The sequence below is a fragment of the Akebia trifoliata genome, chromosome 3, assembly GCF_017979445.1.
Source record: "Akebia trifoliata isolate Shusen 1 chromosome 3, ASM1797944v1, whole genome shotgun sequence".
NCBI classification, from domain to species: Eukaryota; Viridiplantae; Streptophyta; class Magnoliopsida; order Ranunculales; family Lardizabalaceae; genus Akebia; species Akebia trifoliata.
In genome coordinates, this window is record NC_141377.1 from 52,738,008 (window position 1) to 52,804,288 (window position 66,281).

Here is a 66,281-nt window from a genome sequence, read left to right on the forward strand (position 1 = left end):
TTGATAGAGTCAAAGAGATGGAGTCTTGCAGAGAGATGTGCGATGAAAACCTAATGTAAAATGAATTTATAAATGTGATTTTTTATTTTTTTAAAGGAATTTTGTTAAGGTGTTTTTTTTTTTTTTTTTTATTTTAAAACTTTTAAAATATTTAAAGAAACTAATTCAGTAAAAAAAAAAAAATTGGAAATCTATTTGCAAGTAACGACATGATGGAACTAATTCAATAAAAAAGTTGGAAATCTCCCTAAATTCCAACATGTACACAATATTGAGGGATTCAAATTTGTGTGTGTGTGTGTGATCGGACGGGGGAGTAACTTCTATCGTGTACACTTTATTGAGTGGTTCCCAAAAATTATTTTTTTATTAGCATGGCAAGTGCATGGAATCATAGATCTTTTTCTTCGGGAAACACAAAGGAAAGATCTAGAATTCTATGCCCTTGTCACATCAACTGCGTAAAGACCGCGTATGTTTTTTTTGAGTCATGTTATCATCATTAGTCTTACTAAAAATATATTTTTCTTTGATTATATTTATTTATGGTTAATTGACCAAAATATGCATCGAAAATAGTTTAATTCTCACTATGGTGCACTATTGGAATTATTTTCAAAAATGGTGATTTACCGTTTTCAGAAATAATTTATTTTTGCCAAATTAGTCAAAAATAAAATAAACAGTGTTTTGATAATTCTTTTTACCAAAAATACTATTTTCTCTTCTTCTACTTATACTAATTTAATGTAAAAATACAATGTCGACAAGGTCTTGTTGACACTGTATAAAATAATATTCTAATCTAAATCGACAAGACTTTGTTGACACTGTATAAAATTATATTGTGATACAATGTCGACACTAGTTAAAATAATATTCTGATATAACGTCGACAAAACCTTGTCGACACTGTAAAAAGATCATATTCTGATACTATGTCGACAAAGTCTTGTCAACATGTTTAAATTATATTCTAATATAATGTCGATAATTCTTGTCGGCACAGTATAAAATTATATTATGATATAATGTCAAAAGAGTCTTGTCGACACTGTATAAAATAATATTCTGACCAAATGTCGAAAATACCTTATTGAAATTGTATAAAATAATATTCTAACCTAATGTTGACACTTTATAAAATAATATCCTGACCTAAAAAGGGTATTTTCGATATGAAAATTTACTAAAATACTATTCATTAATTTTTTTTTTACTAATTTGGTCAAACAATTTAGTTCTAAAATGATAATATATCGTTTTCGGAATTAATTTCAATAGTGCACTATTGAAAATGAGGGGTATTCCTATCAATTTTTCAATTGATGATTTTGTGAAAAAAAAAAAAAATTACAATGAAGTTGGAAAAGTAAGGCTTGGAGAGAGTTTCCTAAACTTTATACAAGGAAGAACATGTAAATTGTACTTGAGTTTTGGTTACTTAGTAAATTATCATTATTATTTTTCTCTCTATATTTGATGAAGACATCAGTTTAGTGGGGGGTGAGATAATCAGAAGCACAAAGAGAATATAAAAAAAGAAGCATCACGACTTTCCCTACAATTGAGAAAGTGTTGGGTATGGGTTTAAAGAAGCTTAAACTCCACCACTCATACATATATAAACATGTAGTGGAGAGCATTACATGTCTCTATTTAGGCTCTAAAAATCAAATACCATTCCGTGGGGTCAATCTTTCTTTCCCATTTTATTAGAGAAGCTAAGAAGTTTTCTTTAATACGGGACATTACTAAATTCGCCAAACATGGGGATGTTTTTAATTGCAAATTTGCAATGATTCCTCAAAAGGAAATCTTTAATGGTTAGATCTGTGGTGATGACACCATAGATCTGGTTCAATCCCGCCATCATCGAGTAGCTGATCTCACTAAATATACGTTTACCAATCACGAAGAAAAGATATTAAATTTAATTTTAATTAATAAATTAAATTCAAAATAAATATAAGATGACCGTGAGGTTAGTTATGATTCATGGAACTAAGTGTTACATGACGAAAAGCACCATGTTAATAGATTGAACATGATACAATGATAATTTTGGACCAATAAACAGTTAATGCTTGTAGGTCGTGAGTTCGATATCTAGTATGAGCATTAATTCCTCAAGGACCACCTGTAAGGGCATGTCGTCACTTACCTGGGACTAGTCCTTGGACAAGACCATAGTCTATGAACTAGGCAAAAGTCTAGATACGGATTTGATCCGCTGTCTATAGGGATATCTAGTTATTAAATAAATAAATAAAAAGGACTAAAAAAAGTAAATTGTGGATTAATGACCAAACTTGTTAATAGGAAATAAACTGAGAATGGCTTAAACGTATTGGGTATGTTTTGATCCAATAACTTTGGATCCAGATTAATAAATTGGATCCTGATAGGTACCAAATCAAATATGGGTTTAAATCTACCATGCCCCAATCCGATAGTACCAAAGAAAATGTGAGAAAAATATGGAAACTATATTTAGATCCATTTGCAATTGGATCAGCATTGGATCCAAGTATTAGGACGACTAAGAGCCCAATACATCAAAGGACCAGATCAAATCAGTATTGGATTGGTTATGGGTCTAATGAGGTTCCCAACAGATGGGTACCAAATCAAATCCCGGTCCATTGATAGCTATGTTAGTAGGGATGTCGATGGGCTGGGCCTGGGCTTAGCTTTGGCTAGTTCTTTGAAAAAGGCTGGCTCAGCTAAATTTTGCAAACTGATATTTACAGCCTTCAACTTGAAACCAAATCCCTCAAGTGCGTAGGTCATGAAATGGGTGGCTAAGTGATGAAATCAAACATGATTTTTATTTCTATTTGTAGAGTTGCAATGGTTGGCACACCAACTTTTTTATGTAAAACACCAAAAAATAATATTAGGTATCGTAGTTGAAGTGTGGAAATTTTTTAATAAAGGCACCCGTTTATGTTTCTTCTTCTTTTCCAAAGAAACTCCTCAATTTGGATTTCTATTACGATGAGAATAACTAGTTGAGCTCTAAACGTACCAATTACGAGAGTGATAGTAAGTGACAGAAGAGTTGAAGGTTGAATATTGTATGATTATCACCACAATTGTCCCTTTCTTCCTCATCTCTATTACGATCACTGGTGTTCCCTTCTCCTTCCTCATTTTTTTTTTCACGTCTCAAACTTCTATAGGCACCCCAACTTTTACTTATTACACCCCAATTTCTTAAATTATTTATCACACCCCAATTAAAGATAAAAACACAATCTTCAAACATTATAAAGATTCGGCTCAAATTATAATCTCAACATTACTAAACATTATAATACTCATTTGAATATAATTTCAGTAGTTGTTTACAATTATGATTAGGCTCATATAAAATCTTAAACCCCAAAAATAGAAATATAGCAACAACAAAAAAATAAAAAATGAGAGAGCTACTACTAGCTCCCCAACTTTTACTTATTCTCAAGTATTCACTTATTTTTAATTGGGGTGTAATAAGTAAAAGTTGGGATGTCAATTGCAGCTCTCAAAAGAAATGTGTGATGAAATAAATTAGGAGCTTCCAATAGGCTTGTTGATGGGCTTACCCGACTTGGGCTGCCTGAAAATATACGGCTCAGAGGCTTGGTATTGAGCCCTCAAAGGTAGTGTCGGGCACCAAAGTTTCTAGTCCATTAAATTTGGGTTGGACTTGGGCCTTACAAAGTAAACAATGGCCAGTCCAACTTGGCCAAGCCTCCTATTACATTTATGTTGTTTTGTTTAGGGCACACGTTAAAGTGCAATAAATTCACAGGAAATTGGAATCTGAGGGTATTTTGATAAAAAATAATTTTGTAAGGGTATTTTTGGCACAATATCCATTTTCCAAAGGGCACATGTTACCAACAAGACCCTATACTATTTATAAAATAAGAAAGTGGCTATTGACACCCAATTTTTACTTAATACATCTTAATTTCTTAAATTATTTATCACACACCAATAAAAGATTAAAACACACGATTAAAAATTACAAAGGTTTGACTCAAATTATTATCTCAACAATGTAAAATATTATAACACTAATTCAAACAATTTCAATAGTTATTTATAATTATGATTAGGTCGCATAAAATCTTAAACTCATAAAATAGAAATCTAGAAGAAAAAAAGAGATCTTTATTTTTTATTTTTTTTTAAATATTAAAATTTTATTTGATTTTCTAAGAAGATTTGCTAGATGTACAAACTTCAAAGTGATTCAACAGAACAAGTTCCCAACCAAGGGGACAAAACAATGGGCTTCAGGTTATTGTTTTGAGGGGAGGGCCTAAAGTTGGTGGACTCACCGAAAGACAGGTGGCTGATTGGGACATTTATTATTCCAGAAAAAAAATAATAAAGTTTTGTGATTTTCTAGAAAATATAAGTATAAATATGACTTTTGAAATTAAATAACGTAAGGAAGATTCGAACAAACGCCATCCATCTACTTGTCGTGGATTTGTAAGCAAATCCAGACTAAAATCAAAGCATTCAAGTCCGGCTACAATGTTTCTTTTACAGGTATCTTTCTTTTTTCCTTCTCGATTTAGCAACAAAAAATTAACGATTTATGCTTTGGGATCTGTGAATTTGGCTTTAAAATGAGTTTAATTGATGTTTGATTCACTTTGGTTTCATATATAGTGAAGCAAGATATAGGATTCTGGTATAATTCTTGCAACTTTTTTATTTTTATGATTTGTGATGAATGTGTGGATTGCTTGAGCTACTTTATGGACACTTCTGGGTTAGATTATGTGATAATTTTGGAAATTTCGGATGTGGGGTTTCTGTTTTTTTGTTTGTTTTTATGGTGAATTTGGATTTGGGGTTTTTTATATTTGTTGATTATTATTTATGTTGATGATTCAAAGTGTGAATTTAGAAATTCTAATTCAATAATCTTTCCAATATATCAATCACTCATGAATCTAAGAGTTGTATAATTCCAATAGAATAACCAAAATCTAATAGAAATTGAAGCAACCTTCTAAAATGTCTTCCTGCTTGTAGTTAACCTGATAGAATGACAGATTTTCCAAAAACATTTCTAAACTCAATAGCAAATTAATACTAGAAGGAGAGAAATAGAAAGAATCATTTTTCATTGTGCATGAAATATCAATAAATTTTTTACCCATCAAGAAAAAAAAAATCCAAGCAAAATAGGATTCTGAATAGTCTCTGCTGATATTAGTGTTTTTGTTTCCTTGGATTAAAAACAACAAACCAACAAAAAACCCCTTCTATAGAGCTCCAACCAGTTAGGATTGCTTGGAGAGCACTTGTGGGAAAGGTGGCTTCCCCAATCCCACAAATTTCTCTAGATGTGATAGACATTAAAGACTGATTTTTACATCTCTTTAAAGAGGACGTTTTCAATCTCATTTCGTTCAAACTAATTTATAACAATCTCCCATACGAATGAAATTTAAATAGGAAATCAAAATTTGGAGTATTGTGGAGAAATTTTGCATGTCAGTGGTGTCTTTTGAACTTAAATACTTCGTTAGTGAAATTTCATATGGCGTATTAATTGTCTAGTGAACTTTTGTCTTGAACTGTCTAACTTTATAATGTAGACCAAACAATGGATGGCATAAATGACTCTTCCAACACATCTTTGAGTTCTATCGATTGTGCTTGTTTCAGCCATGAGTTATCCTAGGTTTTCGTGGAGCACTTAAGAGAATTTGCCAAAATTCCCCCACTTCCATACTCACATAGGGTGATTTTATCAAAATATTCCTGCAATCCACATCCTATTACAATGGCCAACTATAAAAAGCATTCAGAGCCGATGACTCAACCCCTACATAATAATACAAGTGATGCTACTGCACCACAAGGATTATCATGGCATGAAACTCTATGTAGTGCCCTCAACAATCTTCTAAAAACTTGTCTTTCCCATTAAACCTTGATCTTGGGATTTTCAATCATATAGGTTGTTTGACTTGTTTCCCATTGTTGGTTAATAATTTTATATTGGTTTTAAGCTCATCCCCCTTGATGTATACTGAATGTTACGTTTTAGTTTGACTCCACTTAAGTCAATTGTAACAATTGTGTTACACAATTACATCATCGAAAAATATGCTAATATCTCACATTTATAGCAAGCTTATTATAATCTTCGAGCATTGTCCTAGTTTTACAAGTGCTATAGAGAATTAATTTGAGTTCTCACGTGAAATAATCTAATTCTGCACATATATAGGTGCATCTATCTAGAATGTCATGTATCACAACACCTCATTGGACATTCCAACTATAGAAAACATTGAGAATAGACTCATCCTCTCATCATATATATCTATTGTTATGTTATAGAGATGGGTAGAGTAGTACCCCGACAAAACATTCTAACAATCAGTGATTTATTATCTATAGACTTAAGTCCATATTCCCCTCAATGGATTATAGGCAAGCTCTCTTGCAAGTCATTTGGTTAGAGGATATACAAAATTCTCTTTTGACCTCACAAAATCAATAGCAATGATCTTATCTTTCAACAATTGTTCACAGTGTTGTATCTAGGGCGAATATGTTTAGACCCCTATTATGAGAATTATTTTGAGCTTTCAATATAGGAACTTTTCTATCACAGTGTATAAAAACAATGAGTACTGGCTTTGGCTACGATAGTATATCCATTAAAAATGAAGTGTCCTATTAGGAAAAACTACCTAAAGTATTGTGTAAAGTATCACAATATTATTAACAAGTGTATCAAATAGTTTAAATTAGGTGCTTACATAAATTGTTTTACTTTTTATCTTTTCATCAAGTAGGTTTTTCAATCAACTCTCTATGACTTGTAGTTTTGTTTCATTAATACATTCTTCACGTCTAACTTATCAAACAATTTGCATATCTTGTTCTTTTATTCTTCTTTCACCATGGTTCTTTATTTTTATGGGAGCAATACATGTTTAGAAGTTTTCCAAACACTAGTAAACACCTTGACACTTGGCACGCCTGCCACGTGCCTAGGTAACGTTGCTACTAAGTAAGTGTGCTACAGAAATGATGTCAGCAATTCATGATAAACATGAGATTGCATATCACTTTAGAGTACTTTAATTGAGATAAACCAGCATCTACATTGTTTTTAAAATTACTACTGGGATCAAAAGTTTTTCTGACTGGATCACAATCATATTGATTAGATTTCTTAAGTACTTTCTCAATGAAATTTCATTGAGGCACTGGTATCCTCTCTGAATTTTTACTCTATTTTTTTTATAAATTCTTAGGATTACATCTTGTGTTACCCAAATCTTTCATGGCAAAGAGTTTTATTAAAAACGTTTAGTGCTTTTTATCATATCAGAACTGGTGTAGTTGATCAACATACAAGTAGATAATGACTCATGGTTTTTTTGTTTTTTTTTTTGTTTTTGGATGGGTGAACTAGACTTGAACTCACCACCCCATGAGTTATTATTGAAACATATTTACACCTTGTAATATTGTAAGCATCCCTAGACTTCAATATGAAACTTCTTCGATTTAACCTCTAAAAATTGTAGGCATTTCTATTTTGAGCAGTCCATAAAAAACATAATCTTTGGTTTAAAACTTGATGGGTAGAGGAGGATGTCATCCATAAAATTATTGTAATGGTTAAAGTGAAGATGTAATTTTGGAGCGCTACATGGCCGCATCCCAATCAAATTAAAGAGAAATGACAACAATCGACAGTAAGACCAAAGGTGCTTATTGGAGTTGCATGTTGGACAATCAAGAAAAGCATGTTTGTAGATGGAGTGTAATGAAGATAGGCTTTCTTATCTTTCAATAACAAAGATTGATAAATTATTAATGAGTTCTTTAGAATCGTTTTTCATTCTAAGCAGAGAAACGTAGGAAGCAATCAAAGAGAAGATCGAAGAAAATGTGAAACTTTAGAGTAGGAACATGGAATGTTAATTATAAAACTTCAATGGAGAAGTATAACTTGATGTGTACATGACACAATATAATCCATGACTTAGATAGCATAGCATGAGTTTATTATCGTAACTCAAAATCCAACCAGACTACCTTCAAAAATTTGAAATCCATGTTGATCTAGTAAAGCCAGTGAATTGAGATTATAGGCGAGGATAGTTAGATTATCTCAAACTAGGTTGTAAAGGTCATGCAGGATTTAGTATTGGGGGCAAAATTATCCTGTCGATAAGGATCTTGGAGATGTTAATAACGTTGCCATGGATGGTGTTGCCACTGTCCTCTTTTTGTTCATTAAATCAAATTCCATTTTGTGCTTGAGGCTCTTGGTAGGATGTTGGCTGGAGCAGTGGCTATTGGCAAGTTATTTGGCTTCGTAGTAGGCAAGGATGATTCAATTGTATCCTATCTCTAGTTTACCAATGAAACGCAACAGTCATTCTCTTTGGGGTTAAGGCAGTAAAAGAGGAAGACGATAAAATTGTAGGAGTGTTATTGGAAAAGGGTAGAAGGGTAAAGACAATAAAATTGAAGGGGTATTATTGGAAAAGAGGGAGAAGAGGAAAGAGAATAAAGTTGGAGGGGTGTTTATCGGAAATGGTAGAAGAGAAAAGGCAATAATAAAGCTGAAGGAGTATTCTTGGAAAGGGAGGAGAGAAAAGTGAATAAAGTTGAAATTGTTTCTCAAGATGCGTGCGGATTTAATTTGAACCACTCTTTATGGGGATGAACATTGGGGGGAAGACAACCGTTGTGTTTTATTATATATAACATAATCAACGGGACTATTTTTTTATTTGTTTGATAAGTAAAAGCAATATGTATTGAAGATGGTCAAGGTGAACAACAAACAGTACAAGAAGAATAAGGCCGAGGCCAACAAAACAGGAAACTCTACCCAATCCTGCCGCCCTATAAAGTCTTCGAAAAATGTTCCTTCGAACTTTTCAAAGGCTTTACACCGAAAAAACAGAAAACCTTGTATAGAAATTACAATATAATCAATCGACTCTTCTTTTCCTTCAAAAACACGATTGTCCCTCTCCTTCCAAATGGCCCAATAAACGGCAAAAGGGAGGAGAGACCACAATATTCGCTTTGTCAAAAAGAAGGAAGAGCCTAACCCTAACCACCACCACGCATCAAAGAGTCCTCTAAACATTCCAGGAAAGCTCCCAACGATCTCAAAAAGCTCCAAAAAATGTTGCCCAGATTTCCTATGCCACTTGACAGAATCTTGTGCTTTTTGACTCATGTTATTCGAATGATAAAAATTCCCAGACTTTTTGAAATGAAACAGATACGGGTACAGTCTCTCATTTTATTAGATGAACTTCATAAAAATGGATGGTCTTTTTTGATAAAATTGACAAGAAACATCTAAAATTTGTCCATGTAGAGACTTAAGACTTTAATTTCACTAACATCTAAAATGTATCATCTTTGAAGCTGTTGTAGACCTGATGAATAGGGTAAATTTATTCAGTGAAAAAAACATGCAAGATTTGTCAGTGTAGAGAGACGTATGTTACTCATCATCATCATCTATACTGACATCAAGCATATATCACCATTCAACATTTTCTGTATGTATATCTTCTATTGAGGTATGTATCTTCATATCTTTTTCAAAACTTCAGCCAATTTCTTTTTCAATCTACTTGCCTTTTTAGAGCCTTCACCTGGAAACAAAGCGTTCCTCACTCATGCCATCTGTGGTCTTCATTCTCCGAACTATTTCAAATGACTTTCTTTTATCTCATCTCCTATTGGGGCTATTCCTTGATTTTATCAAATTCAATATCTGTGAATATGTTTCTTTACCGTTGACCTTTCAGCTCCATAAGGCATGTTGGTCTTATTGTTGTCTTGTAAAATTTTAAATTTTGTTCAATTGACTCTGAGTTAATTATATATGGACTATCAATTTTGAAGCTGTTATAAATCAATTAAGATCACTTGGAGCTTCAAGTGGTACTTCGAGCTGGGTGACTTACAAAAGTTGTTTATTTCTGATCAAAATGTCGAAAGTAATGGAAATTTCTACAGTTGTATAATTTTCCGCCAGCATCGTACTAATTCAACAACACCCGTCACTCTTAAAGATTTTCTAGTCTAGATTTTGTTCATGTTGTAAGGATGATGCAATATGGATCCATTTTTCTATTAGCCTAATCATTAAGATATACTGAGTTATATGTTTTATAACAAACCCTCTATTGAATGTCTACCTCCTAACAGACTCCTCTTTCTTTGCAGTAAAATGTGTCAGAGACTGAGATAGTGATGGCAGCAACAGAGGCAAGGGCTGCTTGGCAGCGTGCAGCTAACCGTTGCTTCGTCCAAGAAGACGCTAAGAGAGCTCCAAGGTTAGCTTCCTGCCCATCATCATCTTCTTCGAAACCGCAGTCCAACAAGGGACCCAATGACGCGGAAAGTGGACCAGGATACCCCTCTGCTGGTTTTACACCCCTTAACTGCAATTCCTCAAAATCTAATCTACCACCAGACACAAAATGGTGGCTCCAGCTGCAATCCAACTTCGGGCATCCGAACGATTTCACTTATGAGCAACTAAATGCATTGGAGGTGGAGCTGGAGTCCCTAAGAGCTGAGGAGGTTAACCAGACCTCCAAACTTCCCGAGGATCCACCAATCGTTGACGAGGAGTTGATGGACTTGGACCCCGTTGATGAGTTAATTTCAAATTCTGAGAAGCTTTTTGATATGGAATCCCCTTGGATGGGAAGTGAGAAGAGTGAGCCATGGTGGCGCACCGCTGATAAAGATGAGTTGGCTAACTTGGTCGCACAAAAATCGTTAGAGCATATCGAGAATTGTGATCTTCCACCACCCCAGACAATGCATGTTAGGAGGGCCCCATTTGGTTGTCTTGAGAGTTTTGATCACCAGGGTGGAATTTTCTCGTCTTTAGATCAGAAGGCACCCACTTGTGGTAGTGTGAATAGAACACAATGGGACTCTGGTGAAAGGGGGCACTCACTCTATGGCTCAAATAAACCATTCAGGTATTTCCTTGGACTGTTTCTTTGCACAGTTCCACTATTTTCTTTATGAATTAGTGTCATTTAGTTTCTTGAGGTCACCTGATTTCGTCATTCGTATAACATATCAAATGAAATACCATTAGAATCTAGAGGGTTTTTTTTTTTTTTTTTACGTTATCCCTTTAATATCGCTTGTTTGACAAAAATTTAGAAGGTGGAGGTTACAAGACTTGGCAACATCAAACCAAAACCTATCGAACATGCAATTATACTAAGCATAAGTAGTGTAGCACATAGGGCATAAAATGGGTAGAATTTTATCCGAAATCCGAATTTAGCAGGTTTGGACCCTTGAAGTATATCTGAATAAAAATGGGTCGAATATGGTTTGATGTGCCTTGGTCTGAGTTAGATACATATCCATCCTTATATACACCTAGATCCAAATGATATATTACTTTGAAAATTATATTTTTAGGTTTTTCAAAATATCATTTTCTGCTACTTTAATACAACATAAATTCTTATAAATAAAAGGATTGTAATAGTAAAATAGAATATTATAGCAACTAGCAAAGTAAGTACAGTAGAAAAAATGATGAACAGGTCAAATCCGGATACATGTAAAAAAAAATTCCCAATCTGAATATCGATGTACTTAGATCCAGTAGGATCCAAATATCTATATACTCAGATCCAGTACGGATCCGACCCATTTTAAGCCCTAGTAGCACATCGATAGGTGTATGGAGAAGCATGTAGAAACATCTCATCCTGTTCTTTTCATGTTATTCATGAGATGCTTAATCTTAATGCCGATGGTCAGCTCCAGCAGTACCAACAGTCCCAGTGCAACCAATAAAGATCCGAAGGAAACCCAACACATGACAGAGAGCGAACCAAGCAAGGCTCAGTTGTTGGAAGCCATCCACCATTCACAAACACGGGCGAGGGAGGCCGAGAAGGCAGCCCAGCAAGCCCACAGTGAGAAGGAACACATAATCAAGCTCTTCTTCAAGCAAGCCTCACACCTCTTTGCATACAAGCAATGGCTACAACTGCTGCAGCTCGAGACTTTACGTCTCCATCTCAAGAACAAAGACCAGCCAATTTGCACTCTCTTCCCGATGGTTCTACCATGGATGCCATACAAAGATAGACAATCGAAGAAGGATAAGCACAAGAAGGCTATGAAGGGGAAGTGTGGCCCACCGAGATGCGATATTTGTAAGTGTGCCGTTGCTTTTGCTGTGGGTTTGGGTCTTGCTAGTGCAGGGCTACTTCTGGGATGGACCATGGGTTGGTTGATACCCCCCATGTTCTAGACTGACACACAGGCGTCTAGCTTGGTAAAACGGGGGTTAAGGATCTGAGCTAGACCTCCATGTCTCGTGGGTGCGACCATTGGTTTAGTAGGTAATGTGGGTTATGTTTGTTCGTCTTATACATAGATTCCGTTTGTTTATAAAGCCGCTATTTATGTATCTTGTATACGTGTGTACATGTGTATATATTTGAGTTATAACGTAGTCCGACAGGAAAGATATTTAATTGTTTGAGCTATTCGAAAATGGCCTCTCCTCCTATCAACTATATTTATTGATGATCAAAGAAATTAGGGGCTTGAGATAGTGAGAGTGGACATGCATTTGGTGCTTGCAGTGTCATCAAAATTTGATATTGATATCCCCTAAAACTGTCACGTGTTACTCTTTCGAGAATGCTAGGACTGGGTTCTGGTCATAATTCTTATACCAACTTTGGAGCAAACAATAATCTAATATCAGATCTTGCAAACCTAAGTCTTCATTCTGAATACAACAGTGGACATAAGCTAACGCTAATCTCTTGCACATAGGCAAATCTCATGATCAGGTCAGACACAATTTGAAAGATTATGGTGGTGGCCTTTTGAAACACCCTCTTATGATCGAAGTCTGCCACAATTTAATAGATTATCAAGTTTCAGCGTAAAATGTTGCATATCTTTACTTTCGTTTTGTAATCTTTTATGTCTCTTTTATCTTTCCGTTATTCATGCATTGATGTGCCCTTGAATCATGAAGTCAATAGGACATGTGGTGCCTCAAATGCCCTTTTGTGTATTACACCCTTTGTAACTGGTTCCACATTGTCGATCATGGTTTAATGGGCGCATATTACTGCTTTCATAACCATTTGTGACGTGGGCGGCGTCATTTTTCTTTTCATGGGTCAGTTCTCGTCTCCTCAAAAGTCATAATTCAACTCCCAGAAAAATTGTCTTTATGCGCGTAGGATCGGGTGCAACAAGAACAAAGCTATCGTCAATTTGGCATCATTTTGCCTCATTAATCGAGCCATACAGAGGATGAATATGTTTGAAGTTGTAGGTGAAGGGGCCCACTAAGTTAAGTTGTTCAAATCTCATTGAACCCACTTTAACGTTGACTACTAACCACTTTGCTTGGCTAGAAAATAAAAAATATCCGAAACTGTAGATATATTTAAGAATTTATTTTTTTCAGATCGGATCTTCTTATCCCAAATGTTTCTAGATAATAATATTTTCTTTGATTTGAATTTCATCCTAATTGTTTCTGTTTAAGGGTGAAATTTTTTTATTTATCGTGCTCAAATAAAGGAGGTGTTTATTTCTGTTAATTTTCTCTTGCAATGTACTTTTGTAGTTTAATTATGGTCACCAACCTTACACTTAACTTTGTTTGGTGAATTGTCTCGTTATTCTCTTCCTCTCAGTATGAAAAATACAACTTTTTGCTCAACTGAAATCTTGTCAGATTGTGGAAAATAATTTATAAATTGAGAAATATCCCGATATTTAACCTAAAAAGGAAAAATATTAACAGAAACGACACCAAGCCATTCAACTGGTAGCTAAGATAGTTGGTACATGGTGTACATTTGGTACCTGCCCCTACTCTATAAATTCCAAAACTATCTTACTCTTTAAGAAATCAACTTTCTTGAAGAATCAAAATTGGGGTCTTGTTAAGTTCTGCACACGTTAAAGTGCAATAAATACACTTTCGAAATTGGAATCCAAAGTTATTTTGATAAAAAAAATAATTTTTAAAGGGGATTTTCGATACAAAATCTAATTTTCAAAATGTATTTATTGCACTTTAACGCGTACATGTTAACAAAAGAGTTGTGATTTTCTAACTCTTCCCTCTAACAAACTCTCCCTTCCCTCCATGTCCATGGATAGCACCATAACTTTTCCTTGAGATACACAGCTGCACATCTCTATAAATATGTGTATTTGTGTATTACGTGAAAAAAAAATCTATGATTCTATGCACAGCCATGTGTGAAGGGGAGTCAATTTATCATTATTTTTAACAAAATCCTAAAAATTAAAAAGAGTCGTGCTGAGGTGACACAAAGAGAGACATAGGGATGACATAATGACGTGGTGTCGTGCACATTATCATAGATGCTTTTCCACGAGATACAAGCAAAAAGCATCCATGGTTATGTGCATGCCACCACATCATTTGTGTCTCCGTTTGTGCCATTCCAGCATTTTCCAATTGAAAAACTCACAAATTTTTAAAAATTAATCTTAAGAACAATGTTAGAGTGATTGCAAAAGCATTGCGAGGTGTGCGCCGAATTATTGATGTTTTTCACTCGTTCTTGAGGAAAAGCATCAATGGTTCGTAACACACTTCCACGTTAGCACGGTGCCGTAAGGAGTCACTTTGGCATTTTTCTGATCTTAAATGTTCCAGAAATCAATTAGTTTCATCTTTGATGAAATCACTTGAAAGAACCATGGGGTTTTCTTTTACTGGAATTGGAGGTTGAACCATCAAACCAAGTGCACTGTGGATTTATTTTCTTATAATACATTGATTATCACACTACATCCAACTTTTATTATTGTATACTGGTAGGTAGCATGTGCAAATGCACATGTATTATAAAAGTTAGGATACATACACAATTAATTTTTTTTATAATTACTTTAAAATATTAATAAAGATAATTTTAACTATAATATAAGAAAAGGTTATTTTTGTAATTTTCTATAAGTAACTAATATGTGATTATAAGAATTCTGATATTATAATTTTATTCCATTTGATAAAAAATGACCTTAAAAATAACATACAACAAATGTCTACTTTTCCTTCTATTCCTCTCTCAAAGGATTGATCCATCTTTGTTTTTTTTTTTTTTTTCAAGTAATGAAAAATTACTTAAATGACTCTAATAAAGGGATTTATTTTTAAATAGTCTCTAAGTTTTAAACGATAGCTTAATAAGATATTTAGTAAACTTTTTATTTCTTAATGGTCCCTCATTATTGATGAACTCACTGTTTTTTTATTGACCGTCGATTTCAACTCAAAAAAATCATTCTTGATCGATTTTCATAAATAAATAAAAGTAAGAAAAACTCCTAACTTTTTACATACATCTTCAAAATGTATGAAAAAACTCTTGAAAATAACTTCTGCTTCCTTCTTTAATCCTTTCCGTTGAAATGGAATCTCCAAAACTTGATTAAGATGTCAAAAATCTAATTTTTCTGGATGAAAACAATGAATTTGAATGGTTAGAACATTCAATCACGAGAAATGTAAGAGATGCTTAACTGTTAAGAAAAGAAAACTTTACTTAAGAGACCACCTAAAACTTAGGGATTATTTTAAAAAAAATCCCTCCATCAAGGTCTTTTTAAATAATTTTCCCAAAAAATAAACATGAGTTTTAACTTGTAAAAGCATTTCCAAAGATGTCACTAGGGCATTTTTGTCAAATGTTAGTCCATTTTTAATAAGTAAAGTAACGTAACATGTCCAACGTATACGCTAGTGCACACAAGTTAGCTACCTTTTTGTAACTGTTGATTTTTATTTTTTAATTTTAAACTAATAAAATAGTCGTTGTTAACTATTATTTTCAAATCTAACACGTTAGTATATAGCACCCTTAACAAGTCACTAACTTGTTCGTTGGTGCAAATTTGCCACTTAAATTTTAGCTTTTGACCCTAACTTGTCCATTGCAAATGCTCTAAGGCCATAGAGGTCATGGCGGCGAGGACCAGTGACAATGACATTTCTTTTTTTCTTTCTTTCTCCCTCTCTTGCACGGCTTCTCTCCTCTCCTGAACCCATTACCTCAAAAAAAAATTACTGGCACTCCAATTTTTACTTATTACATCCCTAATTTCTTGAATTATTTATGATACCATAATTAAAGATTAAAACACACCATTCAAACATTAAAAAAAGCTTGATTCAAGTTATTACCTCAACATTACAAAGCAATTATAAGACTTTCAAACAACATTGGCTGCTCCTATAAAATCCTAAATCTAATAAACAAAAGTCTAAATTTTATATTGACACCTCAACTTTTACTTATTATCAATAATTGGTTTATTTTTTTTATTTTTTAATAAATTGGGTGTAATAAATAAAAGTTGGGAGGCCAATAGCAGCCTCTTAAATAAATTAGTCCAACCACATTGAACCATGGAGCAACTAATTTTACAAGTTTTCGATCGAAAAATGATTCGATTCTTAAATCATTGCACATGAAACACGTCTTAAAAGTTAAAATCGCAAAGGAACAAAGATTGATCAGAGATTATCGTTAAATGTAATATAATAAGTTACTATGCGTTACACTGTAACAATAAAGAACCAAATTACAAACCAACAAACCTACACTATATATAAGCCCATATACGACGCTTTCTTCCTTTCTTAGCTTTTATTTTTCTTTTCCTTTTTTTTTTTTTTTTTTAACAAAAATTCAACGAAGAGGAAAGGAGAACACCACGTGGCAAATGAAATTGACTTGATGAACGGTTGACAAGAAGTCACTTATGGGACCCACTTTTTTTGGTTTTTCTACTCCATGGGACCACCTGCTTAATCGTTCCATAAATGGAAGCCTGTATTTCACATAAATAATACATATTAAAAATTAATTTAATTATATATAAAGAGATCTACTAACGACCAACTTTTACTTAAAACACACCAATTTATAATAGAATTTAATATCTAAATGATTGGTGTGTCGTTAGTAAAAATTGGTCTAAGTGTGTGTTTAGTAAAATTTCTGGAGTCTGAACGGAGATTGTCTACCTATAAAATTCAGAGTTCAGAAGTTTTATTTATGCTTGTTTCGTTTTAGATTTCAAACTTCAAAATCAAAATTCAAAAGTTTTAAATCAACAATGGAGAGACGTTGAATGAAACTTTTGTAATCTAATTTTTGATTTCCAAACTTTAGATGTTTCCAGAGTTCTAAAGTGTTACCAAACAAATCTAAGGCAAGAAAACAAAATCCAACAATATTCTTATAATCTATCCCTTTAGAGCTTTTATGAGAAATTCAATTCAACTTTAAAGATACCATTATTAAAAATTAGAATAACTGTTCATAAGTCCAACATCATAATTAATTTCTTTATTAAAAGAAAAAGTTGGTGGGGGGCAATATAAAGTCTCTAATTTAAAGTATAAATATTAGTAGAAAAGAAAAGATTGCTTAAAGTAGAAAATACCTAAATAAGAAAGTTCAATAGAAGGATAACTATGACTTTCTCATCATCAAAGCCCCACCCAAATATCTACAGTCCACTAAAAATATCATCTTCTTTCATTTAGTTGTTTTCTTAAACTAGCTTTTAATACAACTATAATCTTTAAATATACTCTCACATAAATTAATAAAAATACTAAAAATGACATCTCAAACATTATAAATAATCAAAATTTAAGTAGGTGGGTACATAGAAAAATGATCAATAGGTTAGGTTTTTTACCTTTTAGAGAACAAAATAAAACAGTTAATCAAAAATATCCAAAAATAATAATAAAAAGAAACTTAAATATCTATAATATAATTATAAATAATTAAAATTCAGGTGGTGGGTGTATACTCAATTGGTCAAATGGGTTAATTCTCTAGATAACAAATTAAGGAAACTAATTATAAAAAAATTTCCTAATAATATTAAAATGGATTTTACTAAATTAACTTTTTTCCCTTCTAAATGAAAGAAAATAATAATGACAAATAAGAAAATCATAATAAAAATGGATTTTTCTTCCCAAAACTACTTTTTCTTCTATATAAAAGAAAGAAAATAATTATACAAAATATCCACACACAAAAAAAACTACTTTTTTCTAACTAAATGAATTAAGATCCTAAGAGGGTGTATCATCTTTAATAATAATAATAATAATAATAAATTAAGATTAAAATTTTGAAATTTTGAAAAATGGATAACAAAGTAGTGTGTAAGGTGACATGTAGACTTACCCAAAAGTGAGACCTTGTGTTAGAGAGACTCAAGTTCTCACTCCTAAACCTTGTAGTCTTCACCTTTACCTTTCCCACACCACCACATTCTTCTCCTTCACCACTACCAAACCTAGAAGAAGAACCAGATGAAATGACAAAACTACCCTCACCAACATCTTTATTGTCCTTCAAACCCATCCATCTCCAAGAACCATCATTGTATCCTCTCTTGCTATGAACCATTGCACCAATCTGTCCTCCTCCATCAAGAATATTAACAGACCTCTGACGGTCTCTTCTTAATAAGGTAGCAGAGTAAGATGCAGATCGACCCACAAAAGGTCCGTCCAAGACAGTTGTTGGGGAGGCCATATTGGTAATTTTAACATCTGTTAATAGTCTTGGAGGTAGTTCTAGGCACTTAGCACTGCTAGGCTTGGGAAGGATAGTGGTGTAGGTTCGGGGCTTGCCTGGTTCTTCTTCCCACCGGAATGGAACCGAAGCTTGGGAACGAAGAGGTGGTGTTAACGTACCTCTAGGCTCGGATAACTGGCTAGGGAGTGAGAAAAGGGAGAGTTTAGGAGTGGAGTTTGGTTCGGGGTCTGGTTCGGATCCCATAGCTGTCTCTGAAGTCTGAAGAGGAGTCGGAGGTTCTGGTTTGAGTTTGTTAAAAAGGAGAGAGGACTGAGGAGTTTGCTCTTGAGAAAAGCCGGCCATCTTCATTTATGCTATTTTCTTTTGGGTTATTTAGAAATACCCCTCCAGTTTTTAGTGAATATTTGGGATAACTCCTGAATTTTCAAAGTCATGATATATGCTTTGACCGTGGTCGTCTTTGAGAAACTAATAGAAAATGATTGAAATACCCTCTTCTTCATTTTATTGTCAAAAATCCCAGGTTTTAGTGAATATTTAGGATAACCCCTGCATTTTTCAAAATGATCAAACCTCACAAAGCAATGAATTCCTTGAGGCCACCCTCTAGGGTCCAATTGATCTTCAACTCAACCAATTGCATGTAGGACTTTTTGAGGGGACGGTGCGTGTGATCGTGGGATTACTCACGATAAACAACAAAAAATAGTTATATATCTTTTGAGAAACTAATAGAAAATGATTGAAATAATATCTTTTTCTTCATTCTCTTGTCTAAAATCTTTGATTTTTTTTCTCTCAAAAACCACAATTTTAACCTTGGACTTTTTTGTATATATAATATTATCATTTTTATTTGAACAAATTGATTAATTACTCAATTTTTTTGACAATCTGAACTTTTAGATTAGGGTATTCTAGTAAAATCCCCTATGAAATAGATGATATTAAGCTCCCTACACTCCTTACTGAAATGCAAGATGAGCTCTACCACCTTAGACTTTCGTAGACTCAGACAAGTCATTAGTGATAAAAAGAACCCTCATATAGTTGTAATTACAAAAAGGCCCATCAATTAAAACAATCCAATTTCGATTAATCCCAACCTAATGTTGTCCTTCTTAGCTTTATAATCGTGAGTTCTAAACCATAAAAAAATTTAACTAAATAAACATCGTTAACGGCTTGATTGGGTCAACAAAAGTCTAGAGGATTAGATCTCATCTTGCATTTCGCAAGGGGGTTACCCTAATATAACCCATTTCACATGAGATTTTACTAAAATATCCTTTGAATTATTGAGAAGGGAAAAAATACAATTTTTATTCTTGGTGACTTTGCCAAATAATTGGTTATTGAAGATAGACATCTGTTGGAGAAAAATAATCAAAAGTTTTTTGGGGGAAACAAATTAAAAGTTGCCAAATATATTGAAGTTTTACTTAAAAGATTGAAGCAGTGATTCTTGAAGGTGTTGATCGAGCATGAGTGCATGTACAAGAAAATAAGGAATCTTTGTGATCATAGAATTGATCTAGGGGACGAATCAAAATTTTGAAGGAATCCCTCCATTGGATTACATGTGGCATTTCCAAGGAGATCTTCCAAATTTTGCAGAAACGTAAGGGTATGAAATAAATTTAAAATGCCACATGTCTTGTAACGAAGAGGGTTCCTTCAAAATTTTGAAACGATCTACACGCTTCAAAGTGGGATTCTAAAATAACATGGGTTGATATAGTAAAAAATTAAATTTCAAGAAGAGAACACTGTGTTCCAGACAAAATTGAATGTATGAGTAAGATTCATCTAATCGAACCCAAATCTTTCAAACAAAGCTTTTCGATGAAATAATGTTTGATGATATGATTAGTCAATTCAGGCTAGCTGTTACTTTGCCTAAATATTTAATGCAAATCAAAACCACAAAAACAACGTTGAAGTTGAAAGTACATGAAATGAGTCTCAACTTTTGAAGATATTAGTAGATTGAAAATCAAGTGATACTGAATAATTAGGACCCTCTTCTCTTCGAGGGACCATGCAAATGATGAAGACAAGCTACCTGTCTAACACGATATACCTTCACCCCAAACCATCACAATGGGATTATCTATTTTCCTTAAAGCACTTTTCCCAAAAGCCTCGCACTGCTTTTTAAAATGTCAAACTTTATTTCAGTCAAAATGAGATTATGTTTTCTTTTCAAAAGACTTCCACCAAGGCCATTTGATTAGATTAGATACTAAGAGATTTTTTTTTTCTAAATCACCTTCTAGAAAGATAATTTAAAAAAATTTACCCTTGAAAATAAAACTTTCAAAACAATTATATTTTAACATGAAAATTAGTTGTGTACTTCATTTAAGAGAGCTTTTATTGCCATACTAACTTTTACTAATAGCACTCCAAGATGTGTGCTAATTCTTTGATAATTTACATATGAAATGGGATGTTCTTAATAATAAAAAAATTTATTTTTAAATCGATAAGCCTGTTTTTAAGGAGTTTAGAAATTCGGTGTTATCAAGATTTGAATTAAGGTCTTTGGTATCATCACCCAAAGATTTTACCAACTAAGCTAATTGGCACCTACACCCCCATGTACTTAGTAAGCACATGCCTTAACCACTCTGTCCAAGCAATGGTTAGTGCTCTTAGCAAAAGTTGGTCTAAGAATAAAATCTCTCATTTAATAGTTGAACAATCATTATGTGAAATCTATGGTTTGCTTGAATTATTCAATTTCATTCTAATTGAATCGAACTCAATTGTTACGTATCCAACTTTTGAAGTCTTTTTTGGGAGCAAGATGCATGTCGTGAAAGTACTTCGGAAGAATTAAAGCGTCCACTGGATGCACTTCTAGTGAGAGCATTTTTGCCTAATTGATATTTGGCAATGGTGTATATGATTATATATATATGGGGGCGGTTCAAGGGACATAGAGAAAAACATATGTAAAAACAATGGTTTTTCAAAATATGGGTTAGAGGTTTTGAATTGAGCTGATTTTTTGTGAGGATGGTCACTATGATGAGAAGATCATCCTCACAAAAAATCAGCTCAATCTGAAACTTCTAAATCCATCAAAAGTGACTTACAAATTATTGATAAAAATTAGAAAAAAATCGACGATCCACATTCTAAATCATTTTTAATGGGGTTAGAAGTTTCAAATTGGACTGATTTTTTTTCCGGATGATCTTCCCATCATAGAGTTCATCCTCACAAAAAATCAGTTCAACCCGAAACTTCTAACCCATTTTTTGAAATTTTATTAATGTTACATTGTTTTTACATATATTTTTTCATATGGCCCTTGATCCTGACCCTATCTATATATATCTATATATATATAGGGAAATGCTCAGCACCCTAAGTTTTACCACACACTTTAACAAACGTTTTTTGTCCTACATGGGTTAGAAGTTTTGGAATGAGCTGATTTTTGGTGAGGATGATCTCTATGATTAGAAGATCATCCTCCCCAAAAATCAGCCCATTCCGAATGTTTAGCCCCATGTTTACACGTTGAAAAATCGTGGACCGTCCATTTTTGTAAATCAATTTTGATGGGGTTAGAAGTTTTGGAATGAGCTGATTTTTGGTGAGGATGATCTCCTCACCATAGAGATCATCCTCACCAAAAATCAGCTCATCCGAAACTTCTAACTCATGTAAGACAAAACACGTTTGTTAAAGTGTGTGGTAAAAACTAAGGGTGGCAAACGGGACCATATATAGATAATATATATATATATGGGAATGTTCAGCACCCTAAGTTTTACCACACACACTTTAACAAACGTTTTTTGTCCTACATGGGTTAGAAGTTTTGGAATGGGCTGATTTTTGGTGAGAATGATCTCTATGATTAGAAGATCATCCTCCCCAAAAATCAGCCCATTCCGAAATGTTTAGCCTTATGTTTACATGTTGAAAAATTGTGGACCGTCCATTTTTTGTAAACCATTTTTGATGGGGTTAGAAGTTTCGGAATGAGCTGATTTTTGGTGAGGATGATCTCTATGGTGTAGAGATCATCCTCACCAAAAATCAGCTCATTCCGAAACTTCTAACCCATGTAAGACAAAACGCGTTTGTTAAAGTGTGTGGTAAAACTTAGGGTGCCGAACGGGACCATATATATATATATATATATATATATGTATTGAAAATGAGTTTTTCAATACTTTCCAAATGTATTAAAAGAAAAATTAGACTTTCAAATTTGATAAATTTGGGAGTCTAATGCAAAATCAATTGACAATAAGTAAAGAATTCCAAAAGCTTATAAGGAGAGAGACAAGACAATGAACGTCTAATTTGGGACTAAACTCAACAAGGTCAATGATTTCATATCTTAAAAATACTTTAACGGTCTTTTGGATAATATGTAAAATAAATAAATGATATTTTTCATTTTTAAAAAGATAGTAGTTTTAAGTTCCATAAATATCCAGTCTTTGAAATCAGACCGCAGTTAAAAGCTTGTCAACTAGCTAGCGTACCATACCAAAGCATGGGAAGTGGACTTCTAACCAAACGATGCCCCTAAAACTGAAAAAAAAAAAAGTGCTCTCCCAACGTGTGCCAAACGCTACTTAAAAACAATATAAAGAGAGAGAGAGAGTGACCTCAAGAACAAGGTTCCAGTCTGAGGTGACTCACAAGGTTCCAGTCTGAGGTGACTCAAGCATTATTCATATATAATATCCATATGTTCATTATGGGATTTGTTACTTTCGGGGTTGTGGTTTGCTTTTTGTCTTTGATTTGATGAAGACAGGGATGCTAACGTGTTAGAGATTCTGTCTTCATCAGCGTTTCTGTCATTTTCTACGTTGCCTTTCCAAATAAGTAATCCTACAAAAGGGATCCCAAGAAGAAATTGACAAATAGGACAAAAGTTGTTACTTTTTTTCTAATTTAAATTTTGAGAAAGAATTTTATGCATGGCCTACCATGATTTTATTAAATTTTCAATCGTCAAGGCTGATTTCAAGGTTCAAAAATAAAAGTCTACAATTGAAATAAAATTGTAATTATGTTATAACAACTACAAGAGATCTCCTACATGGGAGCCAACAAATCATAGGTTGTTCCCCATTTGTAAAGCTAGAACTAGGATTCTCATCAAAATGTTATCCTTATTTCTATCATTGAGATATTGACCAAATGAATATAATTTTCTCCTTTCAATCTTGTGCATATATGTATATAAACTTGTTTGGAAGCAGAGTTGGAGCATAGTAGAATTGATGCCAATTCTTGAAATGAACTCCAATGTTTAGTCAATGAACTCCAATGTTTAGTCGTCTCCAAGACTTAAAAGAGTTCGAATTAGATATATGTAACTGGTTTTTGAAGACACGCCTTTTAAGTCAAACGTCACATCAACCAAAGGGATGCTTGACAAAATAAAATTGCCCTCTAATATAAGGGGATGTCAAGAAAAACTGAGAATAGTGATTTTCATCATTACGGACAGATTTACAATGAGAGCACTTGTCCCCATAAGAATTTTCAAAATCAAGAAGATTATAACTATTATGATATATATTGCCCTCATAAAAAAAAATCCCCTCTTAGTTGCCCTCACATGTGTAACTAAAGCTCATGATAGAATTAACTTTGTACATCTAGGAAATAAATCTTTGTTTATTTCTATTTCGACTTGGTTAGGTACACAGATTTGTTTTGTTTTTTTATCTTTTTCTCTAACTAATTATTTTGGCTACTTTTATGGTGTAAAACTGAGTGATCTAAAAGATAAGATGATCTATACCAACAACAAACGTCAAATATGAAAGTGAAGTCATGTTGCCAATAGGCACATTTATCTATATTCTACTCTATAATATTATAATGAGAAAAGGGTGAGTATATTTTACTCAAATTCACATTAAATAAATATTTTAAATTATAAAATAATCTTTAAATCTATTATGATTATATATAGAATAATATATATATATTTTTTTTTGTCATAAGAATAGAATGTGATTTAATTAATTGGAATGTGATAAACAAAAAAAGTTGGTGTGTCAATATAAATTCTTATAAAGGTCCCTACTCTGATGGAAGAACAGTAGGAAGAGACCACGTTAACTGATGTCACATTGGGTCCTTTAACTCCATTTGTCGTCTTTGGTTTTCAAGCAAATCATTTGGAATCCACATGGATTAATATCTCAAACCCAACCACCCCAATTCAATTAAAAAGTCCGTAGTTGTTAGATCAAATGTTTTAAATCTCGTTTTCAAAGCAATGTTTCGATCATAAAACATAATGATGATATTGAGAAAGCATGGACCGAAATAATTTGGGATAATCCAAAATATTTTCAAAAAAGAGAGTGAATGGACAGTTCAGTGGAAACCAAATATAATTTTACTTAATCAAATCTTTAATGAAAGATTGTGATGGGTAATTACTGTCATCCAACTGGACTGAATTTTCATCCAAATAGTGGACACTTATTAACCATCAAATGGTGGGCCCTGTTTGTTAGTGTAAATCAATCAATCAATCAAATATATATATATATATATATATGGCCATTTAGATGCCTTGATGGAAAGGTTTAAAAAAAATATGGGTTGGGGGAGAAAATCCATTATTTTTTATCTTAAATTCAATTAAATGGGGGGCAAAGTAACACTTTCACTAAGGTAATAAAAGTCTGAGCATCAATGGGTTTAGCCAAGCTAATGAAAGTTTAAACAACAATGAGTTTCGAAATTTGAATTTTTGGAACACAATTTTACCATATGGGAAATTCTCTTGCACAACTGCTTGATGAGTCGCAGCAATGACATCTCTTTGCAAGTTTCACACTTTTCCGATGGGAAGTACTAAGCATCCTCGTTTAAACAATTCGCTCAAGCTCTCTTGCATAACTAAGTGTCTGATTGATGAGTTGCAACGATGGTATCTCCTTGGAAGGTGCTGATTCTTTCACCTTTTGGAAGAACACAAACCCATTCTTTACCTCCCACTCAGGACGCTCCTGCAAGCAAATAATTCAACGTTGTTAATGTGTGCATGAGATTATGTATACAGGCTTATACTTGTGTGTCCATAGTACGCATGGCATTTTGGCCAAATCCGAAGCAAGATCCAAAATGCAAACGTCCACTGGAAATACAAACATGATGCATTTAAATCTCTCCAACAATCTAAAACTGTTTTTACCCAGAATTGGTTCCATCTAGAGAGTAACAATATGGCATTCTATTAAGAAAGCTCTTGGATGAGGGAGGGTGTCAATTTAACTTTTAAAGAATGCTAATTAGGTAACAAGTGCAAAAAGAGAGTAGGACTAGAATATATGCAAATCCAAAATACAGGAGAGACAAAAAAATAAATGACAGCTGGTAACTCGGTTAAATAAGCAGCACCAAAGTAAATCCATTACATTTACAAATTGAAGTGGTCAATTGAACAAAAACAAGAAAGAAAATATCGGAGTAAAAAGATTATTGTGCTGCAAAAGAGCTCACCTCTGTGATATATTCGGATAGCTCTTGGTCTGAAGAGAACATCAACATTTGACGGGCATTACCAGTCGAAAGATAATCATACGCTTTTTCACTACATCCAGCTATTTCATCCCTGCAAGTCAAAAATAAGATTAAAAAATATAAATAGAAAGAAAGTTAATAAAAACCTTCATTTCCCAATCATTACATTTCAATAAGAAAAATTAGATCATACAATAGCATCATAATACAAATGGTGTCCATGAAGATTAAATCCACCCTCCAATTTTTCTACTTAGGAGATCTCCTCAAAACCAAAAAAAATTGACCTGATTGGATAATAGCAACTACCTATTTAATACTTTCTTCTTTTTGGTCCATGTACAATGTTTCCCCGCTTTCTTCAGGATCAAAAAATAAGAGCTGCTATTGGCACCCCAACTTTTTTACTTAGTGCACCCCAATTTCTTAAACTGTTAAAAAAAATAAGAAGTAAATGATTGAAAATAAGTAAATGCTCATTTTTTTGCTAGATTTCTATTTTTAGGGTTTAAGATTTTATATGAACTTAAAATCTTAATTGTAAACAACTACTGAAATTGTTTGAAAGAGTATCTCTACAAATGTTGAGATAATAATTTGAGCCAAACCTTTGTAATGTTTGAATGGTGTGTTTTAATCTTTAATTGGGGAATGATAAATAATTTAAGAAATTGGGGTGTAATAAGTAAAAGTTGTGGGTGGGCGGTGGTTGGTGGGGGGGGGCAGGCAAAAGCAGCTCTCAGAAATAAGATAATTGGATGATCTGATCATATTCCATAAAGATGCCTCAGTTACCGGTACACTGCTGGAGATATTGTTAGATTTTTTAATTTCAAGTAACCGCTACAATAGATCAAAGTCAAACATATTACCTAACTGTCTTGGCCAGGAGATCTATGAAATACACATAAGTCTCATGTGGCACTGTCTGCCTGGCACTCAGTACACGATTGTAAGCACCTTCCATGAAGGATTGTTCCAATTCAACAGCATGCTTGATGCAGGGATTTTCCAGAGCAGCTGCGGAAAGCAGTTCCAGTTCAGTGTGGAATTCTGCTATTCTGTTTTGCACAAGGAGCCTTAGAAGATTAAGGCCTAAGATTGGGTACTCCTGCAGGGATGGCGCGAGACGACTACTGTTCCAGAAAAACAACAATATTAGTTGCAAACAAAGGCTTCAAAAATAGAAGGTAAGCAAGTTTTCCGGACTATAGTTCAGCATAGTAACCTTACTACTTATTATCATCATCACCATTCTATGCCTTAACTAAAGTACTACCAACCTTGCTATTTATTGCCGAAATTGAAATCAAAAGAAAGTTACCCTGTATCTGTATAATAAGGTTTTAATTGGTACAAGTCCCTCTCAAAGGCATCTTGATCTTCTATCTTCACGCTGAGAACAACAGCATGCTCATATATATCCCCTGAAGTCCTCATGATCATAACAAGTGTAAGTGAGTATATATTCCAATGAGTCTTCGCAGGCCACTACACTAGGATACATTACTGAATAAAAAAGTGATGCAGATATATTAAGAACTGAGGAAAAGGGATAATCACATGAATAAAAAACCCAAACATAATGGAAGGAAAAAAAAAAACACATCATCATCAAAAAGATATAACAAGCTCCTCAAAAAGTTATGCCATGGGTAGACGTAAAATAAATTATATATATTTGAGCTTAAGAATGTTACTTGCTATTGTCAATTCATGAACAGCATTAGGTGATTCTTCAAAACATGGTGGAAGGCTTTTGAATTCTGTCAATAAAACCTGCAATGAAAAAAGTAGAGACCACTTAGTTCAGATGATGAGGTCAGGAATTCAAATGTCATTTTAGGCTTTCTTTAGAAAATGACACGTAAGAAAATAACATTTGATTAACACATGCACCAAGGGGGGGAGAAAATATTGAAACATTGTTAGGTGTTCTTTCTAAGCAACATTTGGGTTACATGATCTGAATGTTAAGGGGCTATGCGGCGTTTGGTCATTTTCTGGTGGCTGACTGTGACACCTTGGATTCGACAACTCTTTTAGGGTGAATGACTGATTTGATGTCTGCTCACCATTCCTTTCCACAACATCACATCTTAGTATAGTATCTCCCGAATCCCCACTCTTGGGAATCGAGACTCCCTACTTTCTTGTTTAGAGGATGCAAACTTGACATCTCCTGCCCCCATTCCCTCACGGGGTGTTTTAATGTTAACCCATATCGGTATTAAGGAAACACATATGTTGGGGATGTCACATGATTTTATTGCCTCTTACAATTACCCTCTCTCGAGTCTTTAAGGCATTTTTCTATCTTGGGGTCCCAAGAATAATATAAGCAAAGATTGAATAAATGTTTTTATTCTACAAGTATCTCACAAGTATGTACTCTGTAAACACCCCAGATTGTACAAGCCCAACCAAGAAAAGGCTTCTAAGACTTTGGATAAGACTCATTTTTAAGGTGCAAGGCCAAGGCCAAAAGTTAGGTAACTAAAGTCCATGTTTAAGAGCAACTCCAACCGGTCTCTAAATCTCTGACGACCTCTCTAAATCATTATCCATAGCTCTAATTTAGAGACGCTGGTAAATTTTAGAGCCCATCTCTAAATCACTAATCATTACTTAAATACCCATTTTGTCCTCACTTTTTTACATAAATGACATTTTGACTTTCATCATTTTCACTCAATCCCAAACTGGTTGGAATTCAAATTGATTCGGAAAAGAGCATCTTATCTAAATTCAGAGAAGATGCCAATTTGGAGCCAAATTTTAGAGACGTCATTGGAGTTTCTTTAAATTCAAAGCCAAAGAAAATGTAAAGTCCAAAGGCCCAAATTATACTAACTTTGTTCAATCAAACCTCAAAAATTAAACCATCTTAGCCTATTGGGTCAATTATTCTTTTCCAAAGCGACACAAGACACTCTCTCCTTTATCCTCCCAAAAACAATGCCACTTGGTAAGGTTTTATTGATTTCAACCCTGAAAGAACAATTTAATTGGTGGCTCAAAGCTCAAAGCTCATTAGTAGATCAACCCCTGTGTGAGAAATTCATATTTAAAAATAAACTTATACCCATACTTTTTAAAATATTTACAAAAGAACCAAGACCTACCATTACACATGGTATCATCACATACAAGCTCCCAAAATCATTTTTCACTAACTACATCACCTTAACAAATGACATCCTCTCATTCATACTCCAAAAAAAAAAATTTCACCTCTTCCTATTTGCCCATACTTTTTGAGAAAATTATATGGGAACCAAAGATCACATTTTCACATGATATCCTCCCATTAATTCTCTCAAACTATTTTTCACCTACCACGCAAACACTACCAAGATCATGTCACATGAGCTTGACCAAATGGTTTAATTTTTGAAGTCCAAATCAATTCCACCATTTACCCTCAATAATGTTGGAAATCAAAAGATTCCAAAATAAATCTCATGTCATTTCTCAAAGTCCTTAGAGTTGAATCATTTTGCCCACAGAATTTGTCTCAAAACTCTATAAAAGGGGGAGCCTTCCCTTGAGTTGAAACAACCATTCTCTAGCCCCAAATTTATACCAAAATCTCTCCCTAAGTCTTCTCATTTCACTCTAACTCCCCTTCACACCAACTCTCTAACATTCACTCTTTCTCTCTCTCTCCATTTCTTAATCTCTAACCTTCAAAGAAGAGAAAAAAAAAAAAAAAACTAAGAAGGCAAGCTTCCAAGGTAGGGATAGGATAGTTCTATTTAAGTATTGCCTCCCCCATCCCTCTTCTACCTCCCTCAATCTTTTTTCTCTATTAGAAAACCCTAGGATCTATTGAAACACCATCTCCCACCATCAATAGGTTGGACCTCAACCTTATGCATGGAATGTGCAAGGTGGTTTGACCAAAAGGATGGGAATTGAAGCCCTTTTAAACCTTTCTCATCATATTCATCACTATGTACACCTCTTGCACACATATACACCGTGCATGGAAATGTTGATAAAAGATGTCCCCCTTTCATGGGGTGAATCACCAAGTTTCTAGACATCTATGCATGCATTCTTGAGGCCATGGTATTCCATCAATGGAATATCCCAAAACGCCTACTGATCAAAAAAAAAATATCCCAAAACACCAAGAAAAAATATGAAGCCTTTTAGAGGATGAGAGAAAGTCTTGGAGAGATTTAACATAGGTTTGAGGTGGAAAAAAAATGCTTGTTCCAACTAAAGGGAATACTCCCCTTTTATAGAGTTTTTGGACAATTTTTAAGGGCAAAATAATCTTACCCTAAGGATTTGAGAAATGACGTGAGATTTACCTTGGATTTCATTTGATTTCCAACATTGTTAAAGGCAAACAGTGGAATTTGACATAGACTTTGAGAAGAAAGCCATTTAACCAAGCCCATGAGACATGATTTTGATAGTGTTTGGGTGGTAAGTGAAAAATAGTTTCGAAAAATGAATGTGAAGATATCAAGTGGAAATGCGATTTTTTATTCTCATATAATTTTCTCAAAAAACATAGATAGATAGAAAAAGGTAAAAAAGTGATTTTGGGAACATGAATGGGTGGAAGTCGTGTATAAGGTGATGTGATTGGTGAAAAGTGATTTTGAGAGCATGCATGTAATAATGTCATAAGTAAAAATAAGTCTTGGTTCTTTTGTAAATATCTCAAAAAATATGAGTACAATTATATTTTCAAAATAAGCCTCTTTTAGAGGGATGTGCAAAAAATAATCAAGTACAAAAAATTTAGTGATTGCCTTTTAAGGGTAAAATAGTTTATGCCTATAGTTTCCAACATATTTACATGGATCCCAAGTATTTGTCTTGTTGATTTTATTTTCAATAAGAGCACCATATGAATTTTTCATAAAGAGGTTGACCTACCAATGGGCTTTGAGCATTAACCCACCAATTACATGATTCCTTTAGGATTGGGACCAATAAAACATTACCAAGTGGCATTATTTTTTAGAGGACAAAATAGAAAGTGTCATGTGTCCTTTTGGAAATGAACAATTGACCCAATGGACCAAATTGTAATTTTTGAGCTTTGATTAAGTCAAGTTAATATGATTTGGGGTTTACACTTTCTTTGGATTTGAATTTAAACATGGATTTTAGTTAAAAACTTCCCAATTTTTATTCTCAGACCTTGCACCTTGATAATAGGCCTTATCTAAGGTCTTAGAAACATTTTCTTCATTGGACTCGTACAATTTGGGGTGTCTACAGATTACATACCTATGAAACACTTGTAAAATAAAAACATTTATTCAACATGTGTTTTTATCATTCTTGGGACAAATGTATTGAGGACTAAAGAAAATACAATTGTAAGGCAATAGAATCATGTGACATCCCCAACATATGTGTCTTTAACACCAATATGAGTAAACAATAAAACATCCCATAAACAATCAGTTGCCAAAAAATGATCAAGCGCCATATCCCCTTGACATGGAAATCGTGTAATCCAAACGTTACTAACAAAGAACAATATCATTAAAGCAAATTCCCTTGGCGTGGCCCCAAAAAAGTTGGTAACCTTCACCAAATGATCATCAAACAAGGCAGTATATGATAGTTGAAACCACATTACAAGTTATCAGACACATCAACACTCCAACAAAACAGCTATAAAAGGAAAAACAAAAAATTAAGACAGCAATTTTCTCTCACCCAAGCCAATACTCTCTTCACAACAAAGAGCTTAATTGGGCATAAAGTGATTTACATGCACCTCAACACAACGAAGACAGTGGATCAAATAAGACTTGAAGCACATATCTTGCGCCAAAAATATCTTTTGGAACTACATTCTAAAATTATTCATTGAACTATAGCCTTTCTTTACACGTGAAAGCTTAATGTGGCCAATCTAGACTGTCCATTGATAGAGGACCCTATGGATTGGACAAAGAGTTCCTTCTCCTATGAATTGTTGTCACTAAATTTCAATAAAATTAATAGGGAAAAAAAAAAGCATGACTCCTTGTGATATACGGCAAAGTGTTATTGAGTTGAAACTTGTCAAGTTAGGAGATGTTAAGATGGCAAAACACATTGGTCTATTTGGGCCCCCAGTCTTAGCTTCCATGAGTAAAGAAACCTTAGAAGCATTTTGGCACGCCTGAGTTCCTTTTAAGGACACTTTTGAAATTGTTTATTATGTAGCTTACTTACAAGGGCATCCATAAAACATAATATGAATGCCCAAAGATCAAAAAAGAAAAATTCAATACACAATGTCCCGTGAATGCATGCGAATTCATTTCTCAAGGGATTGAAAATTAGTTTCTAAAGAGAGCAAGAAAATGAAAAATGTAGCACACTAATGCGGGATGCAAATCAAGCCCATTGTAACAAGCTCAGACAGAAATTTTGTAATTACTTAGGTTTCCACTTAGTTGTGTCTGGATTTATTTATTTTATCGTTCGGGATTATTTTAAATAAGTTATTTTTAATTGAATTGCTTTTGGGTTATTTTAGAAGTTTGATTAGAATCTAGATATTATTCGAATAATTTTTCTTTAGGCCTTATTTTGATGAGTTAAAACTTGTCGTATTCAACTACTTTTTTTTGTGTTGTTTGAAAGGTTATTCAATTACCTACCTAATGAGCCCAAGATTTTGCAATTCTGATAAATTTTGAGAGTGTTATGACCAAAATACTAATAGAGTATGAGGTTCACAAGGGATTGGCTTCTCAAGGTAAAAATGTCAATGCTTAAGTGATATTAGAATTAGGGTTTTGAGTCTAATATGAGAGAGCATATGTATGTAGTATTGTAATTAGATTTTAATAATTTAATGGAATAAAATAAAATTTACAGCTCTTTTATTTAAATTTCTCCAGTGATTGGATAATGGTGTGAGACTAAGGTATCATCTATCTTCTTCTATTTTTTCTTTTCTTTCTTGAATCTTATATATTTCCTATCTTTTTTATGTTTTCTTGATTTTCAAATGAATCCTGAATCCTTTAACACATCAAGAAACTCATCAAATCCATAAACACTTACCCCATTAACCTCTTCCCCAAATCTATCTTATACTTTATTACCCAACCCCAAATACCATAAACCTTTCCAAAACCCTAGTTGCAAAATATCATAATTACAGAACTTTGCATTTTACATTTCAATATATAGCAATTCGAGATTTTGGAAACCTTTTCTTTAAAAAAAAACATTTTAATAAGTATTCTTTTTTCTTCATCGCCATCCAATTATCCTTTCCATCACACTTCCCAAGCAGAACAACCTTAGAATTGAACACTTCTAGGTTGTCCTACACCACACACATGTTTTTGTGTGACCTTTGTTGTCCCAAATGGGATGAATTGGGAACTAAATATGTGTAGAGAGAGAATTCGTGTCTAAATTCACCTTGATGAATACAGTGATTTCTACCAAAAGAAAGCTCAATCGCTTATTTTCCAACCTCACTATTATCCTCCAATGATAACGCAGACATTTTAACAATGGATCCGGGTTTGGTTCAATGGGTATTGGAAAGTGGTGATGATGGTGTAATCCTTTTCTCTCTTACTTTCTTTTTTTATTCTCATATTCTGTGCGTTTTCTTTTTCTTTTTCTTTTTTCGTCTCTTTTTATACCAGATAGGGTTATTTGAAAACTCTCTCTTGGGCAAGACTGAAATCAAACCTAGAGCTACTAGTGAGAATGTGACATAACAAGTAGGGAATAAGATGAGTTAAATTTAACCCGAAATCCGAGTAAACCAAAAATCGACTTTAGTGGGTTTGGATCCTTGGAGTACATCTGAATCAAAAAAATGGGCCGAATATTTTTTAATTTCCCTTGACCCAACTCGTATTTGGGTTGGACAGATCCATCTAAAGCTGGTAGGGTGTCCCCCACCCCCTTTGGAAGTGGGACTAATTCCTACGAATACACCCTGCCCACCAAACACATGATACTATTATTAGCATGGAAAGAAGTAAAATAGGAGGAAAAAAATCAAACAATCATTTGACCCAACTGATAATTGAATCCAGATATGGTCTTACTTAGTAGGATCAGAGTTGGAAGTGGATCTGGATCCGAAATAGTATAAAAATCCAGACCTAAATATGGCTATATTTAGATCCAACCCAGGATCCATCCCATTTAATGCTCTAATAATAAGCCCACAATAAGTCACACCTTCAAGCTGGAAACAACGAACCTTGGTTAACATTGAAAAATAGTTACAAAGTGAACCAAAAAAAGGTACACACGTCAATTGCTTCTCAAAACAACTTTCCATTGCATCACAAATATATCTGACACTTACAGACTACTCTAATACCGTATTTTAGTAAGAAGAAAGCTTTTCCTAAAACTTATAAACCTGTAATCACTTCTTAGTTCTTACCTAACTAGAAGCTTCGAGTAAATCTAAATTCCACTTGTTATTTTAAATTTTTAGAAAATAGATTATCCTAAATTTACTTATGCCCCGTTTGATTTAGCTGCCTGAATCTACTTTCAGCTTCTGCTGTCAAAATCTGCTGTCAAAATCTACTGTCAGAAGCTGAAACACTGAAAAGCTTGTTTGATAGAGCTTTGTAAAACTACTGTACTATTTACCAAAATCTGGTAATTATTGTTTGATACAGCTTCTAAAATCTGTTGTATTATGGTAAAATGACCAGAATACCCTTAAGGTTGATAATGCACTCAAAATGCATAAAAAATTATTAGAATACCCTTATAAATATATAATTACATTAAATATACATAAATAAAATAATTTTATATTAAAAATTTATAAAAATAATTATTTTCCTTAATCCAAATCTCTTTCAACCCTTCACCCAATAATCTTGAATAAGGCTAGTCTTGCTTAATAAGATTTTAAATCTTATCAAGGATTGCTGAGCTCATCTTGTGGCATCCAAAACATGATCCGATGTGGGGGAAAAATTCTATGAACTTCCAAAAAAATATCATTTTCACCATTAAATTTATAAGTTCAGTAGCTATCCATTTTCAAAACCATGATCAAACCCTCAAAAATATTATTAATGAATATGAGTTTTTTCATAAAATCTAAAGGGTTGTGTGTTGAATTTGCCAATGTGATAATCCATTTGAGCTCAAAAACCCTTAGTAAGATTCCAAATCTTATTAAGTTTGTAAGGAAAGCATGTTTCATAACTTGTAAATCACCCTCTTGAAGCCACATGTAAAGCTCTGAGCTTCTTAGTGAGCAAAATATTTCTCCTAAATCACCCTTTTGGTGTGTTATAAGAAAAATAATCAATATTTACTAAATCAAATTGCCTGAGAACGCGTAATTTGTAGACTAGAGTTGATCTTAACCATTGATTGTAATGATTCATGGTGGAACAATTATACTATTATACCTTGATCGTGTAACACAAAATCCAACAGTCAATATTTTTAGTTATCTCCTCCATAACACTAATTATTTCGTATTTCTCTATGTTGAAGTCAAGATTTTTATTTTTAATTTTTTATGATTAAAACAAGTAAAAATCCCCATTAATCTTCCAACTAGCAAACAAACAAGAACAATCAACCATTCAAAAGAGAGAGAGAGAGAGAAAGAGAGAGATTGCAAACAAATGGGTCTGATCGACAAGTTCGTGGACGCCATTCTCTTCCTCTACTTCCTTTTCATGGCCGTAGTAGCTATTCTCTTCGATTACGACGATTATTTGGTTGCAGAGAAGCCCGATTTCTTTGTTGGCCTCATATGGGTTGAGCTCTTCATCCAATGGCCTCTCTCCATCGCCAATTTGTACGGAATTCTCTCCATCGCCAATTTGTACGGAATTCTCTCCAAGAAATCGTGGTTCAAAACCACCTGTTTGATCCATGGTGTCTCTACTTTCACAAGCATGGTATGTAGATCTACTTGCCTAACAAAACCCCCTTTTTTATTTTATCCAATATACTTTCTTTTATGGGGTTGCTGCTACTCTGTGCCGAGGGTTCATTGGTACTCCAATGGTTGTGCGGGATAGGTCTATTGATGGAGAGATGAGGTGTGAGAGATTTCTATCGAACGAGTGTGAGAGATTAGCTTTTGTCGAGCAAGAGAATAGAGACGAGGGACAAGGGAAAAATCGTCAATTCACATGAACCGTTTATTTGGTGATAAATTTCCCCGCAAACGCGAAAAAAAAAAAAAGCGCGTCATATGCGCTTCTCAAATTTGCGTTTCAAAACGCAGTTCCAAGACGCAATTTCATAACACAGTTTTTTACCAAACGGTAATTTCCGACTGAAACGCAGATTTTCAGCGCAAACGCACTGAAATCCACATTTTGAAGCGGAAACAAACACCATCTTACTAACCCCCTAAGCAATTAAACAAAATGGAAACTAACTCAAATAGCTTGGATATCCCTCCATAGACTTCATTTTTCGTTCTCATTTTTTGGTTGCTTACTTCTTTAACAAGAGGACCGATATATTCATGTGGTATCAAAATTAACTTCCCATTGGCGCTAACACATTGATTGACCAATTTTTATTTAGTTATTGAGGCTCCAATGTTCTTTGAAAAGTTTTAAATCCCAGTTTCAGCTATAGTATCGGTCTGGACACAAATAAAAATGACATCTTGAGATTTTAAAATCTGGCTCCAATGACACTGCAAAATTTCATGTAGGATATGGTCAAATTCTATATTAGGGTACATTTCAAAGTAAATTTGTAATATTTACTCAAAACCGAAAGAAATCTCAAAATTTTGACATTTTCTCAAATGTTAAAATTTGAAGTTTAGCCGAAATTGTAAAACCAATTTTCCAATTTTCCTTATTTTTAACGGATAAAAAAAAAATGTTTTTTTCTTCTTCATTTAAATTAATATTAGAAGATTTTGACAAATTGAAGTCGAAACACTCAACAATAAGAAACCAATCACGTTCTTCCTACCAAATTTGAGATGAGAGAGAGTGATAGAAAATACGATCTAAATTTTAGGGTTTCTTATAAATACAATGCAGTCTATTGTAGACAATATTCTACATAAATATAATTAATTTTGTGAAGATCTTCGAAATCAAAGGTGTACCTTCAGTTGGGAGAGGAGCTCGGTACAGGTTTCGAAATCGTTCCTTATAAATGCAGCTTTGAATCGCTCAAACAGTTGTGAAACCTCCGTTAGTTTCGGATCCATCTCTCTGTTTTTCTCAGCTAATTGGAGTAGAAAAATTAAGAAATCGTAACCCTAATTCGCATCCAATCTCTCCAAAAAGTCTGCCTAGCTTGTATACTTTGCCCTCTCTGCAAGCCACTAAAGTAGACGATAAATAATTAAATATAGGGAAAATTATTTAACCCTGTGCGAGGGGCTTCTTTCTAAATTACTCCTAACTTTTGGGTGATAATTCATACCCAACCTAGATAACTTTTCGAAAGGGTGCGTCATTTGCCCACGCCAAAATGGCTCATTGTCCCCATTTTAAGTGAAAATTAAATAAGTATTTTATAATGGGTCCCGTTCGGCACCCTAAGTTTTACCATACACTTTAACAAACGCGTTTTGTCTTACATGGGTTAGAAGTTTCGAAATGAGCTGATTTTTGGTGAGGATGATCTCTATGGTGAGGAGATCATCCTCACCAAAAATCAGCTCATTCCAAAACTTCTAACCCCATCAAAAATGGTTTACTAAAAATGGACGGTCCACAATTTTTCAACGTGTAAACATAGGGCTAAACATTTCGAAATGGGCTGATTTTTGGGGAGGATGATCTTCTAATCATAGAGATCATTCTCACCAAAAATCAGCCCATTCCAAAACTTCTAACCCATGTAGGACAAAAAACGTTTGTTAAAGTGTGTGGTAAAACTTAGGGTGCTGAACATTTCCCTTTTATAATTTTACCCTTTTCCTCCTTATTGCACCCAACAAAATCTACCGATAAAATAACTCACTTCTCTCTCTCTTTCTCTTCATATTCATCTCCTTTTAAATTTTTGTGGGAAGTTGGAGATTAGGCTTAATTTTTTTTTTTTTTTTGCATTTAATAATTAATAAAGGTGAAAAAAATACTTTAAACCATCTAAAACGATAATTTTTGATTGAAGAGCTTAGATTTTTTTACAAATTTTTTTCGATATGCTCAAATCGATTTTGCTTTAATAAATTCGGTAGGTCATATCGAATTTTACCAAATAGATCCAGTATGTACCTACCAGATTATACAAAACAAATTAAGTAGGTACCTACCGATCAGAACTTTCTTAGGTAAATATTTATTTGATATGCTTGTACCGAATCTCTAAGTATAAGATTGATTGGTACCTATAGAACATTGTAAATATGAGAAATGTTTGGTAGTCACTTGGGTGAGTGCAATGAGAACTAGATAAAAAATAAAAATAAAAAAATACATGTGTACAATGAAAAAATAAAAAATAAAAACACTTGAAGATTACTAGTTTTCGTTTTTACTTTTCAGGGTGGGAGTAATTAAGAGTTTTTTTAAAGGGAATGTTGCTAAAAAGGGGATAATTTTTTAATTAATTATTGAAAATAAATTTTTTTTAATTTAAAAAAAAAATCGACCTAACATACTTGATTGTCCAGCATTTTGGGCTCTCTTACATTTTTTTAACTGCTTGGACGAGTTTGGCTAAGGCTACATGCATCATTAAAATAAAAAAACATTTTTTGTACAAACTACGTAAGAGTGAGATTTCTAATCTTATTAAGAGTCCTTGAACTGATGAATTACCAAATTGGCAATCCATCGCCATAGCCCTCTAGATTTCATGGAAAAACTTGGGTAAAACAATACATTGCGTTTGATCCAAGGTTTTAAAAAGGATGACTACAAAATTCTCACCGAACTCCCAAGTGTAAAATTAAAATTTAATACTAAAAGTATATATTTTTTTAGTTCATTGAATTTTTTCCTCTAGATCCCTAAAGCATCAGATCATGTTTTTTTATGTTGCAAGGTGAACTCAACGACCTTTAGTAAGATTTGAAATGTTACTAAGTTGGCTAGTCTAGCCTTACTCTTTCCATACTGAAATATGAAAGAATCCTAAAATTTTGGACAATCCAACAAATAAAAAAAATGTTGGACAATTCAGAGTGTCTAAACATTTTTGATAATTTCTTGAGAATTATTACCTCTTAAATCAATTAATAACAAAATTTACTCTTTTCTGTCTTTTTATTTTTTTAATTAATAAAAAATCACTTAAAAGGCTGTTGTGGAGGATTTCTTTCTAATCGGGCCTATGTTTTAGGATTTCTCTTAGTAAAACTTTTTGTCACAATTGAATGCCGAACCTACCCAACCATTCAAATTAATCGTTTTCATCCAAAACAACTCAGATTTCTAATATCCCAATCGAGTTTCAGAGATTCCATTTTGATGGAAATGATTTGAGAAAGAAGAAGAAGCAATTTTCAAGAATTTGGTTCAAGCATTCAAAAGGACGTATGTAAAAAAGCTAGAAAACACACACACACACACACACACATATATATATATATGGGTCCCATTCAGCACCCTAAGCTTTACCACACACTTTAACAAACGTGTTTTGTCTTACATGGGTTAGAAGTTTTGGAATGGGCTGATTTTTGGTGAGGATGATCTCTATGGTGAGGAGATCATCCTCACCAAAAATCAGCTCATTCCAAAACTTCTAACCCCATCAAAAATGGTTTACAAAAAATAGACGGTCCACAAATTTTCAACGTGTAAACATGGGGCTAAACATTTCAGAATGGGCTGATTTTTGGGGAGGATGATCTTCTAATCATAGAGATCATCCTCACCAAAAATCAGCCCATTCCAAAACTTCTAACCCATGTAGGACAAAAAACGTTTGTTAAAGTGTGTGGTAAAACTTAGGGTGCTGAACATTTCCTTATATATATATATATAGGATGGCGTTATTACGACCCCTATTACGACTCACATTACAACTCACCGTTTGTCTTATATGGGCAAAAATGTTTGGAATGGACTGATTTTTTGTGAGAATGATCTCTGTGATAAGGGGGTCATCCTAGCAAAAAATCATCCCATTCCAAAACTTCTAACCCCATCAAAATTGATTTACAAAAATTGGACGGTTTAAAAATTTTCAACTTGTAAACATGGGGCTAGAAGTTTCATAATGAGCTGATTTTTGGCAAGGATGATCTCCTCACCATATAGATCATCCTCACAAAAAATCAGCCCATTCCAAACATTTTTGCCCATATAAGACAAAACGGTGTGTCGCAATGTGAGTCGTAATAGGGGTACACAGAACCCGACCCATATATATATATATATATATATTTATTTATTTTGTTTGCTTCGTTTTTGGATGAAAGCCAATACATGATGGTTCTTTTAGTTTAAAATAATTTAAACAAATCGTTATGTGGAGTTTTTAGTCGATTTTTTTTTTCCATGCAGTTTAGATGGAAAAGCTCAAAAGATAGAAACACATAGATTTTACCAGTGTTGAGATCACCGCATTTTATTGTTGACATTTTTTATTGTCGGATTCAACAATAAAAAAATGTTGAACTCAACAATAAAAATTGGTGAGCTCAACAGTAAAGACCTCGACAATAAATAAAAAGTGGTGAGCTACTGAACTAACCAATAATGAGGAACCATTAATAAATTAAAAGTTTACTAAATTGACTATCAAACTACTGCCCAAAACTTGGGGACTATATAGAAAGAAATCCCTTCATCAAGGTCTTGTAAGTAATTTTTCAAAATAATCACGAGTTTTGGCAAGATGTTTAAGATGTGGGTATTTTGATCATTTTATACGTTATGTCAACAATTCAAAAATACATGGTTTCTGAAATATTCACCAAAACTTAAAAGGACAAAGACCGCAAAACCCTATATTTTGAAAGTATGCACCAAAAAGTCCCTTCTAAAAAAAATATGGACTCTATAAAATATTAGTCTAAAAATGAATTTGTAAGTGAAAATGTCGTAATTACTCTTTCAACTATTTTTTAGGTTCAAAGAAACATGTTTATTTGAGAATATTCGAGGTACACCTTTGTTTTGTAATTAACGATGTGCCCCTTAATTATGGTCATCTCTTATAAATCAATGAAAAAAAATATAAAAAACAAAAAAATCATTATTTTCTCTACGCAAAACTAGCTATCTCTAACTTACATAGATGATGATGATGATGATGGAAATGAGTATGGTCATTATCATCATTAAATTGTTTTGGTCTATGTATTTTAGATTAATTAAAATATACAAATATTTTAAAATAATTAAAAAATAATTTTAAAATTCAACTTAAATTTCTTCAAATTGATTCAACTCAAAAAGTAGCAAGTCGACACAAATGAGTCTAATAAAATTATATTAAATTTTTGAATAATTTTTTATTAAAATATTAATTACTAAATAAATTGGTCAAAATTTTAATTTGACTCATATATCTTTAGATCAAACCACTTTGTAAAGTTGTTACAAGGGTATTTTAAGTATTTTTCTTAGAAGTATCTTCAAAAAATCCTTAATAGATTAATATTTATTAAGAGAAACTTAAATGGTCCATATTTTTTATCAGGGGCTATTTGGTACATATTGTCAATAAAGAATCCTTCACAGGCATTGTCCCAAACTTAAATGAGGCTGACTAAATTAGTCTATTAAATTTTGGGCTTTGTTTTGGACCTAAAATCCCACCTAAGCCCAACTCATGTAGGAAAAATCTTACCCAAGCCCAGTCAGAAGATTTCCTATACCGCTTTCGCTAACGTGCACGTGTTTTATTCTAGAACAGGATAACACTAACATACGCCGTACGCCATGTTTGTTCTAGATTTTATTTGGTTTAAACGGTGAGATATATGCAGACGCGCGCATCCATTTCTCTTATCGTTCCCAGGATTTCTTCGATCATTCCACTAGAGTTCAAGCCAAACCCTAGATTTTTTTTATATTTCAATTCGATCTTTAAAGGCGGAGTTGTTGTTCAAATCTCCGTGGAAAAAAAAAACTCTTCTTTGATATCTAGGGTTTCTGTTTGTGTTCTCGCTGGTTTTGGATTTCTTCATCGATGGGGGAGTGGAAGACCGAGGAGCTGTCCCTTCCCGCTTTGTTCGAACAAGCGCGGAAGATACATGCCACGGCGTCCGATTCGGGTGTCGATCAGGTAGTTTCATCCATCAATTGATCGGTGTCTCCAATTGTCAGATTTTCTGACTTTTTTTTAATTATAGATTTTTGAGGTGATTTTTGGATTTAAATTTGGGAATTTTGCAGGATACATTGAGGAAAGCTTGTAAAGGTTTGCAGCAGTGCGAGGGGATGATTAGCAAGCTTGGGTTGTTCTCATCCAACGAGACTAAAGAGGAAATCAGCACGACTAATCTGAAATACTTGCTGGTAATATTTATTTTCAGTTTAAATGTTGAAAATTTGTGATCTTTGGTTGTTTTTCCTCTTCTTCATTTCTAGGTTTATTACTGATTCTTGCTGCATGTAGAAATGATTGAAATGTTCACGAAGTGGTTTAATTATTATTATTATTTTTTTTTCCATTTATTTCCTAATATTTTATCTGGTAGCATGGGCCAATCTAAGAATTTTAATTCGAACAATCCAACAGAGCATGAAAATAGGGATGTTTGCATTACTAAATGGATTAACTCGTAGAATTCCTGTTGTTAGCTTTGTTCTTAGAACCATAGCTCAGTTGGTTTGACACATTGCCAAGCAACTTCGAGGTCATGGGTTCAAGTCCAGCTTACCCATCCAGAGAGAGAGAGAGAGAGAGTGAATTGGGTTTCAAGTTGTGTAGTAAGAAACCAATTATAAGTCATGCAAGTGAAAAACCAAGTTTTGGGAGTTAACTCAGTCTCTCTTGCATGGACTTCTTTGAACAGACGAGGTACTGGTGTGGACAACCACGCACTCGTGTGATATTTATGATTTGTTCCCCCTTTGAATTGCATTGGTTAGCAATTTTCGCAAAATGATAGCTTTTACCCTTAGCAAATATAACATTATATGTAGAGTTTGTCTATACTCCCTTGCCCCTGTTTCATACCCTGATTGTGGGGAGGAGATGAATATCATGTTGTATGGTCCAATCATTCAATGAGTTGTCCATGTTGTGGAGATGACCCTTAAAAAGATCAAATCATCATGACGTTCCTAATTTGATGAAAATTCACTTGCAAATGGCAAATTTTGACTGTTAAGTTAGACCATTAATTCTGATCAAATTCAGTACTAAACAGCCCTACAACATTATTCCAGTTTAATTAAGGAGCAATAAAAGGCATGCAACTGAAAACCCTGTCCAGATTTATTTTGGGACTTTTGTTGTACATTTTTCCACAATGTCTATAATGTTGTTCAAGCCTATTCAATATTTATTCTGAAAATTTCTCTATTGATAAAGAACTTCAAGTTAGATGAAATTTTCATTAAACAATAATAAAGCCACTGAGTTTTTGTGTGCCAGCATGATTCCATAGTTTGTTTATATGTTAGTAGGTCAGTGGTTGCTTGTTAGTGGAGGAAGACGGGTTTTGAAACCAGATTTTAGTATCAATGCTCATACTTTACCAACTTTGCAAGTTGGCACATTCATGCTTCTATGGCATATTAGTGTTGTGTTGTCAGTTTGGCTTGTCAAATTTTGTGTAGGAGGTTCTTAGGCTCTTCAAATGAGGAGAGGAGTAAATGTTTATATTGGACAGAGGAATTGGTAAAACCAAGCATGGTCATGGGCCAAGAAAGTACATGGGGTTGTCCAATTCTTCTCAAGTATTAAAGTACTGCATTTGTAGGTGTTATAATCTTTGGATTTGAATTAATTTGGTTGGGGCAGATTGATTCAGTATGCCTTCTTGGAGCTGATTTGATCTCTTTCATGGATGTTCACGTTTTTATGTTAATCCACATGACCCCATTCAATCATGTGTGTCAAGTTTCTCTTATTTCATGGAGCTGTAATTTTAATTGTACACTGCTTCTTTTCTACAGGTACCATTTTATTTAGCAGAGTTGACTGAAAAACTTGCAGAGGATGACAGGATACAAGTTCTTAAAGTGTCCCAGGACAAATTGAAGGTGAACCCATGGTACCTGGACACTAAATTGTAGTTTTAGAGTTTTTGTATTGTTTTTCAGCATGTATTTAGAGCCCCTAAACATATATTAGTTCTTCATTGTTTTAACCTCAGAATTGTCCTTTATTCATGTTCTCGAGTTCATGTTCTCTTGCGTCTCATTTACTTAAAATTGTTTAATGGTCTAGGAATTCATTTCATCTTGTGATGCAATGGAGCTTGTACCCGAAGAAGAATTACAAATTCTGGTACAAGAGGGGCCAGATACTCCTGCAGCTCGAAGGGCTAAAAAGGTGAGTCCGAATTCTGCTATCAAGTAAAATTGGAGAGATTGAACTGTTCTTAAGGTTAATTGTCGTCATGGGCACTTAACTGTTTCTACAATGTGAAACCAACTTGATAAGTTAGTCTGCTAGCTGTCAGAGGCAATGTTACCTGGTTTGCTTTGAATTTGGGTTCATGGTTCGCCATTCTAGAATGAACCCAATTCATAGGGGTAGGTAGAGACAATTTGTTTCTTGGTTCGCTTTGGTTTCCTAGATTAGTTCGCTACCTAAGTTCGCTTGTGCATATATATAATTCAAGTATACATGTTACAAGTACAATTATAATGTTAAAAAATTCAAATTAAAATAGAAATAATAAAATAATTCAAAATTTAAATATGAACAATGAAAAAAATATAATAAATTGGTTTGGTTCACCAAAACATTTAAAAAATTATTTGGTTTGCTGAACCCTACCAAAATTTGGTGGGTTCGTGGTTCGCTTGATTTTATGAATCCAGTACGAATCATACTGCGAACTGGTTCGCTTCATACCGTTTCGTGGTTCAGACTAGTAGCAACAAATTGGGTAACATAGGTCAGAGGCATGCGACCTAGGACTTATATTTCTGACTCTTTCAATTTTAGATTGCTCGGTTCCAACGCCAGAAGGCTGCAGAATCAAAGCTACAAGATATTAAAGAACGGAAGGAGCGGCGGGGGAGATCTTCCAAAGCTGCAGCCTTATCAACTCCTATAGAGGCTGGGGAGGAAGAAGTGTTGGATGATGATGGAGAGGAAGAACGTGAGGTCAGTTGGCACGTCCAAGTTAAATGAAATATATTTTAACATTCAGAATCTATTGCATTGTTATCTTTTTTTAATTTTGTTTTGAATGCGCATGTTTTTTTAATCTGAGGTACTTTATCCAACCTGACAATAAATTAGAGTAGCAGAACATTGCCCCAGTAACCTAGACCCCGTAAGTAATTTTCCAGAACAATTAGAACTTTTTTTTTTTTAAGGACTATAATGAATATCATCATCTACAATGTTATGCTGTACAACCATGAGACCGTGCTTATGCTTACACTATGACCATATTTGGCCTTTGTGATCATAAAGCATATTGTGTGGTTTGCTATATTTTGCAGTAAGATATTATTTTATCTACAATGATTTCTCTAACAATCCCAAAACAAAGAATTTAATTACCACGATTTCACAAGAAAACTTGAATACTCTTGTGGTTCAAGTGAACACAATAATGAGAAAATAGTATATTTTCATTTGTCTTTTTTCCACCCCTCTGATATGTGATCATGATCATGTAAGGTAATTTATATTTCTCAAGATCCCTCCTACTGACTGGAATCAAAAAATTAGTACCCAAAATAGGGTTTTACATTCTCTTTATGAGAAGGGAACATTTGAGTGTAGACCTTGAGGAAATGAAATAATGAATAGAATAATAAGCATTTAGTCCTAAGTATTGGATTTTTTTCATTTGTTTTCGTTATCTTGTGGTTTGGAGTTTCTCTGAATTTACCTTTACCATTTGTACAGGCGTGGCTTACTACCATCTCATTGGCAATCTGTAAGGTTAGACTACAATTATTTTGAGATTGTGGAACTCTGTAATAGCTATGCTTCTCCCTAAAAGTATGTACAGATTTTCATGCTAAGTTCTTTCTATGCAAAAATATCACAGGCCTGTGACCTATTGGAAATGCTTAAGAAAGAGGAAGAAATGCTTTCTGCTATAAAGGAAAAGCAGATACAGGTATTAATATGCTTTATGTGATGTTAGAGAGAAATGCACATTGCCTATTAGATATGTTGAGTATTTTTGCCATTCCTTCTTTTGTAATTCTTATACAGATTGAAACATTTTGAACTGCATTGCAGGAGGGGAACAACGAAATTGCCCAAGAAATCCTTGACAATCGTGCCAAGACAGCAGAAGCTTGGCATCGCAATGCTGCTATTCGTGCACAATATACCAAACCAGCAGAGCCAATTACATGTGCCACCTTTGCCCAAGATGTTATTGAAGGAAGAGCAAAGCTTTCTCAGGTGCATGAACATAAACACCAGCCATTAATATTTGGACCAGCAAGTGTCGTAGGTGGAAGATTTACCAGTGAGAGAGAAAGAATGGCAGCCCAGGTTTTCCAGCCAAGTCACAGGTAAAATTGCATTCCATTTTCGTGAAATAATTAATCAAATGATTAGGCTCTGATGTATCATTTTGTTTACTGGCACCAAGGTATGGTGCTCTAGTATTTTTTAATAATAAGTTCTCTCTCGTTGGTGCTATTTGGCTCAATTTCTGATAACGCCCTTAATTCTATTTGTGAATGTAGGTTGCCAACCATGAGTATAGAGGAAGCTGGATTGACCGAAATGAAGATAATGAATGATTGGCAAGAAATGAATGCTAGACTCTATGAAGAAGCCAACTCCTCATGGCACAAAGAAAGTCAAAAGCCGGGACCCACTGATGAAGATGATGATGATGATGAAGCTGCTCAAGATGGGGCAAGGGCGATGGATGATTGGAAAGATGATAATCCTCGTGGTGCAGGCAATAAGAAACTCACTCCTTGTGGGTAAGCTATCTAGCTACCTTTTCGTGTACTCTTAGAGAACCTAATCAAGGAGGGTTCTTTGGATCCACATCCTCCTTGGTTTTACAGATCCTTGAATTTTTACCTTTTGTTAGATTTCCCCATGTATTGTTAATAAGAAACACTACTTTTAATAAGAAAACACCATTTTTGTCACATTTAGATATTGCATCATTATCGAACTCTTATCCCAAAAATTTGGGATGTGGGGAATGTGTCTTGTTCTTTCACTGGTTTCTGTCCAAAGGTTATGATTTCTATGTTCATATCCGCTCTTACTATCTCAATCAACGTTCTATCGAGTCTTTTGCTCTTTTAGATTCTTCAATCTTGTGCCTTTTTTCTTGTCTGCGCTGTAATCGGTTTTGCAATTCATTTTCTTAGTCACTTATCTATAATCAATGCACTTCTAATTTTATCTTCTACTGAAAAAAATGACAAGATATAGTGAAAAATGGTATGTTTTACATGTTTTGTACAATTTTATTGAAGAAAATTACATCAAATCTCACAAGTGAAAGATATATAGGTATAAACTCTTTTGGACTGTCGAATTGTCATTTTTTTTCCCTTTAAATTTTGAAATATATAAATTACCTCCACATTTTTTTTGAAGTAGAGACTTCCGATGAATTCAGAGGAAGAAAGCAGACCAAGATGAGGTCGAAGATTTCCTAGTAATGAAGTCAATGTTCATCATAATCGTCAAAAGCATATCTCAAGGATCCGGGGTTGGTTAAGAGAGTCCTAATCCTCCATTTCTCCGTTCAGAGCTATGCTTCTGTTAATGGAAGTGTAGTTCCTATTACAGTTGAAATCTGAACGATACGTCTCATAAAAGGAAAATAACAATCTCAAGGTTAAGTAAATTTTTAACTATGGAAGAGAGAAATAACAAGTAGAAAATCGGATATTTCAGATAAATTATTAGACCAAAGCACACATAAGGACCCATATTCCACATCACACCAAGCCCTATGTGTGCGAATGTGGTTTCAATTGTCCTTGCATCACATTAACGTTACGTAAGATATGGAATAGAGATACTTTAAATTACAAGAACATCCTATACTTGTTCCATGCGGGACAAAATTTTCACAAACAAAACAGTTGCAACAAAGAACCTTTGAACTTATCGAACAAACAAAAATATGGATCCGAAGACCATGTTGACAAACTTTATACATGATGAAAAGAGATCTACATTTGTCATGATCTCGTCAATGCACCAACCCAGTCCAGGGAAAGGGTTGTTGAGACCAAGGGGTTGAAGTATAGCTGTCTTGTGTGCTTGATAGAATAGTAGGGGGTCAACTATGTAGACACATTCAAAACCTGGCCTATGAGGGTAAGTTTAACCTTATCTAGTATAACGTGTTTTAAAGTCGTGCGAAATAAAATCCGAAGCGAACAATATCGTACTGGTGTGGATAAGGAGAACAACCGATGGTATTATAGTTGAGGATGGCTCATCCAGTTGGGTGGGGAGAATGTTACAACCTCAATGGTGTGCCTACACAAACCAGGGAAAGGGTTATTGAAATTGAGGGGTCGAAGTGGAACCGTCCTGTGTTCTGGGAAATGGTAGGAAGAGTTTTGAGTTTAGTCCCACGTCAACTAGATAAACGTTCAAAGCTTGACCCCATCTTGTATGACGCGTTTCAAAGCTGTGTGGGATAAAATTCAAAGCGGACAATATCGTACCAACCTGGTTTTTTCTAGAATGATGAATCACAAACCCACATTCGAACAATTGAAAGAACTTCTTAATCACATTAAACCCTTTTTAGCTCCTTCATTTTCTTCTCTTACAAGTTTTTATTTTATTAATTTCTTTGTTGGTTTTCATTTTTTTTTTCTCTATTCATTTCTTCCCATACTTGGTTCTTCCATTTTCAGCTTGTTCTCTTCTTTGTTTATTCTCACTGTTAAAGTATTAAAGCTAGTGGGGTGCCAATTGGGCTCACCAACCCTTCTTGACTTGTATGAAACAACACTAGAGCCTTGATCTTGTGTTTTTTAGGTGTATGGTTATAAAATAACTAGAATATATTGTTCACCAAGCTATTGATCTGATTGAAAATCATATCTATTTTCACTAAAAGCAATCTCAAATGGTTTTAAAAATTGCATAAATTTTATTACTATAGAATCCGAAATCAATGTGAACCCAAGTCAGACCCATTAGAGCCAGATTTGGGCATAGCCAACAAGCCCAATAGAGATATAGGACTAGTCTAAGGTACAACAAGTCTCTTTAGGGTTGGGTTAGGGATCAACCAAGCTTGGACAGACCCTGCTCATTGACAGACCCAGTTAAAGTTCTATGGTGTTAATGTTTCCAGAGAAAAAAAATTCTTATGAAAATAAATTTTATAAGAAAATGATTCTTACAAAATAGATTTTCGAAGAAAATATTTGTCGGTGTTTGATTGTACAAAGGAAAATGTTAAAAAGATAGCCCCTTGAGCACCTAATGTTTTTTGAGAAGTTTGACTAGTTAGTGAAGTGAAATGATAAAAAAAAATTATATTTTTTGTTTTTAGAGATATCCATGTTTTCAAACTAATGGTACATCCTTTGGCTTTGGTATTGATTAAGACTAAGAAATGACCTAAATACCCTCATATTCAACCACTAGTTGAAAAACTTGATTTTTCTTTTCAAAATCAATCTTCTTCAATCTTGATACCTCAAGAAATGGGGAAGTAGAAGAAACTATGACATTTTGGATAGAAAATCAAGGTTTTCTACAATAAGTTAGGGCAAGATTGAAAATCATGGATTGTAGCCATGGACATTTGAGAGCTAAAAGATTAACATTTAAAAAAATATATATATATTTTTGAAGGTGCCAACAAGCTTTGTTGGTAAAGTCAATGGTTGATGATACCATAGACCTGATTTATTTCCCACCATCACTAAGTAACTAATCTAAATAAAAATAGGTTTATGGTTCAAAATAATGATGGCATATTTTAATGGTGAGGGCATTTAAGTCATTCTGCTTTAAACTTCCAAATTAGACCAAAGTTCTCCAAAGATGACATTTATGTCCATTGCATGAGAAAGGTAAATCTAAATGACCTCATATCTTTGAATAAACACACCACTTGGTCCATAGTTTACTTTCAAGACTATGTAGCCTAAGGTCATTTTCCATATTAACTTTGTTACTATTGAGGGAGTGTGGAATTTAATTTTGCTTTTTAGGCTTTGAATGGATACACCAGTGTAACACAAGTCAGTAGAGAAATCTTCACTCTCTTTCAAATCTTTTCTCTTGTCACTTTCAAATGGATGTCTTCTGCCTTTACTTGACCTATCCCCCTGTCTAAACAATCTTTCCCTAAAATGCCCTTTTTTAAGTAAATCTTAATGAAAACAACTTGTCAATCCATTACGCCCAATAACAACACGGTCGCGTATGAGATATCAAAAATCTTATCCAAGATATCCGTGATGAACGAGATATATCAACCTTATCATTTTCACCCCAAATTAATTTTTTCACTTCACAACCAAGTGAACCAAAGAAAGAAGGGGTTTGATAAAAACTTCCATCTTCCTCTAAAACTAGAGGAAATTAAAGAGAGTGAGTCTAAAATCATGATCTCATTGCTAATTGAGACGAGATGAGACGTGAAACCAAGTTTTAAAACCATGCTCCAACATCCTTCCATCTAAAACATCTTTTCAGCCAAAAAATAAAAAAGCATATAAATCTCTCATTATCAAGGCAGTGTTGCCCTACTAAAGTGGGAGACCATACTACAAGTTCTCATTCGAAGGGTTTCCTACACTAAGCCAAGAAGAAAACAAGAAAATATAAAGGGGATTATAACATCACGAGTTCTTCTATTGCTCCACCAACTTTTGCTAACTCCACCCCCCAAGATGTGCCTAATTATTTGATCATTTAAATATGAATTGGGTGGCATTAGCAAAAATTGGTCTGGTAATAGAATCTCTCTGACAACATTTATGTTGCCCACCCCATCATACATCCACAATTATCAAATCACTGGGCCACCACCATTTGGAAGACAAGTAAAAAAACATCTGAGTACCTAAAATCATGATCAACTTAAATGATTGCTCGCAGATCAACTTCTTTGTGCTGAGCATCACCATCAAATCCCCTAACCATCAGTTAAAATTTTACAAAACAGAAGATAAAGAGTTCAAATACTCACAATTTTTCACTCAAAACACAAACAAAGACGATACTGCTTAAACACAATACATAGAAGCGATATTTTTTCTCCCTTTTTTAAAAGAGAAGAGCAGATGAATCAGAACCCCACAATCTCCAAAACAATAATATTCACAGATTCCAATCCTACACTTCTCTTTCTACCAATATAACCTTTCCTAAGCAATCCAGTCAAATTAGCTAAAGTTTTGTTCTCCGAAAGTTAGAACCAACCCTTCCTCCTCTTTAAAAGACACACAAAGTTTTCATGATTCAGTTCTTGCCTCTGAATCCAAGCTTACAGCCTGTTCACCCTCCTCTAGAGATGAACAAGGAAGTTTGCTTCTTGAACTCATCTTCTTCACTTCTTGACTTGAATATATGAAGATTTTCCTAACCATCTTACAGAATTCCCTGAAAATAATCATGCAACAAAAACATAACAAGAAATTAATATAGTTGGATAATAATAAAAAAACCAAGAATAAATCCCTATCAAATTAGTGGTAGTGGAGGTTATTTACGGCCATGGATCATCGCCAACAAGCATCATATCCCCTTCGTCGTCTGTGAAGACAACTTCCCATTTATTCCGGTGTTGAAGTTCTCCTTTAATCTCAAACATCTTTTCCAGCTCATTTATAAGCTTGTCGTACCCTTCCAATATTGTCAAGTCCACAGCCCTACCAACGGCAATCCCTTGCATATGCACCTTCTCAAACACACAGATTGATATTTTTCGTAAGTATTTATCTAAAAAAAAAAGGGGTAAGGGTGCTCTTTATTTGAATAATGCAAGCTCAGCAATATGTAAGTTCAAGATACCTTAGTTCGACTTCGGGTAGAAGAACAGCTCTTACTTTCGATCTCTTTGGTTGAAACTTGCAACACACCTTGCTTCTGTTCCTTGGAGGCCTTAGAAAGGGCCAACTGTTCTGAATCAGCTCCAGACTCAGTAGCTATGACAGTATTTGAGTTATTGATCAGCTCGATCCCAAACAATCGGCACCCACTTGGGGTTCCAAGTTTCTTCTCCTTTTCTATTGGGTCAGGAATTGTTCTGTTGCTTGGCTTTGATGATTGATCAGGAATTGAATACCCCGAGATAATTGGCCATTGGGGGGGAACATTTTTACCATCTTCAGCTGTATCTTGAAACAAATTCAGAGAAACATTCACAAGGGGAGAAGAAGGCCATTCCTCATCTAGTCTGGTTCTTGAGTTACAACTGCTACTCCTGTTGAGGTTGCCGTTAATTTCTTTCAGTTTAGGAGGCCAGAATACTTGGCTTTCGTTGCTTTGGACTTCAAGACCACTCAATGCAGTTAGGTCATGGGACTGGGTTGATCCCGGATACCAGAAAGTTGAAGCCACTGAACTAGTATTTTCTACATCCAAATAAAGTGGGAACAAATAAGTTACTTAAAATTCAAGAGGAAAACAAAAAGATGCAGTGGAGAGCTTTCTTACCAAGAACCGGGAGATCAATAGATGGTCGGGGCCTCTTATTCTTTATTACTGTGGGTTGAATCACGCTTGGAGGCAGAGAAGCATCAAAAGGCTCTATCTCCCATGGAGAAACTCTCTCTGGTCTTTGAATGGATGCTAGTTCATCCCATTGGACCTGGAAAGAGACAATACAAGATAATGAGAATGCAAGTATCAAAAATAAGATAAGAACCAACCAAACTAAATGGCTCCAAATTTATCTAAACCTTCAAAGATCTCCATTTAGAATCTGCCCATTGGGGAGAAATGTCTCCGACCCCAATGATAGTGCCTGTAAACCTGTTTGACCAAAAACCATCAACATGACTAGTAAAATAAGTCCTTCAAACGGAAAAATTCTGAGAAAATGTTAGTGGATGTCGGAACTACAAATACCTTCTTTCTGGGGACTCTTCCCCTTCAAATCTCATTTTGAATCGCATCCCCACTGAAAACCCATTATTAACAGCCTCCAAATACTTGTTCACACTTACTATGAATTGACTAGTCCTGACCAACACCATGTTAAGCTAAATGAATGAAAAGGTCCATATATTCTTATTCAACAAAAACATTCTGTTCCACCTCAATAAAGAGAAGAAATATCTCAAACCTTGGTTTGTAATAAACAATGAAAAGGGTTTGTGTTGCTACGGCATGAGATGCTGTTGCAAGGACTCCAAGATGCATGCTCTGACTGGAAATCACCGATGACGGCATGGTGCTCTGTTGACGAGCAAGTCGCCTAACTCCTACACGTAGGTCTCCATTCTCCCCCCTAAACAGTACCACCAGCCATTATGATTCAAAACTTATACCACATGGAAAAAACTTTGAAGCTTCCCATTCCACTTCAAAATTTTGGTAGAATCCTCCCCTTTAGATTACAGGGTGGATTCTTCAAGGAGGAATCCCACATGTTAACGAAGAAGTAGGGGCATGAAATAAACACAAAAAGCTACGAGGTTGCTCCAAAATTCAAAGCAAACAGGACACTTTGGACTCTACTACCACGTAATATGATTTTACCCAATTTGGACGTGAACTGTAAATTAGAGAGAAGAGTACCAAAAACAAACCTCATAAAAACGAAGGCATCCCCTGCAACCAATCTCTTGGAAGTGACGAATGTACTCCAACCTGTTGTGAGCAAATGCCTCCGGGGTTGGCCTGATCATTTGATCCAAAAGACGTAAATCACAATGTCACAATTGCATCTGATTCTAACTGGATTATTTGACAAAGAATTCCATCCTTCCACAATTTAAACAAAGACATAATTGTACAACAGAACAGACTAGCGGAATTGAGAGATCGATATACCTCTGAAGATATGCTTAAATCGCCACTCCATCCCATGTAAATCTTTAGCAGCTAATTCCTGGGTTGGGGTTGGTTGGCTCATGTCCTGAATAAAGATCAAATAAACATAACCAACATAAGAAAATCACATAAAACAGAAACCTAACTCACTCGAAGAGAGAACTCACCAATGCTGGAAGGCATTCGTTGGCATGTTTCCGAAGAACAGAGAATCCACCGTGAGTGCTCGTGTCGGAAGCAGTTAAAATCTTGCAGAAAGAGTGGACAGCGGGTCTCGGTGGTTCGTGGATACATGGATCGGGACTCTTAGGCTCATTTTGCTATATAAATTGAAACAGAATCATCACTACTTGAATTCAAATTCACAATTATTTAAAATTTAAATAAATAGTACACACATTCTTACTTCTGGTTCTGGTTGTAATGTAATTTGTGCATAAACTTCATCTGTTTCTTGTTCAGCCTATAATCAACAAAATTGCATAAATTAACAACAAAAAATCGAAAAAAATGGTACGACAAATTATGCACAAAAAAAAAAAAAAAAACTACCAGTAATTGAATGTGAACAACGCGACAAAGGATCTTTGAATGAAGATCAAACGCGGGAAACTGATTCAATTCTTGATTAGTTGAAGCTTCTAACTACAAAATCAGTAACCAAAAATCCCGAAGACAGATTAGGAAAAAATAATCAAACATACATTGATGTTATTTTATGAGAAAAATAGCTGAAATTCGAACAAAAATGCTTACTTGCTCCATGTGCCCTTGAGGAAAGTAGAAAACCCTCTCTCCTTGGCGAGGAACATCGACAAGAGGACCAGCACAAGCTCTCCATAGCTCCGTATAGAGATCCTCGCTCCCAAAACCTATCAAACACATACAAATTCAAAATTTTAAAACTTAATTTCCTGAATATTTCGAAAACCACAAATTTTCGCCCCAAAAACCACTCAAATTCATCGAAATTTAAGGTTTCAAATCTCATTTCACCTGTCGCTGGGCGTTCCCCAGAGAAATTCGACTTTGAACTAGAAGAAATTCTGAAATCATCCATACTCGCCATGAAACCACTGTTCAATCAATCAATCAAAACTCGAAAAACTACCAAATCAAACCTCAAATACCACTATTACATAAACCCTAATCCACTCCATTTATACACAGAAAACCAACAAAAATCATTAAAACGGAAACCGTTTTCGAATCATTGATTCCGCCGACTTTTCGATTCGTCTCTCTTAACTTTAAAAACCTCTCGGTTTCGATCTCGATCGAGGTTAAAACCACTATCACCTCTGCTTCGGTTACAAAACCACTTGTCAGCTTTCAAACCGCTTTGCCAAATCTCCTTCGAAGCTCAAAATCCGCTTTTGCGCAACCTTGATTACGTTATAGCTTTATCTCCTCTCTCCCGCCAGAAAACCAGAAATCTGCCGTTACCAAATCCCCAAAACCGGTTTCCGAGCGTCTTATTATTATACACCTCGTTTTTTTTTTTCTCTCTCTCTCTCTAAACAACTAATTTCTTTCTCTCTCTACTAACGTTACCTAACTGCAGTTAATTTTTAACCCTGGGTTACTGTTTTCCGTACAACACGCTGTCACAAGTTATACTGCATCCGGCCCATGGGCCCCAGTAATATTCTTTCCTTCGTGATTCGTAAGTTTAGAAGTAGCTTAATAAAATTTGCGCGTAATATTTGACCAGACTATGCCTACAAAGTATTGCTGTTAACGGATTGGATCAGAGTTGATACGGGACAATGAATCAAATCTCAACCTTGGTCGAGGATAAGGAAATCCTACAAGAGATTTGGGAAGGATATTTCTTGAACAAGTGACACATGGCAATCTTGAATTACATAATAATCTAACTTATCGTCCGAATTATTAGAAAAGCCGACTTACCAAATTTCAATTGTGTGGATTTCGATACAAATCCCGTAAAATATGGAGTATGAGATGTAATTGCTTTCACGAAAATCAAGACAAATTCCTAAACAGGTGTAATCGTTCGGACGAGAATCATGGAATAAATTCGAAAAAATATAAGGAAATTTTTTTTTATAAATATAAAAGTGCAACACGTCAAAAAGATATACAATATTTCCTCTAAAAATACTCTACAATGGTGTCGGAATGGTGTCCTTGTAGGTCCTCCTAGGAGCTCAAAAAAAGAAAAATTCTTTTTTAAAAGGATCACGAGATAGAGTAAATTTTTACATCAACAAGATTGAACCATCAAATTGACAGTTAGGGATCTTGTTGACCCAAGTCAATCCAATAGAAGCCAAATCTACGGCCCCTATCCAAAAGTAATTGGATTCGAACGGATCATATCTGGGATCTGATGCGATCGGATCCGATCCATTGGCAGGAAGGCCCACCCCCAGAGGTTTTGATTACTACGTGTGAGACAAATACATGGTGTAGGGTAAATCCTGAAATAGAGGATCCGCAATCGTACCTCTGTGCGTCTGACATTTGTGACGGCGTTTTAATGACTTAGCAGCTGTTGCGCCGAATCACTGACCGCGTTGTCCCGAGTTAACGGAAATTTTCAACTCAACCGCCGTTACCGTTACTTTTGCCAGTACTTTGGCGTCTCTTTCCTTGTCTGCTTTGCAGTAGGCAGCCCTGTTGGCTTGTGTAAACCCGGCAGAAAATTTTCTTTTTCTTTTCTAAAATTATAGATAGAATTTTATTACGTTTTATATTGCCCATGATGGGATACGAAATTACGTATTTTTGCCATTGAAGTGGGGTCCACTTGTTGTGATGACTTTTTCCTGATTTATTAGGTGGTCCCCATTTAAACACGTCATCATTGGACACGTAGTTCGACATTGTGGACCACATCAACGTGTCGGTCACGTGCCACTATTCTCGTACTGGGATCCGGAATTTCTGAAGCTATCCACGTCTAAATTTTTATTTTTTATTTTTTAAAATGACTGAAACTAACCTTTTGATTCTGATATTAGACAAATTTATCCTTACAAAGGACAAAAATTCCTTGTCATGAAAAAGTAGGGAATATCTATTTTTGAAAATGATTGGTGGGGGTATTTTGGACTTTATTCCGTATTTAGATATTTATATCGATTTATACAAAAAGAATGAACCAAATGCAAGTCTAAATCAGTTTAAAGTTTATATGTTTCTCTTTCTAGTATACCGAAATAGAGTGCATCAAATGATCCTGACCGTAGATTTCGATATTTAGTACACGTGAAATGAATAATTTTACTATAAAACTATATAAATATGTAGAGTCTGACCAATTAACCCTAATGAATGGGCATGTGTACCATATGAAATTTGTCTTGTGATACTATTTAGATCGAAAGGATTGGTACCCATTTGTCGGATTGGATCCACCTAAATATTTGATCGATAATTACATATCAAAACATGTGTGAATTAAGATAATGAAAGCAAATATAAAAACACTTGAATTGACCGATTACACAGAATTAGTTACAATTGAAGGAAAAGGAAGGAATGTGACTTGTTCAACTAACTCACGAGTTTTTATGATGAGATTTTGATTTTTAAGATGATGATTTTGTCCAGTCAATCCTAAATCCTTGGTATAAGGCGATGATGATTTTGAACATTTGATTATGTTGACTTTAAAGAAGATCATTGTTGTGCGATCGAACGGATCATAACTCCTTTGTTTGATATATTTTGTATTCAAAAAGCATTTTTACAATTTCAACTTTGATAAATACTTTTTGAATTCAAGTTATTATTTGGCAAATATTTGAGAGAAGGTACCAAGTTGAGTGAGGTGGTAAAATCTTTCCGTGTTAATTAATGTTACAAACATGGGAACAAAACCCCTTTTTACTTGGGAAAAAAAAAAGAGACGTGTCTCATGCTTGAAAGCAAAAAAAGATTTAGAAGCAGTAAATAATTTGAACCTATTTTTCACTTCTAGCGTTTGTGGGTGAGATATGGTGCTCTAAGAGGCCAGTTGCCTCTAGGACTGCAACTTGGGCGGGTTGGATTGAACTCCACCAAGTAGAAGGGTGAGTTTGAGTTAGAATATCTCAACCCGAGTTCAATTCAAACTTAAGGTACGAGAAACCCGACTCAACTCAAGCCCAATGCCATATACCAATATTTAAATATTTTTATATTAATTATTGATTTTTAATTTAGGTATTTTATTTCATCTTATTATTGTGACTTGAGAACACTTAGTTAATATTAATGTGAACTTTGGTTTAGTATGATTTAGCCAAATATTCTCTCAAATGACAGATTTGAAGGCACTAATAATTTTATTTTTTAAAAATTAAATTTATTTATTAATCAAAATGAATTATATTAATTCAACGAGCCCAACCCGATCAAACCATCCAAATTTATTTAAACTTGAGTTAACCCGAGTTCAACCCAATTTTATAATATCAAGCTCAGGTTAAGCTTGGGTTAGTGAGCTTAGGCTTGATGGATGGGTTGAGGGTTCCACTATTTGATTTAAGCCCTGATTTACCCTCAAGCTAGGCCTGTCAATGGATAGCCGAAATCCGAATTCGAATTCGAATTCGAAAAATCGGATATCGAATTCGGATTCGGATGGTTTTCAATATCCGATAGCGTTTCGGATATGAATTCGGATATAGGTGAATTCGAATCCGATAATATCCGATTCGAAAATAATAATTTATTTGATTTTTTTTTTTTAAGTATAAATCAATTACGAGGTAAAACTTTGGTTCTGTCGAAGTCGAACAGAACCCAACCCTCTGCCCTCTACCCTTATCCTCACCTCATCGTCTTCAACCTTCATCGACAGCCCTATGGCTGGCCTGATCTGGTTACGACAGCTCTCGTGTCGTCTTCAACCCTCATCAACGGCCCTCATCGTGCTCAACCCTCAACGAGACATTATCGTCTTCAACCCTCAACGAGACATCGACAGCCCTCATCGTCATCAACGGTTCAACCCTCATCGTCTTCAGTCGAAAACACTTGTCAACTCTCTCAACGGCTCACCTTCGGTAACGGCGTCCATTGACAGGTTGAATCGGCGTCGGAGTCTCTCTGTCTCTCTTTCCCTCTCTCTCTCTCAAAAGCTTTTTACAGATCTCATCGTCTTCCACGATCTCAACCCCTCGCGGTTATCGTCGGAATCTCTCTCGGTGGCTCACTTGGGACATCGGCGTCCATGGATAAGCCGATCGGAATCTCTCTCTCGTCAGGTTAGGGTTTTTTTTTCGATAAATTTCGGATAATTTCATATAATTTCGGATAGTAAATTTCGGATTCGAATCGGATAATATCGGATATCCGATAATTTATTCGGATACGAATTCGAATATTCGTTAGTGGTATCCGATCGGATTCGAATTCGGATATCACTAAAAAATTTCGGATTTGAATTCGAATACACCACTATCCGATCGGATATCTATCCGTTGACAGGCCTACCTCTAGCCGCCCGTATTGCAACCTTCAACCCAATTTTATGATATCAAGTTCAGGTTGAGCTTGGATTAGTGAGCTTAGACTTGAAGGAGAGGTTGAGGGTTCCATTATTTCATTTAAGCCCTGATTTACCCTCTAGCTGCTCGTATTGCAACCCTAGTTGCCTCACCCCTACTAGTTAGGCCTATTATAGATTCGGACAACTCATCATCAAAAACAAAAATTCCTCATTTTTTTGTTTGATAAATAAAATATCCCTCCCCACCAATATGAAACTAATGACAAAAGGATCAAATTTTATAATATAATTATCAATATTTTCACAAAGCTATTTTTCAAAAATCACCTCTTATGAAACAATAATTTTGAATTATGCTTCAAACTACTTTTGCTTCCACCAGATAAACCCAAACAGGGCCTTGTATTAAACATGGGATCTCTAGGTTTAGTAAAAATAAAATAAAATTTGAGAGCCATAAGGAAGAAGGTTGAACAAATGTCGATGGCATTTTCGTAATTTAGATGCAATCCGCACGGTTGCGAATATATTATATAGTTTAATATCATTAGTGGGGGACTTGAATCCAAATCATATTTTAATGTTTGATTAGATGTTATCCCTTGTCTTTAAGCTATCTTTTAAAACTCAAAAACTCGTCTATTATGAGACCACTGAGTCGAGTCAACCTGATCACTTGCAAATCGAACTAGGAGAGTCAAATAATTATTTTAAATTAATAAATATCTAAAATAATTTTAAAGTTATAAAAATTAGGATTATTTTCTGAAAATAAACATTAAATACAACACATATCTCGAATTACACTTGGGATTTATATTAGGATTTGAGGAATTTCATAGTCAACTCGAAGAACTGGGTTAAATTAATTTAACTATGAGTGAACTCGTAATTCAATCAACTCACTTTGGCCGAGTTTAAAGTGTAGGTCTCCAATAAGGAAGATGAACTTAATTTCTAATTATCTTCTCACAAACAAGAAAATTTGGATTACTCATAGATCTTGGCCAATTTTGCCCCATCCTATCAAATCCAAATAATAATCCGATTTGTATCCAATTTTTATAGGATTAAAGTTTTATTCCTAATCGAAAAAGTCTGATGTTTAATTATTTGTTGACCCGATAGATATAGATGTGATTGTTTAGGTGGATGAGTGAAAAGATTAGGAAAAATAAAATTATAAATAAAAATATTTGAGAAAATATAAAAGTAGTTCCCATATATAACAAATCAAGAGAAATTTGATTGAAATAATTTGGGTATGTTCAACAAAAAATGACTCCAACCCCAATTGAGAGAAATATTCAAATTAAATGTCTTTAAAGAGCGAGAGAAAGATACAAAAGAACTTGCTTAACGACAACAAAAGTATATAAGAACTCATTCTCAGTAACAATAACTTGACTTTGAACATAGTAGAATGAAAGAACAAGATCTGATTAGATATCCTCAAATATTTGGGTAAGACTTTGCTATTATTGTTTAATTTCATCACAACGACAAAAAATATATCCGTAAATAGATTGAATGGAAGGACACGATTTGCTTATCTAATCCCAAATGTTTGGGTTGAGGCTTTAATGATAATGATCTATTTTCATCACAAAACCACCTCATCATGTCTTTTCTCAAACCTTTACAATGGTTAAAAGACCTACGCTCTTTAATTCAAATTTATTTATAAGCATAAAAAAACGATCATGATTCAAGATAAAATATGTTAAAGTTCTTACATGATCTACCAACATAACATGACACTATCCTTTGTTCGGACTTAAGAATAACAATACAATACAATACTAAAAGCATTACAAATTATTTATGGGACCCAATTTAATTGCATTATTTATACATATAATAGATTCGGTGGTCAGAAGTCAATCGTGTGATGAGACTTGCGAATTTTCAAAATGTTAATTAATGGAAAGTATCGTAGAATAAGTTGATTAGGATCTTTAGTGAAAAAATGATTAACAGAATAATGCAATTTGGATCTTTTATGGATTGAGCCTTTTTTTCAACCTTTTTTCGAGAATAATTCAAATAAAAAAGAAAGGTTTATTTAACCCCAAAAACTCAGAATAACTTGTGCAAGCAAGACAAACTTTATTTGATTTACAAATATGTTTGATTCCTACTTTACATTTAACATCTTAAGCAAATCTTCCATTAAGGTCATAGATGCCTTCACACCATTTTTACTAATAATCATTTGTTAAGAGACAAAAGATGTGATCTTCTTCTTCTTTTCTCTCTATATCTCTCTTCATAATTGGGAATTTTTTTCCTCATTTGCTTTGGATACGGTCTAATTTAGGAACTTCGAGAAGATATGATCTTCAACTTACTTAGAAGTAACTAATGAAAAGCGAGCACAAACTTTATTTTCTTCATTTTTTTTTTTCTCTTAGATCATCATGAAGCACCAAGTTTAATTTAAGATTACAAGCTTCTTCTCTCTTTGAAGCACTTTTTAGTCATTAAAAATTGAAGAAGAAGAAGAGGTGCAGGGTTGTGGGAACAAAATTTGTTCTTTATCCTACATTATAAGTCAAGGCATATGTGTATATATTTTGTCTAATAATCTAACTTAGTGTCATTTTTAATCTTCTTATTTCCTTTTTATATGCTTTCAACTTTCTTGGCAATGCTTCTAATTTTGCATTCTCAAAAAACCATCTCATGGAATCACATTTAAAAATGGATAGCGCTGAAATAACATTAAAATGTATATCGTGGGGGACATTTTTGATGTGGATGTGTGTTAGAATTATAGATGCTTTCATTGAGATCTCACTTGTATCTCGATGAAAGCATCTATAGTTTTGACACACATCCACGCCAAAAATGTCTCCCACGATGTACATTTCAATGTTACCCCAACACGACTCTTTAGAAATAATTAAAAATGTGGCTATGAGAGTACAAATGTCATATTTTTGGAAGGATGGAAAAATTGTAACTATGCGATTTTTGAGTCCAAAAGTTGGACACTACATAGATTTGGAGTCGCAACTATTCTTTTTTTTTTTAAAGTGTGAATAAGCACCGGGATGATAGTTTTAAAAAATCATTTTTATATTGATTCTCGTACGGAAAAGATATTAATCTACCTAAGATCTAGATAAGGGGTCTGTTTAGAAAATAGGAAAGGTGTTAGGCAACTTATTTTCTCCACCTCATGTAGTAACCTTAGAATACGGTCATTTTCGAAAATAAAAGAAAAAAAGAGAAAATCGATAAAAGTTGATTTGTAATTTTGAGTGCGAGGGATTAAGATTTTAGCCTCAATCACGAGGACTTCCTTATTAAAGAAGGGGCCTTATTCATGTTCGAAAGTCAACACTACACAATTAGTTAATTGTAAAGTTGAAGAGCTTGAAGATGATTAATTTTGAAGATAGAGAAAAAATAAATAGTTGGAGGTTAAAGAAAAAGGCATTTAGGGCTAATTTTTTATATTATTAATTATCAATTTTAAGATTAATCTACATTAACCTTCAAATCTAAATAACAAGACATGATTTATGAATTAGAAGAATATGAGATTTTTTTTTAATAGAAAATCCTAAGATTTCCTACAAGGGATCAAGGTGATGTTCAAAACGTTGGATTAAAAATGAAATTAATAAATTAAAATTAATTTACTATAGAGATTAAAGATCTTGAAGATTATTGATGTTAGGAAAGACAAAAAAAAAAGAAACTAAGATGCATTGAAGATGAAATTAATAAATTAAAATTAATATACTCTTTTTTTATTATTATTTTATAATCAGATATCCCTGAAGATAGTAAACCGACCTGTATATGGGCTTTGCCTAGTCCTTAGACCATGGTCTTGCCTAAAGATTAGTCTAGGGGCACATGCAATGCCCTCACATCACTAGGTATCAAGCTCATGACCTACAGGCATTAACCTCGTTAGGTCCAAAATTTCCATTGAGCCAGTCCCTCGTGGTTAAATTAATTTATTATAGATATTAAAGATATAACTGATTTTAAATGAAAAAAAAGGGCATTTTTTTATTTAATTTATTATTATTTAACAAGAAAGAAGAACAAGGTCAAAGGGGGCATGTCTTAAATATACCAATTTGATATAAGGGTACCTAGTCACCAAAATATTGGAGGGGCCAGGGGTGGTGTTATGTCATCAACTTGAAATACGGGGGAATCCTTAAATAATCACCACAGTATAAGGGTATTTAAATAACCAAAAAATAAAAATAAAAACTGAGCATCGCTGGTCCTTTATTGGCTTCACCCTTGACTATGAATATAAGGAAACAAAACCCAACAAACTACTCCCAAAAAAGAACAACCCGAAACATTTTAACCCACTTGTCATTTTATTTTTAAAGTGAAGTTAATTACATTTACTTGATAATGCAATCAAGAACAACATGATATTAGTTGACCATGATTTATAAGTACTTGTTTGGGTCTAGAAATAGTATAAATGTTTCGTAAAAGAAACTCTAATATATTAGATTGTGTCTGAATGATCATAATCTCTTAAATAAGAAATATTAGACTTACTTCACACCCACAAAATCTACATTCTAACATTCTTTTGGTGGATTGAAATAGAGCAATTTGGGAAATACTAAAATAGAGGAGAGGCAAAAATCTTCATTTTAGTGTCCGTCCACTCGAACGAATTGACGACAATTAGAAAAGGAAAATGGTGGATTACTTACGTTGGACTGTCAAACCGTTGAAAGAAATCTTTGATTATCCGTGAATTGCCACTTCAGCACAGTGTTGAAGGCAATGTCCAACGTAGGTAGTGTATCACGACTCTTTAGAAACTTTAGAAGTTAACGAACAAAATCATCATTCTAACATTCATCGAAGGGACATCCACTTTCTTGTGTCTCTAAATCACATCCGATTATGTCCCATTTTGTGGGAATTGAGAAGCTAATTGTTTACCAAATATTATTTTCATATTTCAAAGACTTAGGACCCAAAACAGTGTCCCGTCCTATAAAATAGGTTAGGTGTTTACGTGGCACATTTTAGTTGGTGTTTAAAACAAAAACGGATCTTCTGTAGCACACGGTTCTTGTAGCAACCTTATAGCACACTTAAAAACGGTTGGAAGAGCGCCACACCAACAATAAAAGAGGATCTCACACTTAAAATTTGGGGGGATTTTAGTAGTCTTTCATTTTTAAAGATAAAAAAAAAATTTATTAATAATATTATTATTATTTTAATCAGATCTAAGTCATGATCAAAAGAGGCTGAGATGTTAAATTTTTTTTAAAAATACATCTCTTAGCTATTTAAAGAGTACTATAGCAATCGTGTGCTACAGAGGATCTACTTCTTTTAAAACACCTTGGGCTCCAATCAAGTCGTTCACTCAGCCCAATGTGTTTATTTGTGATCAATGATCACCCTATATTTTTTATTTATTAAATTGTTCCCTTCTCGGAAAAAAAAAAAAAAAAAAGGTCATTAATGTTTTGCATAAGAATCCTAGGTTAAGTTGCTAAACATATTTAGTCTTCTTAATTGTGGACATAAACAAGAGTAAGGACAAACCAATCATGATCAACTTGTGTGGATGTTTAGTGGTCCCTACCACAGTTAAATATTAAGGTGGGTTTCATTATATGAGCTTAACCTAATATTTTGGACCCTTTTCATTTGCTATTGAAAAGGTACCTTTACTTTAAACAAAAATCATGACTCATGCTTACAAAGTGACTCTGTTCTTTTTCAAGGGTTAAAATTTAAAAATATTAATTAATAATAATATAAATAACAACTTTTGTTCATTTGTTCCATGATTTGATGTCAAAGATAGGGTTGTCTATGGATCAAATCAGACCCCAAATCCAATTCGATTTGATAATCTAAGACCTAGATTGAAATTTTGAGATCTAATAAGGATCCAATCTCTTTCAATAAAATATGGGTCGGTCATGAAACAATCATTATATGACCTAGAAGGATTCGAATAAATAAAATTATATATTTACTATCAACAAAGTCATGTTTATTAGATTGGATTATAATCGATATGGATCCGATCCATTTATCATTGAATAGGGGTATTAAAGTTTTAGGATTAAATCAAGAACCGACCGACCGATAAGATATTGATTCTGATTCAATCCTATCGTTATCGGATCGATTCTGGATCCACCATGATCTGATTACATCATCTCTCCTTTAAACACTACTATTAGGGTTAGGGCTCCACAATTATAAAAATAGTAAGGGAATCCTATACAGAACAAAGAAGCAAGAATATCTTTAATCCAAGCAATATTCCTCCTACATTAATTATCTATATTTTAGTAAATGTCAAGTCATTTAGAGATAAGAAGATTGGTCAAACTAAATAAATTATCACTAATCAAGTCAACAAACATGTTAGCTTCCCCTGATTGGGCATTCCAAGCCTTTCCGTACAACCGATTTGGTGCGCTAAAAGTAGTTCTTAGTGTAAATTACATTGTTGCATCGGAAGACACCTGGAGGAGTGGAATATTCCAGAATCAAAATACATGCTTGCCACGTGTTAAAAGTACCTATCATGGTTGGGTTTGGATGAAAATTTTGAGAAATAGAGGTTCTATTGGCACAGTAATGTTTACTTACAAGACACCAATCCTTTTGAA

The 66,281-nt window shown here is 34.0% G+C and overlaps 5 protein-coding genes across 7 annotated transcripts; 2 read left to right on the top strand and 3 right to left on the bottom strand.

The window, feature by feature from the left end:
• Nucleotides 1-4,396: 4,396 nt before the first annotated feature.
• LOC147407906 (uncharacterized) lies at nt 4,397-12,557 on the top strand. 2 transcript variants are annotated; one of them, XM_086436682.1, is made up of 3 exons: nt 4,397-4,551; nt 10,246-11,015; nt 11,821-12,557. In XM_086436682.1, exons 2-3 carry the CDS (start codon nt 10,273-10,275, stop codon nt 12,317-12,319), a joined length of 1,242 nt encoding a protein of 413 aa, XP_086292808.1. In that variant the 5' UTR covers nt 4,397-4,551; nt 10,246-10,272; the 3' UTR covers nt 12,320-12,557. The 2 variants fall into 2 exon arrangements, with proteins under 2 accessions (XP_086292808.1, XP_086292809.1); XM_086436683.1 differs by lacking the exon at nt 4,397-4,551 and adding an exon at nt 4,569-4,696.
• A 4,044-nt stretch (nt 12,558-16,601) lies between these two features.
• On the bottom strand, nt 16,602-18,951 carry LOC147407907 (uncharacterized protein At4g00950-like). Its single transcript, XM_086436684.1, has 2 exons — nt 18,294-18,951; nt 16,602-16,911 (listed from the first exon to the last, which is right to left on the bottom strand). Exons 1-2 carry the CDS (start codon nt 18,891-18,893, stop codon nt 16,837-16,839), a joined length of 675 nt encoding a protein of 224 aa, XP_086292810.1. The 5' UTR covers nt 18,894-18,951; the 3' UTR covers nt 16,602-16,836.
• Nucleotides 18,952-25,300: 6,349 nt separating this feature from the next.
• Nucleotides 25,301-37,486, bottom strand: LOC147407908 (26S proteasome non-ATPase regulatory subunit 8 homolog A-like). Of its 2 annotated transcripts, none has more exons than XM_086436686.1 (6): nt 37,252-37,486; nt 27,881-27,959; nt 27,505-27,607; nt 27,053-27,313; nt 26,160-26,271; nt 25,301-25,666 (listed from the first exon to the last, which is right to left on the bottom strand). In XM_086436686.1, exons 1-6 carry the CDS (start codon nt 37,354-37,356, stop codon nt 25,526-25,528), a joined length of 801 nt encoding a protein of 266 aa, XP_086292812.1. In that variant the 5' UTR covers nt 37,357-37,486; the 3' UTR covers nt 25,301-25,525. The 2 variants fall into 2 exon arrangements, with proteins under 2 accessions (XP_086292812.1, XP_086292811.1); XM_086436685.1 differs by having other exon boundaries at nt 27,053-27,316; nt 37,252-37,485.
• Nucleotides 37,487-42,022: 4,536 nt separating this feature from the next.
• On the top strand, nt 42,023-47,320 carry TAP46 (2A phosphatase associated protein of 46 kD). Its single transcript, XM_086436688.1, has 9 exons — nt 42,023-42,341; nt 42,452-42,574; nt 44,183-44,269; nt 44,457-44,561; nt 45,183-45,344; nt 46,101-46,136; nt 46,246-46,317; nt 46,443-46,723; nt 46,901-47,320. The coding sequence occupies exons 1-9, from the start codon at nt 42,246-42,248 to the stop codon at nt 47,148-47,150; spliced, it is 1,212 nt and encodes a 403-aa protein (XP_086292814.1). The 5' UTR covers nt 42,023-42,245; the 3' UTR covers nt 47,151-47,320.
• Nucleotides 47,321-51,217: 3,897 nt separating this feature from the next.
• LOC147407910 (auxin response factor 18-like) lies at nt 51,218-55,662 on the bottom strand. Its single transcript, XM_086436689.1, has 14 exons — nt 55,167-55,662; nt 54,927-55,042; nt 54,723-54,815; nt 54,577-54,633; nt 54,338-54,490; nt 54,171-54,255; nt 53,927-54,017; nt 53,461-53,625; nt 53,244-53,357; nt 53,075-53,147; nt 52,830-52,983; nt 52,185-52,747; nt 51,884-52,071; nt 51,218-51,773 (listed from the first exon to the last, which is right to left on the bottom strand). Exons 1-14 carry the CDS (start codon nt 55,237-55,239, stop codon nt 51,626-51,628), a joined length of 2,073 nt encoding a protein of 690 aa, XP_086292815.1. The 5' UTR covers nt 55,240-55,662; the 3' UTR covers nt 51,218-51,625.
• Between the last annotated feature and the right edge of the window lie 10,619 nt (nt 55,663-66,281).

Bases quoted from the DNA above. Each gene is read 5' to 3' on its own strand.
- LOC147407906 (XM_086436682.1), top strand. From the start codon at position 10,273: ATGGCAGCAACAGAGGCAAGGGCTGCTTGGCAGCGTGCAGCTAACCGT. The intron at 11,016-11,820 runs GTATTTCCTTGG...GCCGATGGTCAG, and splicing joins GGCTCAAATAAACCATTCAG to CTCCAGCAGTACCAACAGTC.
- LOC147407907 (XM_086436684.1), bottom strand. From the start codon at position 18,893: ATGGGATCCGAACCAGACCCCGAACCAAACTCCACTCCTAAACTCTCC. The intron at 16,912-18,293 runs GTAAGTCTACAT...TGTGAAATACAG, and splicing joins ACACAAGGTCTCACTTTTGG to GCTTCCATTTATGGAACGAT.
- LOC147407908 (XM_086436685.1), bottom strand. From the start codon at position 37,356: ATGGATCCGAAACTAACGGAGGTTTCACAACTGTTTGAGCGATTCAAA. The intron at 27,608-27,880 runs GTAACATTCTTA...TGAGGACTTCAG, and splicing joins TCATGAATTGACAATAGCAA to GGGATATATATGAGCATGCT. The intron at 26,272-27,052 runs GTAATATGTTTG...TTTGACTTGCAG, and splicing joins CTCCTGGCCAAGACAGTTAG to GGATGAAATAGCTGGATGTA.
- TAP46 (XM_086436688.1), top strand. From the start codon at position 42,246: ATGGGGGAGTGGAAGACCGAGGAGCTGTCCCTTCCCGCTTTGTTCGAA. The intron at 42,575-44,182 runs GTAATATTTATT...TCTTTTCTACAG, and splicing joins CTAATCTGAAATACTTGCTG to GTACCATTTTATTTAGCAGA. The intron at 46,724-46,900 runs GTAAAATTGCAT...TTGTGAATGTAG, and splicing joins GTTTTCCAGCCAAGTCACAG to GTTGCCAACCATGAGTATAG.
- LOC147407910 (XM_086436689.1), bottom strand. From the start codon at position 55,239: ATGGCGAGTATGGATGATTTCAGAATTTCTTCTAGTTCAAAGTCGAAT. The intron at 53,626-53,926 runs GTTTGTTTTTGG...GGTACTGTTTAG, and splicing joins GATGCCTTCGTTTTTATGAG to GGGGGAGAATGGAGACCTAC. The intron at 53,148-53,243 runs GTATTTGTAGTT...TTGGTCAAACAG, and splicing joins GAAGAGTCCCCAGAAAGAAG to GTTTACAGGCACTATCATTG.